Raw genomic sequence first — 72089 nt, forward strand, 5'->3', positions numbered from 1 at the left:
GCAAATCTTTCCCTTACCTTTTGAATTAGCAAGCCATCAACATGAGATGATTTGTATAACTTTTTGTTATCTACAACTCTCTAGTTATCACCTTAAATTGAATCTAAATACTTAAGTCAAATCTTACTTCAATAACAAAATAATTAAGATTTATATATGTACATTCAATAACTATTATTTGTTTGATTACTTTATATTTCATCTCTATTACATGGCTATTATTAAATTTAATATCTTCAAATTTTATATTAGCTTCATTGAAAAGTAAATTCAATTGATATTCTTACTTAATAATTGTTTATTATATGTAATCACATTGATATCTCATGAGTACAAATTCACCATAAAGGATAGTGTTTCATGTAAAATCCATGAAGCCTTATTCCATAGGAAGGCGTAGATTCGATGCATAACACAACACTAGCATAAGGTTGGTCACCCTCGTATTTTTCTTTGTTTATCAATTGGAAACAGTTATTTTTTAATCCATGAGAAATGTTACAGAATTATGATAATCACAATACTTTACCTATATTGACTATGAAAATAAGAGGATTCCTATTTTATTGTGGATTTTGTTTATTTACTGCATGATTCGTGACTTAATAAAAGATAGTGTTTCATGTAAAATCCATGAAGCCTTATTCCATAGGAAGGCGTAGATTCGATGCATAACACAACACTAGCATAAGGTTGGTCAGCCTCGTATTTTTATTTGTTTATCAATTGGAAACAATTATTTTTTAATCCCTGAGAAATGTTACAGAATTATGATAATCAGAATACTTTACCTATACTAACTATGAAAATAAGAGGATTCCTATTTTATTGTGGATTTTGTTTATTTACTGCATGATTCGTGACTTACTATATCAAAAGTACATTTGTGGTAATGGTCTCATTATGCCTAGTAGATAGATGGAATGATACTAATGTACTTTGTAATGTAGCAAGCATATTATTATATAAGTAATCTTTAAATTAATCTATATAGTAATCATAATGTATACTAATATAATATGTATTCACATGATATTATTAAATTTATTACTTACTTGTGAATTACATGTTTAAACTTTTTTAATGGTAATTTTAAATGAATAATTAGTCTTTATTATTAAAGTGTTTGATTTAATATTATTAATATAAAATTATTAAAATAATAAATTTAAAGGTAACAAGATTGTGCACAAAACAAGAGAACATGATAAAAACTTAAATTTTGTTGTTTTTCCATCATTCGAAGTTGGAATTCAAAGTTTCAGAGTCATTTTGGGGGTTTTGACACATTTCGAACACAATGGTGATATTGAGCATCATGATTTCTACATCAACTACAACAAGCTACATGAAATCACTTAATATATAAAACTATGTTGTTTGATTACTATTTTTTTACAATTAAATGAATGATATGAATGCAAATAGCTATGTAATCAATACTTCATAATAGAGAATGCCAAAACATAACATTTATCGTGGGGGATATTGGGCCTTATGTATGTTTTTCTCTTATTCTATGTGAATTTGTTAACTTATTCAATTTCGTTTATGTTTAATTTAGTTGCTTATTTCTAATATTTAAAATATTAGATTCATCACATAGTCTACTTGCAACACTTCTCATTCTCTTTCTTTCTTTTATACCTACTCTCTCTCTCTCTACTCTTATTTTCTCTCTCTTACCCCCTCACTTTCTTTCTCTCTCCTCACACACACACACACAATCGTCTTCTTTCTATCCTTATTTGAAAACATATTTTATAATAAATACAAAATATCAAATCACTATACCTTTTCTTAAAAATTTAACATTATCTCTTTCACACACACCTACTATCTTTTATATTTAAAAATCATAATTACGATAACTTTTCTTAAAAATTTAATATTATCTCTCTCACACACACCTACTATCTTTTATATTAAAAAATCATAATTCCTTTAAATAAAATTTTAAATCTTGCTTTGTCTCTCCATCTCTCTTATATATACTTGAAACTTATGGATTAACATATTTCAATTCTAAAAAATTCCATAAATTTCTCTCTCTCACTCTCCATCTCCATCACCATCATCCTCTCTCTTTCCAACTTTTCATAGTTTTATCTCTCCCTCTCTTTCTCTTTCCCTTTACCTCTTTCTCTATTTCTTTCCAAAATTTCCTATGTGTGTGTGTGCGTGTGTGTGCGTGGGTGCGTGCGTGCGCATGTGTAGAAGGCGTACAAAAGAGGGGTGGAGAGGGGCTTAGCTTGAGGCTTGAAGATGCATGCATGCATCCACTCCTCCTTCATGGTCTTTTGCTTCTCCTTAAAGCTCTCATTCTTTGTGCGCTCTTTCTTCTCTCTCCCCCCTCTCCCTCTCTTTGTTTCTATCTGGTGCAAAAAATGGTTGTGCAAAAAATGTCATAATTGTTTCAACCTTCTTTTTTGGGCAATGTATAGTGTCACTATTAGCATTTCTATATCGTGGCACTAATAGTGATGCTTTTTAAAACAAATTATAGCATTGTTATAAAGTGATGCCATGTAAACTATTGTTAACATAGCATTGCTAATATACGCTTCCTTTGTAGTGAGTTTTTTCTTTCCTTTTTTTCCCCCTTCTATTTTTTTCTCCTTCTACTATGTAGGTTGATAAGCAATGTGGAGGTTCGAAAGATTAACCTTGTTTTATTTCTTTTAATATGTAAAAGTTATCGAGTTATAAACATACATATATATATCTATCCCTAATGGCTACATGTAAGGCGTATACAAACAATGACCAAAGATGAGGTTCAATGTATGAGGAGGACTCTTAAAGATTATTGTAGTTAGCTATAGAGCTTTTTGTGTAGCAAATCTTGATGTTTTAATATTCTTATTGCATCCATGTCATAATAAAACACCCTAAATGACTCTTAAACCTTGAAATTCCAAATTCAGATGAGTGGAGTACAACAAATCTATATTTTGTCATATTCTACAGTTTTACATGCAATCCTATTATGTTTGTGCTCAAAATAGTGATGCATATCTTTTTGGGCTTTTGCTAGTAATTTCTAAGGCCTATATAAATATTTTTAGCATTTGAACTATATTTCTAACCTTTAGAAAATTATTTTTCCCATAAGGTCATAATACAAATGTTACAATAATAATAAATAATTCCATGCATTAATACATAAATAAATTCCACACAGTAATAATGCCCATAAATAATAACCATGCGTACAAAAAGCACTCCCCTAGTAAATACAAAAATCATTGCACCTACATTACTCTTTTTATCAATAATCTACTCCCTAGAAATACAAAACATATTAATTCCATACTATCTATCCATGTGGCAAAATATGACTAATGTTACATACATACACACCATGCAATAGGTCACTATTTTGTAATAAATGAAAAATAATAATTAAAATTCACAAAATAAACAAATGATCATCTTATTTTCTTTATTGCATCTGGAGTACTCTTACTACTAATAATCTCCTCACTAGAAACACACATCACATTAATTAACCACTATCTCTCAATGTAGCATAGTGCACAAAGATAACAACACTTACATTACTCTTGCTACTAATAATTTGCTCACTAGAAACACAAAACACATTAATTAACCACTATTTGTTTTTGCCTAGCATAATACAATTAGCGTTACACACGTACACCACATGCAACAAGTCACTATCATGTGGTGAATTTAAAATAATCATGAAAATTAGTAAGCTAAATAAACAAATCCACCAAATAAATACCAATCACCTTATTTTCATACCAATAAAATATGATAACACTGAATGCATAATAGGCCTTTATCTTTAATAAAGTCCATAAAAGTGCATGGTCGATATATCTTTAATTTCCTCCTAGCCATAATTATCCCTAATCAAGGCTCTCAAGTGTCCCTTTGTAAAGCTTGGTTAACTCTCTTCTCTACTCCATTTGCATAGGTCAATCAATCACTCAATTGATGCTAACTTTAGCTTTGGCCTTATTTAAACTAGACCCCATTCCACGTGTGTAAGGTCTTGCTTTGTCTATATTTTAGAATGGTCAAGAATGTACAATTTCTTCTAGTACATCATCGATTGTTGTGACATATATATACTTTCATCTATTTGCATGAACTAAATACCCAAGGAATAGTGAAGCAATTTTAAGCTAGTGGTCTTAAGGAAATCAACTTACTATTTGGTTGGGATTGTCACCACTAAACAATTATTTCTATGATGTCTCCAACAATAAGCACATAAAAATTGCTCATAATTAGACTTCAATTGGACCCACAATCAAGAAAGTGTGCGTGTGTTTGCCAATATTATGCTTTAGGTGCTTGTTTTTAGAATATGTAACGTTCTCATTAACCCGCATAAATTTCCTTCCATGGATTTTACAACAAAACTAAGGTGGTTTCTCAATGGAAACATCTTGTTCTAATTCACTGTTTAATAATGTTAACTCGACATTTAGTAGATGCATTTTTTGTGCATTAATTAACCCATATAAAATCATGAAAGGGAAATTGAAGTTGTGACATATGCTAGAGTCACTTTGCACTTAGATTTGGTGAAGCAAATTCATCACTCACATAGGATAGGAGACTTTAATTAGGAAATAGAACATTCATTAGGACAAATCATTTTATAATTCTCACATTTATCTTGAATGACAAGCTATGCGACTTCTCTTTGTAAGCAACTAGGGCGAATAGTTGCACACCTCTATGAACTTATTTCATCAACACATCAAGGCTTGACCTTGCACAAGATTGGAAGACGAAATGCTATTGTCAGTGGCACGCTATAACTTAAAATTGTAACAAACAAAATAACAACTTGGCATCATGGACATGCTCATTTCTTTAGTGGTGCTATTTGTACACAACCTATCATAATAAATTAAGTAACTAGATTGGCTAAATATGGCTTGAAAACAATGGGGGATACCTCTCCTTATTAATTATACATTTGTAGAATGGTTGGTACAAAAATAGTGGGGCGTGGCTATGAGTTGTGTCATCTCACAATAATAAATTTACAATAAGAGCTTCACAAGCTAGCTTACATGTATTGATAGGGTGGAGCCGACATGAAAAACTAATAGAGCTTGTAATGTAAAACACAACTACGAAGTTGGTTGTGTGGTGTTGCATGAGTAGATGTGTGAGGTCCTTACTTCTACAAGTATTGAATTGAACATGGAAAAACTTGCTATTTTTTATGCTAAAATAGATTTGATTGATGTGTGGATGAGAGAGAGAGTTTATGTCACTTGTGAATAAAATCAATGTTAGATCAAGAGTAGGCTCCTTACATCATTCATTGAATGCAATCTCCAATATTGTGATGCACACTCAAAAGGCAAAGGGTTATCATAATGCTTAGATGTGGAGCTCTATTGTACATAATGCTAGTGGGGTCAAACACGATGCCATTCTTACTATGTTGAAAGTACTTTTTTGCATGAGGAACTTGTGACTAATCCATGTGAATCTTGATCACAAGCTTTGAAGGTGTCATTTTAGTAATAGGTCTACAAGCATAATATAAGGTAAAGAGGCTCCACAAGTTTAGTCATTTGCTATTCTTCCTTTTGTAGTTGTTTGGAATCATATTGTCGAAATATGCTAATAATATATATTGTGTATATTTCTCATGAAAGATTCCTTTGTCATAAGGAAGCTTGAAAATATTGGCACATGATACCAATATTACTTTGTGCGATGATGGACCATTTAGATTTATTTTTTGAATTCATTCTAATGCATCATCACATGAAAGGAACTCAAATTTCCACCTATCTTTCCACTTTGCTAGGGAACACTTTTTTTTCTTAGCATTGCTATTAAGGGGACATGCTATTAGAACAGTGAAGTGCACGAATAGATAAATACATGACACATAGCTTCACCTTTACTTTAGATTGGTGGGGCATTCAACCTATAGTTTGAACTCTTATTCAAAACATAAAAAGAATCCTCATTTTGTAACCATGCATGTGTGTGCATACACACGGAGAGTAAACATTCCCTTGCCTCATAGGCAATGCTTCAATGCATGAGACCTCAAAAGTCTAGTTCTTGAAGTAACATCCTTTTGGGTGGATTGAGGGAGGGTTCCATCTCTATCTACTACGAGAGAGGGGCCAATTAGGGAACGACCCTGAATATCGTGACACTTTGAGGACACTAGCAGGGGTGATAGGATTACATTGGCTAAGGAATCATGAAACGACCATGGGGTGAAGTGGTTTTGTAGGGGGGACAGCCTTGCTCGTGAACATGGTTCAAAGTTGGTGAGGAAGTAGTCCTCAACTGTGCTACTATAGAAGGCCTAAAACTTTCGAAAGAGATGATGAGCATGTTGCTTGTGGGTGGCCAATTCGATCATTGCGAGACGAGAGCTCTAAATTGATGTGGCATTCATAGTGATGGAGACGCCTTTGTGCACATGGTGGAGGACATGGAAATTTCGTGTCCATTGATGGGGAAAGATGAAGGTGTGCCACATTAGGGCCCTTTGGGCTGCTACTACTTGACGACGCAAGTGGGTCGGGGCTTGGTGCTGGACGGGCAGGGCTGCCCATGTACGTCGGTCAATCGACTTTCTTTCAATCCATGAAAAGATATATTTCCTGCTGCCCCCCTGCCTTTGTGGATTTGTGTGAATAGAAAGAAGAAAAGGGAGAGAAGCAGAGAGATCTGGCTCCATCTCTGCCCGATCTGCTATCCGCGCCCCGGTCTTATCGCAGAGATCAAACAGTCAAGCGCGATACCTTATTCGTAGCTCCGCTCATCATCAGGTTCCATATCCTGTTTGTCTTCCTTGAGAAGAAGTAAGAATTCAATCGTTTAGATTAGATTTCATTGATTATTGGAGGGCCGGAGAGCAGGTAAACTGATTTTCCTCCGATCTAGGGTTTGTGAATGTGGTTTTGTTCCTCTCAGGTGCTGACGACAGCAGGTTTTGTTGTGTAACCCATTACTGAGAAATAGTAACAAGATTAAAGAAACAGGGCCATTCATCGGTCCTTGAGAAGTGTGACTAGCAACCGTGTTAAGGAAGCACACATTGCATTGACGCTTTTGAATGCTGGCCATTGTTAGCGCTAGTAGGAGGATTGCAGATCTGTTGTACATTTGTATCAAAGCAGGGTAAAGATGGAGTCCAGCAAAAGGGCTGTAGAGGCCTATCGCAGGACCCGGCTCATTGATTATGTCATTACAGATGATGACAAGATTGCCCCTGTTTATCGATTGGAAGAGATATGTGACACTCTCCGAACTTCCCCAGCCGACTTGGTCCGTGAGATGGTGGAGTATGCAATGAGACGCCTTGAAAGTAGGAGCCCACGGGTGAAGCAGAAGGTGAGAGTTTTGTATGCTGTGCCATGTTTCATCTTATGTTTTCTCTCTTCCAACAAAATACTGAAGATGGGAACTTGCAGGTCCTTAGATTGATCAAATATGCTGTTGGAAAGGGTGGACCAGAATTCAAAAGACAAATACAACGGCAGTCATCAGCAATTCGCCAACTTTTTGAGTATAAAGGACAGCCTGATCCTTTAAGAGGTGATGCCCTTAACAAGGCAGTTCGGGAAACTGCACATGAAGCCATTGCTGCCATTTTTGCATCAGAGGAAAAACCTCCACAGTTGGAAGAAGTCAACAAGCGTATCATGGGCTTTGGGAGCACCAACTATGAGATTCCAATGGAAGGAAGAAAGTCTTCAATAACAGATGTTGTAACTGAGGTTATTGGATTGGGAAGTGCCTCAATTAGGCAAGGTTTGAGTATGATTAGTGGCTATTCAGGTACCACTAGTGGAAGCATGAAAACTGATATGGGAACATATAGAGGTCCTAGCTTGAGGAGGTCTCTGACATCTGAGAGAGAGACACTCGGCAGATTTGAAAGAGAAGAGCAGGGAGATGGAAGGGTTTTCTCAGATGCTTCCACCATTGGTGCTGAGCCTTCCCATTTTGATCACCATGAAACAAGTAACGGGAGAGAAAGCAGAGAGAATGGCCAGGGGGTTTCACGGGAAGAGAAACTTGTGGACACCATCACAGCTCCTGGAGGGATGCGCTTACAGCCAACACGAGAGAGTTTGCAAGCATTTTTAGCAAGTGCTCTTAAGCTTGATCCAAATAACCTTGGCTATGTGTTGGACTCAAAACTACACTCACATGCTTGGCAGGTATAGCGACCATATAATGCCAATGATACATTTGGAGGGTTGATTTGAAACATATTGAAAAGTGTTATTGCCATCAATTAATTGATGTTTGTACTAAATGACGAATCTGAACAGTAAAGGACCGGTCCTGATTTTTTATGATTTAGGACATGCTGTTTAGAAGTTAAAGAAATGAAATGATTGTTTGTCCTCATATTACTTCAGTTTTGTGTCACAGGTGAGATTCAAAGCTTTATGTGTGCTGGAAGCAATCCTGCGCCAGCGGGATGAAGAGTTTTTTGAATTGGTGGCACGAAGGTTTGAAGAGGATGCTGGTGCAATTCAGGAGTGTCTTGAGTCTCCACAAACATCTTTACGTGAAAAAGCGAAGAAGGTATGTTCGTGTCCTCAGAACATCACAATGGATGCAATCAAACAAAAAGGAACATTGTCATCAGTTGGGTGGGTTTCTTTTTATCAGATTTGTGTACTATAGTTTCTTGGTTTTAAGTCTCAGAAAATGAGGGCTCTTGTGTTGTTTGTTGAAAAGCAGGTTTTCAATCTGCTTAAAGCAGTGGGGAATGGTCCTATTAGTAATGAATCAGAAGGCTCAGAGCATGTTAAGGATGTTCCACAGCGTTCTCTGGTACATGATGTGCCTGATTTAATTGACACAAGCGAGCCAGATTTGTTAGGTGATGCTAAGGGCAGCACAGATGTTTCTTCAAATGTAGGGGATACTAGTTTTACAGCTCCCAATCCAGCTGGGGATTTATTAGGTGATGGGTTGTGGACTGAAGCAGTAGAAGCCAGTCCAGAGGCTACTTCTGATGACTTATTTACTGGAGTAACGCTCCATACACCAGTTGGTGGAATAGAGGACTATAAGGATGATTTATTCTCAGGTCTTTCAGTAGATAGACCGTCAGTTGAAGGAGAGCTCAATCATTTCGCCAGCAATCTAAACATGGAAAAAGCTGAGCCTGTTGTTGTTGGAGGGATCTCTGATAGTTTGGCTGATCTGATGGCAGGTGTTTCTATGAAAAGTTCTGAGAATGGTAGTAGTTTGAATGGAGCAGCTCAGAATAGCAGTAACCTTTCCAAGCCTTCATTCATGCAAACACCTAAGGATGGCAACACATTTCCAACCCAGATGCTTGGAAGCTTTCCAAATTCTAACATGATGTATATGAATCCCTCTTTCATGCTACCAAGTGTAGTTGGAGGATTCAGAGCTCCCATTCAGAACTTTACATTTGGGTTGCCTGGCAATTCTTTGTACCAGCAGCAGTTTTTAAGTGGAATGGCTGGATCACAGGCATTTGGTATGATGAATGGACTCAATAATCAAGGAACATCGTTTTCTGGGAGAGGTCCAAGCACTTCATTCACTGATGGCTTTGATTTTTCCGGTGATCCTACTTCACATTATGTCACAGGAGCAGAGTTTACGAAGTCGGAGGACACAAAAGCTTTTGATTTCATCTCGGTATGCTACTTGATCTCATGACGTAAAAAAAGTGCTCAGCTTTATGTCCAGCTTTCAGATATTCACTTTTGTACAAGGAGATACAAACTGTGAAACGGCTTTATAAATCAATGTGACAGAAACAGCAGACTTAGGGTATCAATTTCAACCGTTAAACATGGTTCGCATCCAGGTTGAGCTACAGCCAGGTGGACATGCGATGATGACCATGCTTTGGTGGACACCAGTGATAACTTCCATCAGAACTGTGGCATGCGCATATGTGGAGAGCTTTTCTGGGCCTTTTCATTGAATATTTTATGAACCTAAAGTACTCATTATTATGTATTTTGCCTTTGGACTTTCATTTTGGACCTGCATTTTAGGATGCCATACAAAGTGAGAAAAGGGTCTATTGAGGTTTGACTGTCATAGATATATACAGACCATGGGTAACATAGAAGGGAAGTACACCAACTAGGGTTTGAGGGTCTCTTTGCACAGAATCCTGGGCCACACCTCACTGCCAGTGGTGTTAGGCTTTCTCACTGGATACAAAAGACTTGCAGTGATACTCAACGTGCCCCATTCAAGCAAGCAATTCTCTTTGCGGTGAATCACTGTTTCCTGGAGGCTTGAAGTATTATTCCTTTTACTTTTGCAAATGCTTGCTGATGTATGGGTGTGACAAATAGGTTGCAAGTGATGTGGTAAAAACGTTTTGACTTAGTGCCAATGATAAGAATTGGTACTGATATTCGGGAAACTATCTTCTTCCACCAGACACGAGACACTCATTTCGATAGTCAGTACAGATGATATGGCACTCATATCCATGAAAATTGTTAGCGGCATAGAATTAAAGGTGTTAGCATTCCTCCTGCATTCTCCACATATCAGTGACATCCACTTGGAGAGGGAGAACAGAGGTACTATTGGTCATCACACGTGCCATCACTTCTGTGGTTTATATGGTACATCTCGTGTCTTGTGTTATAGATTCCATTGCCCGTAGATTCATTGTTTGAGCCTTGTGTTCTCTCTTTCACTGTTCATTATTCTCAGTCATGGCGGTTGTCTTCTGTTGATTATTCTCACATGGTACCAGATGATGAGTAATGCTGGTTTTGGTGCTTTGTACTGCTGTTTTCACTGTTTTCAGGTCTCAAAGTTTTGTCATTTGATGATCTTGGGTCTGCTGCATATTGGTGACTGTTCCTCAGCTGGCCGACCTGATTTACTGCTCCTGAAGCTGCTGAAACTCTGTGTTTTTCATTATTGGATCTGCCTCTTACTGTCTTTTGTTGCTGCAAGCTCTTGTGGATGTTGGGCAACTCATCTAGAGCGGAGCAACTTGTTTTACCTTCTCTACATGCTGGCGATCCCTTGTTTTTACCTGCCTTACTTGTGTTTTGTTAGTATTTCTTGTATTTTATGCTGGTAATCTCCTGGTTGTGAGCTCCCTCAGAGTTTGACACAGACATTGGAGCTTTGACAGCTCTTGCATTTCATTTTCCAGATTGACATTTTAGTTTTAATGTGTTCACACTCACATAGTCAGTCATTGATCCAGTTTAATGTGTTCACACTCACATAGTCAGTCATTGATCCAGTTTGGTGCGTTTCAGTTTTTACTAGTTCTGTGGCTGTGTTCGCACAGGTAGGAGCAGATGGCTGCATTTCAACCTGGCTGACTGCATTAAATACAGCGGCCAGGCCTGGTCAGGCAGCTTTGGGTCTGGCTGGCTATATATACCTTGCCCCTCCACAGTTGCTGGTCATTCTGCTCTTTGTGACTGCTGCCAACATCTTCTCTCTCTCCACAGCTTGTATTCTTTGCTGTCCCTTAGCCTGATCTGGTGCCCTCACCGACACCTCGAGCTGCGTGCAGGGACTTGATCAGTCCTTGTATTCAGCATTCATTTTCAGATCGGTGCAGTCTATTTCTTCCATTCTGCATTTATTTCAGTCTCTCTTCCCTTCTCTCTGTGTTCATGTATCACTTCTGTTGCACACTCTCACACGTTTTGCTGCAGCTCTCTTTGTTCGGCCTCCAAATGTTGTTGCCTATGTGTAACTTACCGCTCAAGGATTTGTAGTTTTGGGTAGCCTGCTCCAGACTATGATAAACTTAGTGTTTTATCTATGCTTATTTTGATAGAGAGGGTCTCTTGTGTCGGTGGTGGTGATTCTTCACCACATTCACTTCATTGCTACTCATCTCTATACTTTTGTACTCCTCGTGTGGTGAATTGTGTTATTTGGGCTGGTTGACCACGAGTATAGCACGCATCTCTTACTCCCTCTATTCTTGACAAAAATAGATATATTGAATATTCAAGGAACTATCATATTTCCAAAGTACAATAAAGAAATAGTAATCTAAAAGAAAGCATCTAGCTAGAAAAAACAAATAATTATAAATACTAAAAAAGCGCTAGGGATCTAAGAAAGAGAGAGATTTATTGTGGGAATGTCACATTCACTAATAGGAGAATGATAGAATGAAATTACAATTCTAAGCTATTATAGTGAACACTCGGGGAAAGATTACTCTCTAGCAAAAGGATTAAAAATGCCTACGTGCATAGGGAGTAAAACTAGCCTTCCTTCTTGGATAGGGTGATAAATAACCTAATTAGACATTAAATATAGCGAGCATAAAATTCGCATAAACTGAAAATACAAATGTTACCACCTAATCTGGGATAATGGATAGCTTTTTGGTTCCAAAACTGGCGCTTCTTGCATTACTTCTTTAACTTATATTGCTAAAGGTTGAAGTACACTGAGGTCCAACTTGATTTCCCTCAATCTTCAAAACATCTTGTTGTCCATGGCAACCAGTAAGCCTTCGAACCAATTTGTCCCTTGGTTTGTTTGGGGATTGGCCTTCAATCTATTCCTTGGATGACAAATTTTGCCCCAAATCTAATGTTGGCTGGTTGATCTCTTGGAATTCTCCGAAATCTTTCAATTGTAGAATTTCAAGTGCTAGGCCTTGAATTTTGAGCACTCTTCCCAGGATGGCTGGTAAACCCTAGTTTTTTGTTGTAAATTAGAATTTAGTAGCAAAAATTCTTCAATTGTACCTACTTGGGACTGAATTTGTGTAAGATCTCTTGAGGAAAGATGTGAATTGGTTGAAAGAATGGAGATAGAAGTGTGAGACGAATTTTAGAGTTTCATTGCCAAATTTTTTTGATGCTACCCTGCTGTGAATGGTTGTCTATTGCAACACACTATGAATAGGAGTTCCACATGCAATTGCCTGCCCTTATGGACCCTAAACTTGCTGTTACCTACCTATATACAGCATATAGGGGCTGTCACTTGCCTCCAATGGGCTCTTGATCAGCTAGGGACAACTCTTTGATAGTCTCTAATGGTTGGAAAATTACACCAATAGCTCTATTTTCCTCTGCCAATCTCCACCATGTTGGAATGAGGTTCCAACATCCTTTACTAGCCTCTCCTTCTTTTGCATGGGCAAGTTTTGCCAAGTGGCAGCTTTCTAATTGTATTTTTTAGTAATTTTCAGCCCAATTAAATTATTTTTCAGAATATTAATTTTGAAAATTAATTTAATGATTAATTCTTGCTTAGAAAATTAACTTTAATGAACCAACAATTAAATTGGCTAGGCCAATTTGTCACCCAAGTATTCTTGAGCATTTATTAGCTCTTGAATTGGTAGTAATTTATTAATTAATGCCCAGTTTCTAATGTGACCAATGACACTAATGGCTAATAAAACAATCTAGACTAAAGGCTGTAACTGGTGTTGGGAATAAAGGGCCATCGTACCTTTTATATGTGCACGGGTGTGAACACACCCTTAGTACATTTGTACTTTCATATATATATATCTATCTAAAAACCTAAAGAGGTACACTCGTCATTGTACCGAACATCAAGTATCCTGCTTACACTCTCCTTTCTACTCACTACTCTGCACTCTGCTCTCTACTTTGTGTGTGTGTGTGTGTGCGTGTTATCCTTCACGTTTACTCAGCTCTACGTCAGGCTCCAACAAATTGGTATTAGAGCCATAGGTTGTGCACATTTCCCAAAGCTAGTGACAGGCGAGCAGGAGCTTAAGGCACCAATTGTCAGTGTCCAGTAGGTGCAGGAGAGGCAGTCAGACTAGCGGGCGGTGTTTCAGTTGTCGCACGAGTGGCACCAGTCTCGACGGGTAGCAGACTGTAGGCAATTGTTAGGGTGTGTGATAGTTAGGGTGAGTTAAGGAGACAACAGGACTGACGAAGGCCAAGTCGACGGGCAGGCGAGCTGACGACACACGTTGGACAAGTTAGCTGTGACCAAGCAGGCACCAACAAAATCAGTTGTCACGATAGTCAACGGGGGGTCCTAGGTCACGCAAGTCTGACGGGCAGCCGGCAGGGCTCCAGGTCACATGACGTGACTGGGAGGTCGACGGACCTCGTCACGATATTTTTCCTTAAGGTCACAAATTCGTTTTTCTTCAAAATTCTTCTTGAATTTTCCCTTGGCTTGACGAGGGTTCACATGCATAAGCACAAAGTTCAGATTAGTGCATATTTATGCTCGAAAACTTGGGGCTTTTCAGATTGAGTGCTGCTCATGCAAAATTGGGGCATTTGCGTCAGAAATTGTAGACATTGTGCGTGTTTGAATTGGGGATTTGTCCAGATTTGATGCGAGCAAGACACAACAGTCATATTTGTCTCAGAAATTGCAGGGATTTGTGACATTTTGCCTTCGACATTTGGGGCTTTTCATGTACATGCAAGAATTGGGCTGAAATTTGCCCAATTTGTCGACATTGATGCACATTGGACCCCGTGCAATTTGGGGCTTTTGCTGTTTGGGCGAAATTTGTGCGCCATTTGGTCATTTTATGTACATGCGGGTCTAATTCCATGCAATTTGGACATCTAGCACTTGGAAAAATTTGGGCTTTGCTGAAATTGCTCTATTTTGGCAAAATTGGCTATTCTATGCATGTCAAAGTTAGTGCACATATATGGTTGATGCTTTGAGCACAAAAATTTTGGGGCTTTAGACGGTGCGTGTCAAATTTTGTGCCCGTGGGTGCATGTACAACAGAAATTGCAGCTAAAATTTGGGACTTCTCATGTAATGTGATGTATTTGTCCTTGGAACAGCTGTAATCAGTTGTGGAGTGCTGTAGCACTAGGTTTAGTGCTTCTGAAAATTTGTTTGCAAATCTGAAATTTCTGCTTTTATGTGGTCATTTATTGCTGGTTGGTACTTGCTTGTACCTTGGTCACTTGTGTGACAGTTTGGGTTTGCATTTGCTGAATTTTTTGGTCATATTTGGATCAAAAATCATGGTTGGCAGCAGTGACAGAAGTCATCTTATGCACATTAAAAAGCTTGAAGGAGCACATAACTTTGTAGTCTGGCAAAAACAGTGCTATAATATCCCGTTGCAGAAGAAGCAAGCAAAGCCGATTAAGACCAAAGGGGCAAAGCTCGCAGATATGGAACAGGAAGACTGGATGAGTCAAATGAGCTTGCACGCTTAACCATCGAGCTATTGATTTTTGATGCCTTGCTGTTTAACATTGAAGGTTTGGAGTTTGCTTATGCTAGCTATTTGGACTTGACTGGAAGAACTGTATGGTCCAGAAGAGTGCCGCAAGCAAAGTTTATTGGGATACATTCAAGACTGCTATGGGCAATTCTAATGCGATGCTTTTGTATGCTGATGTAGAAAGTGCTCTACTCACGGAAGAAATGAATTAGCAGAACAATGCATCCAGTAAGTCTTCTAGTGCTTTGCATACTAGGGGCAGATTATAGCAGAAAGGCAAATCTGATAGCAAGAGACACAATAAATTACGTGGTAAGGATGTTGAATGCCATCATTGTGGCAAGAAGGGTCACTTTAAACGTGACTACTACAAATGGAAGAAAGAGAAAGGAATTGGCAAGAAGACATATGATAGCAAGGAAGAGAAGAAAGAGAGTTAGCCTAAGAAGAGTAGTGTCTAAATTGAAGAAGTGAATATAGTCACTCATGATAGTGACAGTAGGAATGACGTACTCTTTCTCTCTTCACACTTTAGTATACATGCTTTACTTGCAGATACGGATGATGACATGCACACTTGGATTCTAGATTCAGGTGCTTCCTTTTATGTCACCCCTCATCGTGAGTGGTTTTTTGACTATATAGGGGGTCGACATGGTGTTGTCCATCTTGGGGACAACTATGCATGTGAGATTGCAGGTATTGGCAGTGTGCAGTTGCAGTTTTAATATGGTTCTGTCTTCACACTTCAGCATGTACGGCATGTATCTTAGCTCAAGAAGAGCTTGATTAGCATAGGGCAGCTAGATGACGATGGATTTTATACCATCTTTCGTGATGGAAAATGGAAGATCTGTAAGGGATCTAGAGTGATTGCGAGAGGCTGTAAAAGTGATACCTTGTATTCTCTCCATGTATCTAGTGTGCGTGATCATGTTGTTGTAGTGATCGAGCAGCCAAGTGTTTCTTTGTGGCATGGCCGGTTGGGACACATGAGTCAAACTGGAATGAAAGTGCTTTTTCGTTTGGGTTACTTGCCTTGTCTTTGTTATACTGATTTTGAGCATTGTGATCATTGTGTTTATGGTAAACATGCACAGACATCTCATAAAAAGTCTCTTTCACTGAAATCTTCTCCTCTAGAGTTAGTACATTCCGATGTATGTCAGATGCCAGGGTTATCTTTAGGGGGAAAGAGATACTTTGTCACCTTTGTCGATGATGCTACATGGAAGGTATGGGTGTACCCTATTCGTAGCAAGGACGAAGTGCTTGACAAGTTTAAAAACTTCTTGGCATTGGTTGAAATTCAGACTGATAAGACACTCAAGTGTCTTTGCTCTAACAATGGTGGTGAATATGTGTCCAAGGCCTTTCAGGCATTTTGTGATAGCAAAGGGATAAAGAGGGAGCTCACTACCCCTCATAATCTGCCCCATAATGGAGTTGCAAAGCGTATGAATTGGACCATACAAGATAAGGTCTGTACAATGCTGTCTCATGCTGCACTATCCCATGGTTTTTGGGCAGAGGTTGTTATGACAGCGGTACACTTGATTAATCGGTTACCAAACCAATTTTTTTGGGGGGGGGGGGGAGTTTCCCAAGAAGTGTGGTCGGGCAAGTCACCTTCATATGCTCATTTGAAAGTGTTTGGTTGCGAGGCTTTTGTGCACATTTGTAAAGAAAAACGCAGTAAACTTTAGCCAAAGTCCTGTAAATGCATTTTTCTAGGATATGGTGACGATGGTGAAATGGGTTATAGATTGTGGGATCCCGAGAAAAGGAAAGTAGTATGCAGCAATGGCGTTATCTTCCGGGAAGATTGCATGCACAAACAGCTCGAAAAGAGTGAGGAGGTCCGTAGGGTTGTATTCCGGGAAGAAATACCTTTTGGACAGCAAAATGTGCCCGCACTATAGCAGCAAATACTTGCTGTAAATGAACTTGTAAATGCATGAAATGATGTTGGAAATGATCAGCCAGCTATTACCCATAATGATGAGCCAATGGATGTGCAGGAACAGCAAGGAAAACAAGCTGTTAATGCTGATTTGCAGGCTGAAATGCCAAGATAGCAAGCTGAAAATGGAAATTTTTAGGCTCAACAGCCAGCAAACAATGATCATTGGGTTAGGAGATCATCTAGGGCTACTAGACAACCTGATAGATTCGTTCTTGGTGCAAACAATGTGGCTGATTATGTCATGTTGAGAGACTGTGGTGAACCATCTTGCTTCAAGGAAGCAATGGACAGATAGGACAGCAAGAAATGGTACGAAGCCATGTTGTCAAAGATGGATGGGACTTGGCGTAGTTGCCTAAAGGGCAGAAAACCCTTCCATGCAAATGGGTTTACAAGATGAAGGTCACTTCTGGTTCCTTGTCTAAGTACAAAGCAATATTGGCTACGAAGGGGTACAAGCAGGAACATAGAGTTGACTTTGATAAGATATTCTCTCCTGTAGTGAAGATGACTACATTGAGAACCATTTTGGGCTTGGTTGCAGCTGAAGATATGGAGCTCATACAAATGGATGTAAAGACTGCATTCTTACATGGTGATTTGCATGAAGACATATATATGTAGCAGCCTAAAGGGTTCGTGGCAAAAGGGAAAGAGAAGATGATATGTAAACTGAAAAGGAGTTTGTATGGGCTGAAACAAGCACCCCGAGAATGGTATCATAATTTTGATACATTTATGCAATCTCAAGGTTTTCATAGAAGTCAAGTGGACCATTGCTTGTGCGCCAAGAAGGTAGCAGATGGTAGTCTGATTATCTTGGTTCTGTACGTTGACGACATGCTGATTGCTGACAAGGATACTTATGCCTTGGACTCATTGAAGCAAAGTCTTCATGGCAGCTTTGACATGAAGGATCTTGGTGATGCAAATCACATTCTTCGCATGGGAATACTCAGAGATAGGCCAAAAGGATTACTCTATTTATCTTAACGGTAGTATATCTCCAAGGTTTTGCAGCGTTCCAATATGGAGGGGGGGGAAAACAATTGGGGTTCCATTGCCTTCATACGTGAAACTCAGTGCAGAGGACATCCCTACATCTGATGATGAGAAGGCCAAAATGGCCAAGATACCATATGCTTCAGCTGTTGGCAGTTGGATGTATGCTATGGTTGCTATACGTCCTGACATTGTCTTTGCATTGGGAGTGGTTAGCAGATACATGGCAAACCTTGGTAAAAGGCGTTGGGAAGCAGTGAAAGGTATTATGTGATACCTCAAAGGCACAAAGGAGTTGTGCATCTGCTTTGGAAAGTAGAAGGCATTTGTTGTTGGCTTTACGGATGCAGACTATATTGGTCATGTAGATTGCAGAAAGTCCACTTTCGGGTATGTGTTTATCTTCACAGGAGTAGTCTTTTGGATCTCCAGGCTACAAAAGTGTGTTGCATTGTCTACTATAGAGGTAGAGTATGTGGCTGTCACTGAGGCATGCAAGGAGGCTTTATGGCTTTCACGTCTGATGGGAGAGCTTGGCATTGCAGAGTTACTTGTTCTCCATTGTGATGGTCAGAGTGCTATCATACTAGCACGGAATCCGGTCTTTCATGCAAAGATGAAGCACATATAGGTGAAGTATCACTTCATTAGAGATGTACCTGACAGCAAGAGTATTGAGCTTGTGTCACGAGGATGTGAAAATTTGATGCTTTGCTTATGTTTAATTGACATTTGATTAAAGGATTAATCAAATGTGCAATTAAAAGATGCACATGAGTTGCACATGTGAGGTGCAAGCTACTTTTTCACGATTGAAGGCCGAAGGACCCTGTGAAAAAGATGGGTGTCAAAGGCAAAAGTTATAACAAGTTACACTTGTTAGATTCTAAGTGAATTTCGGTGTCAATTTGCCCCTAGGATTATTAATTGGCCATTAAGTGTCAGTGGTGACACTAGGAACTAGGCATTAATTAATGGATTAATGCTTGTCCAAGGGTCAATTAATGCATGGGACCACTTTGGGTTGCAAATGGCCTAGCCAATTAATTTTTGGATGGGCAAGGTCAATTTTTTGGGCATGGATTAAGGGCTGAATTAATTTTCAGAATTAATTAATTCTGAAAATTAATTAAATGGCTGAAAATTGCTGAAAATGGATTAAGAAAGGTGCCACTTGGCAAAACTTTCCCATGCAAGTGGGGGAAAGGCTAGATAGGGCTGAAGGGAGAGGGAAATCTGGTTTTTTCATTTTGGAGCTGTTGGAAAGAGGTGTTGGACTGTTGCTGCCAGCTTTTGGGGCCATTTCCCAGCCATTGGAGATCATTTTGGTGATGGAGATTGCATATTCTTGACCTTGGGAAGCTGGCAATTGCTGCTGATGCACTTTCTCCTGAAGATCAGAGTCTCTGATGCTCCTATTGTTGTTGGTGCATCCGTTTGAGGCTGGTACAGCAGGGCAGCAGCTGATTTTGATCAGTTCTTCGCGACAAATCTCAGAATTTTCTCTCTCTACAGCATTCTCTCATCTCCTTCAGTCTATGCTCAATCATTCTCAGCAATTCTTAGCCATTCGGAGGAGATCTCAGCCATTTTTGGTGGGCTGATCTGTAATTTCTGCAGTAAACCCTAATTTCCAGCAGAAATTAGGGTTTAGCAGCCACCTTGGGATCCATGCCAGAGATTGAAGGTTCAAGGGACTGAAATCAGAAGTTGATAATTGAAGATTATCAAGGGATTTCAGAAGCTAGCCCATCCCGAATTGATTTGGGGCAGCATTTGGCCAGCCAAGGGTCAAATTGGAGAAGAAGTCCTGGGTGAATCAAGGGGCAAATGACCCAAAAGGCTTGCTGGTCATTTATGACAGCAAGAGCAATTGGTTAGCAAGAGGAGATTGAAGAATCTCGAGTTGTACTCCTTTCAATTGAATGAAAGCTAAAGAAATACTGCAAGGGGCACCAATTTTGGGGCCAACAGGGAGTCTACTGCCCAAGAATGTTATGGTAAAGTGTGTATTTCGTTTTATGTGCATTTATTTATTGCTGTAATTAACTCTTAAATCAGGTTATCACCACCCATTCCAAGAAGGAAGGTTGGTTTCAGCTTCTCAAAGTGCATACAGATGATAATCTTGCAGATCTTCTCACGAAGGGTCTTCTAGCAGAGCAGTTTGCTCATTGCCGATATATGATGGGAGTTGGATAGGTATATGTATTTCAGCTTTGTACATACCTAGACTTAGCTGATTCTTTTGTCCTCTCAAGGCACATTGCCTTTAGATGGGAGGTTGTCGGGAATAAAGGGCCATTATGCCTTTTATATGTGCATGTGTGTGAACATACCCTTAGCACATTTGTACTTTCATATATATATCTATCTAAAAACCTAAAGAGGTACACTTGTCATTGTACAGAACATCAAGTGTCGTGCTCAAACTCTCCTTTCTACTCACTACTCTGTGCTTTGCTCTCTACTCTGTGTGTGTGTGTTATTCTTCACGTTCACTCTCAGCTCCGCGTCATGCTCCAATAATTGGGTGCCACCTAGTACTTGTCAAATACAAATTGTTACAATTTTTGCCTTGGATACCCATTGACATCTTGGGATGCTTGGCCCATCATTGTGGTATAACTAACTTGTATATTACATGTGCATCTCACATTTGCACATTCGGTTAATACTTAATCAAATGCTAAGCAAAGCATCAAAATGCCATTTCCTTACGATAGACCTCTCCCTGGAAATCCTTGCAATCGCCCCCAATTGCAGTGCAATTCGTCAAAAGCATCCGTTGCCACTACTGGAAGCATATGTTGGTTTCATAGTCAAACAATATATGCACCTATTGCTTAACCGGGGCAAGCATCGATCATCTAATTATAGAACAGATAGTAGACTATGCTTCTACTTCGGACGAGTCGTTCATAGGTTCAACAGTTTGTGACGAACCGCGAGCTCTCCCCTTGACTCACTTTGTATGTTTGAAATTCTAGTTCACTAATTACGATTAATACACATAAATTATATCCTTCAAAATCACAAGAGGTGCATCCACATGCCAAAACCCAACACTGTTTTGATCACCAAGGCAAAGTAATGCATGAACTAAGCTTAAATAGCACCTCATAGCAATGATGTATCACATGATAGCATACATCAATTGTAAACTGCATGTGACTTGTGCAATTATACTTCTTGTGCATCACCTGTAAATGTACAAGCCTAGGTGTGGGTCGGCCAAATGAAGAGAATGATTGTTGAATGCTAGCAAATCATCCTCTACTCTTCTCATCATATCTATATCATTCCCTGTGAGGCACCTCATGTACTCCATGAAGTCCTCCTCTAACTCCTCGCTAGTGTACTGCTCCTCCATAGTGTTTTGCTCCTCGCTACGCCAAAGGGGATGCAAGATATGTGCGATAGTATGGATTGGTTTATGGAACCAATTCCATTGTGCATTCCACACTGCACGAGTCTCATCAATCTTATAGATAAAATAAGTTAAAAACTTAGAAGTTAAAATAATGATCAATTATCAAGGAGTTGTTAATACCAAATAATTACATGTGTAAAAGTTAATCAAAAACTTTGCAGAGAGATAGAAAAGCAGAAACCTGAAGATATCAAGGAAGCTTTTGAGATGACGAAGAGGTTGGCAGACATGGAACTACGTAGGTCTATGGGAGGAGGGAGAGAAGCATCATTCAACACGGCAAATCAAGCTCAGTCTACTTCATGGTGAGCGAGGTGGAGAAGTGAATCGAGGTGGAGAGACGAATCGAGGCGCGGAAAGTGTAGCTTCATCACCATCAGTGTATAGGCCTCCCAACATGCAGTATCCAAGACTGGGGGTACGTCGTCACAGTGGAATAATGAAAGGAGTGGGTTTAATCAAGGAAGAGGCTTCTCAAACTGGAATACGGGACCAAGGGGATGTTTTACATGTGGGGGATCGCATTTTGCTAGAGAGTGTCCGCAGACGCAAGGAATGGGCAGAACACGAGTGGCAGCAACTAGTGCAATGGATCAGGACTATAGGAGTGAATCGAATCAAGGAGTGAGAATCACAGAAGTGGAAGAGGACGAGTCTAAGGGGTTAGGAGGAGAGGCAGAGCGCCCGAAAGTGGGAGTGCTTCAAGTTCAAGCGAGCTTATTGGCGGCTAAACTACCTGCAGTACAACACTTATATGTGGATGGGATAGTGAATGCTTACAAGCAGAGATTGATGATAGACACGGGGGCAACTCATAATTTCATGACGCCGCAGTTGGCAAAGAAGGTTGGGGTAGAGAAGTGGTCAAATTTGGAAACTTGCACTGTAAGTTTTGGACAAGGCAAAGATTCAAATGTACGCATAGCTTATGGAGTATTGATTCAGTTGGGAGGTTGGAAAGCCAAGATGGATTTTGTGATTGTGCCGATGGATGAGTTTGAAGCAATCTTGGGGTTGACATGGTATGACAAGTATGTTTTGGCTATGTTTGGGAAGGGATCAAATCAGATTGTGTTAGACATGAATGGGTCGACAGTGATGATAAACTACTATAGACCAAAACCGCAGTTGAATCCAAAGCGAGTAGAAGCGACAAGTGGAGAAAAAGGGAAGATGACTCAGATGGAGGCTGAAACAACTAAGGGGGAGAGTAGCGGGAGCAAGCAGAGTAACAGTGGTGGGAGCAAGCAGAATGTCAGGGCTATGCCAGTGGAGACAAACAAGGACAAAGGCAAGATGCCACAGTGGTGCAGTGCTAAACAAGTAGAGAAAGAGTTGAAGAGAGGAAGTTCAGTGCACTTATGCATTATGAGAGCAATGGATCTAGTCGAAAAAGAAGAAAAAGAGCCTGTGGTAGGAGATAACAGAGTTAGGGAAGTTTTGGAAGAGTTCAAGGATGTCATGCCGAAGAAGTTACCTCCGGGGTTACCCCCGAAACGCTCAGTAGATCACAGGATAGAATTGGTGCCGGGGGCTACCCCGCCGGCGCGCCCACCTTACCGTATGACGAATGAAGAATTGATGGAGTTGAAGAGGCAGCTTAATGAGCTATTGGAAGCAGGTTTTATTAGGAGAAGTCGTTCACCCTACGGGGCACCAATGTTATTTGTTAGGAAGAAGGATGGGACGATGAGGCTGTGTGTGGATTGTCGTGCACTTAACAAGATCACCATTCGCAATAGGTACCCCATGCCTTTAGTAGATGATTTGTTGGATAGGCTAGCTGGAGCAAAATACTTCACGAAAATTGATCTACGCTCCGGATATCACCAAATACGCATAGCAGATGGAGATATTGAGAAGACAATTTTCCGCACTCGTTATGGCAGCTTTGAGTGGCTAGTGTTGGGATTTGGAATGACCAATGCCCCGCCAACTTATGCTGTTCGAAGGTCTTGCTGAAAATCAAGAGATCATCAATGTATACCACAAGAAACACATCCAAAAAGTCACCAAACGAGTTATCTACCAATGTGCAAAATGTTGGCGGGGCATTGGTCATTCCAAATCCCAACACTAGCCACTCAAAGCTGCCATAACGAGTGCGGAAAGTTGTCTTCTCAATATCTCCATCTGCTATGCGTATTTGGTGATATCCGGAGCGTAGATCAATTTTCGTGAAGTATTTTGCTCCAGCTAGCCTATCCAACAAATCATCTACTAAAGGCATGGGGTACCTATTGCGAATGGTGATCTTGTTAAGTGCACGGTAATCCACACACAGCCTCATCGTCCCATCCTTCTTCCTAACAAATAACACTGGTGCCCCGTAGGGTGAACAACTTCTCCTAATAAAACCTGCTTCCAATAGCTTATTAAGCTGCCTCTTCAACTCCACCAATTCTTCATTCGTCATACGGTAAGGTGGGCGCGCCGGCGGGGTAGCCCCCGGCACCAATTCTATCCTGTGATCTACTGAGCTTTTCGGGGGTAACCCCGGAGGTAACTTCTTCGGCATGACATCCTTGAACTCTTCCAAAACTTCCCTAACTCTGTTATCTCCTACCACAGGCTCTTTTTCTTCTTTTTCGACTAGATCCATTGCTCTCATAATGCATAAGTGCACTGAACTTCCTCTCTTCAACTCTTTCTCTACTTGTTTAGCACTGCACCACTGTGGCATCTTGCCTTTGTCCTTGTTTGTCTCCACTGGCATAGCCCTGACATTCTGCTTGCTCCCACCACTGTTACTCTGCTTGCTCCCGCTACTCTCCCCCTTAGTTGTTTCAGCCTCCATCTGAGCCATCTTCCCTTTTTCTCCACTTGTCGCTTCTACTCGCTTTGGATTCAACTGCAGTTTTGGTCTATAGTAGTTTATCATCACTGTCGACCCATTCATGTCTAACACAATCTGATTTGATCCCTTCCCAAACATAGCCAAAACATACTTGTCATACCATGTCAACCCCAAGATTGCTTCAAACTCATCCATCGGCACAATCACAAAATCCATCTTGGCTTTCCAATCTCCCAACTGAATCAATACTCCATAAGCTATGCGTACATTTGAATCTTTGCCTTGTCCAAAACTTACGGTGCAAGTTTCCAAATTTGACCACTTCTCTACCCCAATCTTCTTTGCCAACTGCAGCGTCATGAAATTATGAGTTGCCTCCGTGTCTATCATCAATCTCTGCTTGTGAGCATTCACTATCCCATCCACATATAAGTGTTGTACTGCAGGTAGTTTAGCCGCCAATAAGCTCGCTTGAACTTGAAGCACTCCCACTTTGGGGCGCTCTGCCTCTTCTCCTGACCCCTTAGACTCGTCCTCTTCCACTTCTGTGATTCTCACTCCTTGATTCGATTCACTCCGATAGTCCTGATCCATTGCACTAGTTGCTGCCACTCGTGTTCTGCCCATTCCTTGCGTCTGCGGACACTCTCTAGCAAAATGCGATCCCCCATATGTAAAACATCCCCTTGGTCCCGTATTCCAGTTTGAGAAGCCTCTTCCTTGATTAAACCCACTCCTTTCATTATTCCACTGTGACGACGTACCCCCCAGTCTTTGATACTGCATGTTGGGAGGCCTATACACTGATGGTGATGAAGCTACACTTTCTGTGTCTCGATTCGTCTCTCCACCTCGATTCACTTCTCCACCTCGCCCCACCGGCGGTGTTCTCCATGAAGTAGACTAAGCTTGATTTGCCGTGTTGAATGATGCTCCTCTCCCTCCTCCCATAGACCTACGTAGTTCCATGTTTGCCAACCTCTCCGTCATCTCAAAAGCTTCCTTGATATCTTCAAGTTCCTGCTTTTCTATCTCTCTGCGAGCCCACTCTTGCAATCCATACAAAAATCCATGTAACTTGGTCACTGCGTCCATATCCTGTAGTTGAAGCATGTATGCTCTATATTTCACTATGTACTCCCTCATCTTTCTCGTTTGTTGCCTCAAAGCACGCCACTCATCTCTCACTTTGAATTTTTCATTCTTAGGGATGAAATAATTTCTGAGTTCCATGCGTAACTCTTCCCAACTCATCACCCGCGTTTTTCCTTGCTCTATTCTATCTTTCTCTTTTGCCAACCACCAATCATATGCTTGATCACTCAAATGTTGAGATGCCACTTCCCCTCGTCTCTTTGTGGGCACTTTCAGAATGTTCATGTATTGTTGCATGAGGTTCAACCATCTCTCAAGAACCAAAGAATCTCTTTCCCCTTTATACTTCTCCGGAGGCTTCGGTTTGTATCTACCATATTCCGAGTCAGAATCTTCAGTTTCATATCTTGCCTCTTTTTTCTTCCCTTTACTCTTCCTTTGTTGTTCTCGGTTCATATTCATCAACAATTTGGTCATTTGTACAAAAGCGGCTTGAAAATCCATGTTGCTCACTCCTACACCCGCCATGCTTCCTTCATTATCTTCGTATTCCGTAGGTTCATACAAGTTTGGTGGTTCCCGTTCTTCATCCTCCTCAAACGGTGGCGACATGGCACGGGGCTGTTGCGCGTCACACTTGGGCATGGTTAAGTGGCTCGGGGCATCCCATCGGAAAATATAGGAGTGAAGAGATCTGTTGCATTGTTGTTCGTGGGACAGTAGACCATTGCTAACTTGGAATCCACAATCCGCTCCTGAACATAATGATACTGAACCTCAGTGTGTTTCGTGCGAGCATGAACTAGGTTCTTCACTAGAGCAAGGTCAGTTTGGTTGTCCATGCGTAGCTTCGTAGGTCCTATTTGAGGAAAGCTGATCTCCACCATCATATGATGGAGCCAAACTGCCTCCATGGTGGTGGAACAAAGGGCACAATACCCAACCCTTGTAGAAGAAAGAGCCATAGTAGGTTGCTTCTTACTGCTCCAAGAGATAGTTCCGCATCTAAGGGAGAAAGCATAATATGTAGTGGACTGTCTTGAATCCACGTCACCCGCCCAATCAAAGTCACTCCATCTAGAAAGTGTAACCCTCTCTCAAAATAGTCCAATCCTACATGCTGGGCAAAACCCTTGGCAACAAGCTTGGCTTTATGTTTGTCCAAGGAACCATTTGCAAGATATTTGGTCTTAAAGACCCACTTCACACCAATTCCATCTCTGACAACATGGCTTTATACCATTTCTTGCTGTCCTATCTGTCCATTGTTTCCTTGAAGCAAGACGGTTCACCATAGTCTCTCAACATGATATAATTAGCCACATTTATTGCACCAGGAAGAAACCTGTCAAGTTGTCTAGTAGCCCTAGATGATCTCCTAACCCAATGGCCATTGTTTGCTGGCTGTTCCTGCAAATTTTCATTTTCAGCATGCTGTCGTGGCATTTCAGCCTGCAAATCAGCATTAACAGCTTGCTGTTGTGGCTGTTCCTACACATGTAATGGCTCATTTTGATGGGCAATAGCTGGCTGATCATTTTCAGCCTGCAAATCAGCATTAACAGCTTGCTGTCGTGGCTGTTCCTACACATGTAATGGCTCATTTTGATGGGCAATAGCTGGCTGATCATTTCCAGCATCATTTCCTGCATTTACAGGTTCATTTACGGCAGGTATTTGCTACTACACAACGGGCACATTTTGCTGTCCAAAAGGTATTTCTTCCCGAAATACAACCCTATGGACCTCCTCAGTCTTTTCGGGCTGTTTGTGTATGTGATCTTCCTGGAAGATAATGTCATTGCTGCGTACTACTTTCCTTTTCTCGGGATCCCACAATCTATACCCCATTTCACCCTCGTCACCATATCCTAGGAAAATGCATTTACAAGACTTTGGCTCAAGTTTGCTGCGTTTTTCTTTACGAATATGTACAAAAGCCTCGCAGCCAAACACTTTCAGATGAGCATATGAAGGTGGCTTCTTCGATCACACTTCTTGGGGAACTCCCTCCCTCCCCCAAAATACTTGCTTGGTGACCGATTAATTAAGTGAACGATTGTCATAACAGCCTCTGCCCAAAAACCATGGGATAATGCAGCATGAGACAGCATTGTACGGACCTTATCTTATATGGTCCGATTCATATGCTTTGCAACTCCATTTTGGGGCGGATTATGAGGGGTAGTAAGCTCCCTTTTTATCCCTTTGTTGTCACAAAATGCTTGAAAGGCCTTGGACACATATTCCCCACCATAGTCGGAGCGAAGACACTTCAGTGTCTTATCTGTCTGATTTTTAGCCAATGCCAAGAATTTTTTAAACTTGTCAAGCACTTCATCCTTGCTATGAATAGGATAAATCCATACTTTCCGTGTAGCATCATCGACAAAGGTTACAAAATATTTCTTTCCCCCTATAGATAATCCTAGCATTTGACATACATCCGAATGTACTAACTCTAGAGGAGAAGATTTCAAAGAAAGAGACTTTTTGTGAGACGTTTGTGTATGTTTGCCATAAATACAATGATCACGATGCGCAAAATCAGCATAACGAAGACAAGGCAAGTAACCCAAACGAGAAAATACTTTCATTTTTGTTTGACTCATGTGTTCCAACTGGCCAATGCCACAAAGAAACACTTGGCTGTTCGGTCACGGCAACAACATGGTCACGTACACTAGATACATGAAGTGGATACAAAGTATCTCTCTTGCAACCTTTGGCAATAACCCTAGGTCCCTTACAGATCTTTCATTTTCCATCACTAAAGGTGGTATGAAAACCATCATCATCTAGCTGCCCTGTGGTAATCAAGCTCTTTTTGAGCTGAGGTACATGTACATGCCGTACATGTTGAAGTGCAATGACAGAGCCATGCTGAAACTGTAAGTGCACACTACCAATACTTGCAATCTCACATGCATAGTTGTCCCCAAGATGGACAACACCATGTCGACCCCCTGTATAGGCAGAGAACCACTCACGATGAGGGGTGACATGAAAGGAAGCATCTGAATCGAGAATCCAGGTATGCATGTCATCATCTGTATCTGCAAGTAAAGCATGTGCACGAAAGTGTGAAGAGACAAAGAGTACATCACTCCCACTGTCACTGTCATGAGTGACTACATCCACCTCTTCAATTTTTACACTGCTCTTCTTAGGTTGACTGTCCTTTTTCTCTTTCTTGCTATGATCTGTCTTCTTGTCTTTTCCTTTCTCTTTCTTTCATTTGTACGGTCATGTTTAAAGTGACCCTTCTTGCCACAATGATGGCATTCAACATCTTTGCCACGTGATTTACTGCATCCCTTGCCATCATATTTGTCCTTTTGCTGTGACCTGCCCCTAGTATGCAAAGCACTGGAAGACTTACTGGATGCATTGTTGTGCCGATTCATTTCTTCCATGAGTAGAGCACTCTCTACATCAGCAAACAAAAGGATCACATTAGAATTGCTCATAGCAGTCCTGAATGTATCCCAATTCTGTGGTAGAGTGCAAAGCAAGAAAGTAGCCTTAAATTCCTCATCAATCATGAACTTCAAGGCAACCAGTTGGCTGAAAATTGAGTTAAACTCACTCAAGTGAGTAGACATTGTTGTACCCTCTTTCATACACAAATCCATAAGCTTTTTCAGCCAATACACTTTTTTGCAGTACTCTTTTGTGCATACAGTTCTTCCAGTCTAGTCCATATAGTAAATAAAAGTCTCTGGATTACGAGAAGTGGGAAGATTGGTATAGAACACATCATATGCCGGTGATGGAAGATGTGAGAAAAGTGCCACAGCTAGGTCCTCCGAAGAAATGTCCGTATCGAGGGATGGAAGCTCATCCCGAATCTCCTCCATCCTATGGATGTGATCTCTTAGCATAGGGAAATCGGTGACATAAAGGTGTTGTAGCTTCAACTCAAGCCAAAAGAGATGTTAATCTCCTTCAACCCTTTGCGATAGTGTGGATAGATCTAATATGCACGAGCACAGAATCTTTACAGCTCAATAGGAGAAAAGAGTGGGCTTTGTGTGATGAGGACATGCATTTTGGCAAGCCTCACTTAATATGTGGATTAATTTTTAATAACATGCTTAAGTAAATGTTGCACAAGTGAGGTGCATCTGAGGTTAGTGCAAATAAATGAGGTCGAGATTCGAGGAAATCAACAGATGTCAAAGGCAAAAGTTGTAGTTAGTTATGTTGCACAGATACTAGGTGGTATTTGGTACCAACTATTAGCTGAAGTCATTTATTTGTCCATAAGTGTTAGTTGGTAACACTAGAGATGTAGCGTTTAATGGTACTTAATGCCAATTTGATGGTCAAACATGGCATATGGACACTTCGGAGATGAAGTAGACCAACCATAACTACTAGCTAGTCATACTATTTTTTTGGGCACCGAAATAATTATTGTATTAGTTTTCAGTAAATTTAGACAAAATTAATATATTAATATGGATAGTATAAAAAATTCAGTTTAGAAGGCTGCCATTTGGCAAAACTTGCTCATAGAAGTTTGGGAAAGCTAAATTGGGGTTGAAAGGAGAAGGAAATCTTGTTTTTGCATTTTGGAGCTGTTGGGAAGATAAGTTGGGTTGTCTGCTTTTGGGGCCATTTCTCAACCATTGGATACCATTTTGGTGATGGCGCTTGCATATTCCTGACTAGGGAAGCTAGTGATCGTGGCTGATGCACTTTCTCTCGAAGATTACAGCCTCTGATGCTCCCTTTGCTGTTGATGAATCCATTTGGGGTTGAAAAAGTGGATCAACAGCCCAATTTCACTAAATTCTTGTGACAAATCTCTGAATTTTCTCTATCCATAACATTCTCTCTCTTTCTCCAACCATTTCCTAGCTTTGCTTTAAGTTTTGCAGAAATCCAGCCATTGGAGGTGGGGATTTTGGGTGTATCTCAGCTGTAAGCCCTAATTTATAGCAGGAATTAGGGTTTAGCAGCTACCTTGGGAACCATGCTAGACATCAACAGCTCAATTTCACTAAATTCTTGCGACAAATCTCTGAATTTTCTCTACCCACAACATTCTCTCTCTTTCTCCAACCATTTCCTAGCTTTGCTCTGAGTTTTGCAGAAATCCAGCCATTGGAGGTGGGGATTTTGGGTGAATCTCAGCTGTAAATCCTAATTTACAGCAGGAATTAGGGTCTACTAGCTGCCTTGGGAACCATGCTAGACATGGAAGACTCCAATACCTGAATTATTCAGGGCTGAAGGTGATTTTCAGCTGAAATTAGATGGAGGACTAGCCAGCAATAAAATTTGGGGCATTTTCACTCTTGTCAAAGTGGGTGAAGGCCAATTGATTGCGTGAATCAAGGGGCAAATTAGATTGAAGACATGCTGGCCACTTTGGATGGCAAGGGGAGTTTGGATTGCGAAGAGGATTGGGAGAATCCCATTGTAAATCAAGTTCTTCTTCAATAAAACTAAAGAAATATTGAAAGGGGTGCTGATTTTGGGGCCAACCGGCTCTCCATTGTCCAAAGATTAGTAGGTAAATTTGTATTTTCAGTTTTGCAATAAATGCTTAGTGTTGTAATTAAGTTGTAATCAAGAAATTACCACCCATTCATTGAAGGAAGGCTGGTTTCACTTTGACATTCAAGCGATTCCGTAAAGTTGCCAGATCCCTAGTCTTATCATTATGACTCATGAGGAACCATGGTTGGTCGGGGTATAGGGAGAGTGACAAAATCCCAAAGGTCACAATTATTGAGGAGACACTCCATACGACATGATCATAGAGGGTAGTTTGTCCCATTTAGTTTGTTAGATACGGATAAAGAGGGTAGGATGAGCACCTGCTCAGGAGATGCCATCAATGCCAGTTGGGGACTGAAAGTCCGGAAGAATATAACGGGAAAGAGTTATAGGATGCTGGTTAGGTTGGTTCTGTACGAACCACAAGATTTTCCATAGCATACACGTCGGCCATAGATATTCTTCAATAAAGTATATGCAAGAAAACAAAGAAGATGTTGCCTTTGGGATGTTCTCCATCTATACGGGGTTATTACTAGTGGGAGGGCATGCCGCCTATATATAGGCAAAAATGTGGCAAAACTCTAAATATGGTCAAACCCTTAAAAATGGCCAAAAGTGTCCAAAAAAAATACATGATGTGCCTTTCATCTAAAGTGTCTAAAACACAGAAAACGATAGACAAATACAATGTTAGAGCTCCTAATGTCCTTGTCTAATTCAGATTGAAGCTCATAGGTAGGAGATGACTACACAAGATATACATGACTACTAATAGAGTCTATGTTATCTATCTGTCTGCAGATTCCCATATGACGAATGGTCACATCAACAAGGTGGAGGAGATTTGGGATGAGCTTATATTGCTTGGTAAGATTGTGTCTTTGGAGGACCTAATTGGGACACCTCTCTCATATCTTTCATCACCAAAGTATGATGTGTTCTACACTAGCCTCCTCATATCTAGTACAAGGGACACACTCACTTGGGGGGAGCTATAGTTTCGATGGTGCTTTAGGAGTTGTGTAGGTTATATGCTTGTGCATGTAAGATGCATATGCATTGTTGTAGAGATCTGGAAAAGATTGTTTTTTTTCTACTAAGTTGAGACGTGTGGGCTTGTATATCCTTTGAGTTGAGTCTACGTTAGCTGTCTATCATAGATTCCCCTACGAAGAATGATCACATCAACAAGATGAAGGAGATCCAAGATGAGCTTATATCCCCTGGTAAGATCATGCTTTGGGAGGACCTGGTTGTGACACTTCTCTCACAGCTTGTGTCACCAAAGTATGATGTGTTCTACACGAGTCTCCTCACCCCTGGTTGTGACACTTCTCTCACAGCTTGTGTCACCAAAGTATGATGTGTTCTACACGAGTCTCCTCACCCCTCGTTCAAGGGGCACACTCACTTGGGGGGAGCTATAGTTCCGATGGTGCTCAAGTAGGATGTATGTAGAAGGGGGAGAGATTTTCGCGAGCTAGTGTACATAGCTGTGCTTTTGCGGCATCACCTTCAGGTAAAGGACAAGCCAAATAGAAGAAAGGAAAGAAGTTTGAGAAATGAGAGTCATCTTTAGATTCTAATACAAATTTTGAGGTGAATTGGAAAGGATATCGGAAGTATCCTTATTGTGGCAAGACCTAGCACCTTGAGAACAAGTGCTAGAAGAAATACCCTCACCTTCGTTTGAGAGTGAAGGATGGAGCTACATTATTGGAGCCTCCCTTTACTTCTTAGTCTATCCCAGCTATTACGTGTGACTTCCTATTCCTTCACATTCAGGAGATGGAGTCTTCTTTGCATGTCTCATGTTTTGAGAGGCCTTGGCTAATTGATAGTGGTGCATTGAATTGTATAATTTGAGGAGATTGGCTCTAGGATCTCTGTTCATCTGAGAGTACAATCACTATTGGTGATATTTCATCAGTGTCTATTTGTGGTGTTGGCACCTTGCCTTTGTTGCTTGTTTGTCCATTGAGCTTTGTTTTGGGAGCCCTACATTTTTTGAACTTTGGGCTTCCATCCCCTCTGGGTTCATGTTCTTTCTTGACTTAGTACTCAGGTTGTTTTCATTGAGGAGATGGTTTTTATTGAGGACTCTTCATTGGGAGCCAATTCTGATAGGTTGTCAGCATAGTTTCATGGAAACACATTTTCCAAGGTAGGAAAGATATGAAATGTGTAAGACACGTTTCTTACCTTTTTGAGGCATTTCTTATATATTAAAAAAAGTTCAATGATTGGAAAGTGACAGTTTGGCCCAAAAAAGTGTGCCCCATCATGAAAGCTTATTGTTCCCTTATGAAAGCACTTGAAAGTGGTGTTTTCCCTTCTTGCAATCATACCTTCTACTTGAAACCTTGGGGTTCATGAATTGTGATAGACTACAGTTCTTCCGGTCTACGAACTTATGAGGAGCTGATGATGCCTCTTTGAGCTACAAGAAACATCATCTCGTACTTGTAATACAACTAGCACAAGTATTGTTGCTACTGATGAGGATCTCCTTGAGATTTTCAACTCTTGCAATAAGAGTGATGAGGAGGAGGATGAGTAGATTGAGGTCTGTGAAGAGGATATTTAGCATGAGTCATGACTCACGATACATTCTCTAGGACTTGGGATTCACTTCAGTAGTTTTCATAATTCATTTATGTCTTCAATATTTGACAAGGTTCATGAGGCTTGGGACTTTTTTGACACTTTGTTACTTCTATGATTTTATTTATTTTTGCTACTTTTATCCTTGCTTTAAAATGGTATTTAATATTTCCTTTAAATTTGATGTTGACAATCATTGATAATGATGTTAATAGTTATAAATTGAAATGTGATTTAGAAATGATCAATAATATCTATTTTCTTGAAGATTTGATATTGTTTGCATGCTTACAATGTACAATTTGATCATTGTTCATGTAGATAATATGGATAGATAGCATTATTTCTCTGAGTATTTCATGTATATGGATTCTATAACCCATAGTTTTTACTATATAGGTAAGAAATGTTTTTTAGACTTTTCATAAAAATTTATATTGTATGAAACTTGTTAAAAACCTGTTTCCTAGCCGTTTTTGAAACTCTTGGCTACAACGGTTGGCAGGAGAGAGAGCTAAATAGGCTCCATTTCCCTTTTAGAGTGAAGGGTCCTTTCGATTGTGCACCACCCATCCCATAGGTTCTATCCCATCCCCCATTGTCTTCTCCGGTGGTTCCTTTGTATCCTCCCATGGCTTTGGGGGGGAAAATATCGGTGATGCGGTTGTGGTTTCCTTAGTCCTTTGTGTTTCAGAGGGGGATTCCTTGGATCTAGAGGAGCTTCTATAGGGATTGTAGTTATCTTCGAGTCTTTCCTTCATTCAATGGCCTTTCCCTTCGTCATTGAGCCACCCTCCCCAACTGCTTGCATACTCATTTCATGGCTTGGTCCCTCTTGTTTTCTTATGGTAGGTTACGGTGCCTTCTATAGCTCCTCACTATTGTCTCTTAGTTGGGTTAGAGGCTTGGCCCACACATTCTTGATTGGAATTTTTTGGAGTGATCTATTTGAGGCCTCTCCACTCCATTGGACTATGTGGCCTCCTGTTGCATTAGGCTTTTATTTGGAGAGGTGGTCTTGCACCTTGGCATCCCTTGCTACCGTTTGGTATACACATTGACACCTAGTGCTGCATCTTGAGGGAGACTGTTGCAGCCTTGTATCTTTCAGCCATTAGTTAGTTCATTCCTACAATCCTTCATGCATGGTGGAGGTTTGTTGGCACACATTCCAAGACAAGTTGCAAACCCTAATTTCTATTGAAATCAGGTCTATAATCAGCAAATTCATTTCTGAAATGCTTTAAATTTACTAGTAGATAAGGGAGAACTCTGATTTTCTTATACAAGAAATGCCCAAACAATATTTGCATGCACCATATTATTTATTAAATGCTTTTGTATACAGCTGTTTAGGGCCTTCTTTTGTCCAATCCTCCAGAATCAAGCTCAATACTTGTCAATTGCTTCAAAACATGCATCAGCTCCTTTGTATTGTCCCAATCCTGCTCTCTTCACCCCCCAAGCAGCCCAGAATGGACTCACGCAGCCTTGCATGGCTCCCAAACATAGTTGACTGCGAAGTGTCAAAGCTGCTTATGCAAATTCAGCCTCTAGATGTAATTTCCAGCCAATAATAATTTAAGTAAGTGAAAAATACATAGCCTCTAACCAAACTTTGGCCATGCCCAAGCCCAATTTTAAATTCCTAGCCTGATTGAACTTGAAAGTGTTGCAACTTTCCACAAACCCTAGTCTAAGGGATTGAATCATTTAATTTTGTAACCCGCATGATATCAAAAGTCACTTGCAAGGGGCTATTTAATGTCCTTGACCAAAATCTATCCTAGCTACCTTGCGGGCACATGTCCAGCATAGCTTTTTCCAATGTTCCCATTGCCCAAGCTAGGATTGTTTGTCTCCATGACACATATTCAACTTAATCTCACATGTATCCCCAATGTGCACAATATAAGTATCTCAAGCGTATTAAGTTGAAAATTCACCTCCTTGTGATGGAATGTCACCTTGGTTGCGCTTGAGCTTCCATCCTTTACGTTTTTCAGTTTGCGGAGTAGGACATGGATGCCAATTTGGAGCCACCAATGGTGGAAGTGTTGGTGGAAAAGACCAACCAATATTAGGGGTTTATCATGGGTGGATATTTGTGCTGATGTGCCACTATCTCTATTAGATCAATCTCTCATCTTGGAGAGAATCTCATCTTGATGCTTTGGGGAATCTCTTTGTATGGAGGAACTTGCCCCCCTTCCTGTGGTGGCTTGGGTCTTGGATAGGTTTAGAAGGAGCCTATTTGTGCAGCTTGTATTATGCTTGCCCCAAATATTTGGATGTTCAATGGTGGGAGTTGGATTCCTTTGTCTTCTCCACATATTTGGCATGCAAAGGATTCTATTGTGTTGTACAAGAGAGAGCGAGAGTCGGTGTAGCTTAGTTGGTTAAGTTAAACGCATGGGGGGTGTATGTGTGTGTGTGTGTGTTAATGCTGGGGTTCCGTTCTCTTCACCTGCTTCGATTCTTCTCAACCATCTAGTGGTTCATGGAAAATGGTGCTTTCCAAAGTCCAATTGCATTCAACCAAGGATAGATTCGTTGCCAATTCATTGCAGATGGAAATCTAGCGATGTCTTGCTTGCTTTCTTGGAAGGTCAAATCAAAGGAGAGACCCCAAGTTCAATCTCATGGCTCGTCTTGGATTGGTCTCGGTGGCTGATGCCTCTCTCGTCTTGAGGCATATTGATGTTCTTTTGCACCTTTAGACAGGCCTTTCAGGCCCCTTTGATTGTCCCTAGCAAGGCCTTTGACTCTTTAGTCTTCTTTAGTTAATCAGATCTATCATCTCATGACTTGAGATCGCTCATGGTTGACCAGCGAAGCTAATGTGCTTTGGGGATTGCAAAAATCTAAAGCCTAGTGGAAATTGACAGTGATGGAGGGATAGTCAACAAGATGCCATTCAAATGTAAGGTATTCATTTGGAGAATGTTCGTGGGTGGCCTTCCCTTGGCATTAGCTTTGTGCCATAGGGGTATTTCCAATGGGAATTGTTTCTTCTGTACCATTGTAGGTGAGTCTCCTCGTCGCAAATTCATTTCCTGCCCTTTTGCTTGGAAGGTTTGGCCCCTCCTTTTTGACATTTGGCATGTTGTGGTGGGGACTAGGATGCTTCCTTTTGATTGGGTTTGACAAAGCTAAATATCATGGTCCGGTGCAAATGTGAAGATTCTGTTTCACTTTCTTCGATTCTGGGGTTGCTGGCATATCTGTGTCACCCGCAGTGTGTTCATATTTGATGCTGCTTGGGTGTCCAACGTCATGTGGCGAAGCTTAAGGGACTTCTTCAGTAGCAGCTTGATCTTATCCAGCATGCTGCATGCTGATATCGTAGTCAAAGATGATCTAGTTTCTTGTTCAGCATGCTGATATCTTGACCAGAGATGATTTAGTTTCTTGGTGTCGGGTGTCTCTTCAATGACCTTGGCTTGAATTTTGTACTTATTTTTTGACTAATATACCCACCCTTTATGTGAGAGAGAGAGAGAGAGAGAGAGAGAGAGAGAGAGAGAGAGAGGAAGGTTAGCATCTCCCTCGATAAGAGAGAGAGAGAGAGGCAGGCTTGGGAGAGGGGGTGTGGGAGGCTTGATACTTGGAAGTTGGAAGGTTCAAAAGCACCCTGGGGTGGTCGGGGGGGGGGGGGGGGGAGGGAGAGAGAGGAGTGAGAGTTTTAAGTGGTGATACTTAGAGGAGGGAGAGAGAGCTTACTGTGGTGAATGAGGCTTGAGCCTCAAGGCTTCTTTATTAGAGAGTTCCCACCGGTCAACCAAACAGGCTAATAGCAGGCAGGACATGGCCATTGCAACTGTCTGGAGACAATAATTGGGTGCCTGAACGGTCAGAAAAGATACGGCCTGTTTTTATGTATGAAACCATATGGGTACATATAGTATGCTGCAGTATGGACTGTGTGGTATGATCAGGTCTGTACAACATTTGAGTGCAACTGTGAATAGCCTGTAGGAAGGGATATGTCAAAGAGGAGGGATTGAGAAGATCTAAGTTGGGGGAATGAGAAGAACGAGTAAGAGAGTAGAAGCAGAGTAACTTTAGGCAAGTAACCAGTTTCATTTCAGGCAGATTTGATGAAGCAACACATTGAAAGTGGCATTCTTTGTCTTTCAAGCCAGATTTGATGAAGTAACACATTGAAAGTGGCATTCTTTGTCTGGAGTTTTGTATTTTCACAAGAACGGCAATGAATTTTGAAATTGTTAGACTAGCTTTCAAATTTTATGGAATAAGTAAGGCTAGTGATTTTAGATCATGCCCATATGAGAGGATGCAAACTTGTGTGTAGTGGTTTACTACCATTATGTCTGCTCTGGAAACATTTGCTGTTTGTTTGAAATTACAACTGCTCACATTATTCTATTTGAATTATAATGTGGAACAATTTATTTTGCAGGATCACGTCTTGGCTGCAAGGGGCCCAAGAAAGCTTTCTTAAGCTGTTCAATATGTCTTAAAATGCATGCAGGTGTACCAGACCATCACTTCAGCTGGTCAAAGATCAGGGATCCAGGCTTAGCTTGTAATTGAGAGCTTTATTTATAAGAATTTTCCTCTATTTTGGAGTTGTTTGAGGGGGTGTTTATGGCAGATGATGTTGAAGGTGTAATATATGTACCATAGTTTACACGTTTCTTTGTGATAGTTAAATAAATATTCCATTCTTTGGTGGAATGTGGTGAGGGGCCTAATCAGCCAGTGGTCTGAAATTTTGATGAGTAGGTCGAAAGCTATAACAAACTTTATTTTGAAATCATTTGTAACCATGATTTCTGGCCCATCTGAGTTCTGAATAGAGTTGAATGCACCAAGATGCTACATGAAAGAAATAGTGGAGTGCTTCCTCTGGTTAAATTTAGCACTGATGTTACCAGAGACCTGGAAGGTAGATGGGGTTGTTTGTGAGGTTCTTGAATGCCATTTGATTTTATTGGACGCCATTTATTAGGCAGCATAGGGTGGATCTGATTGCTGCATTTTTCAAATGATGTGAATTACGATTGTTCCAGTATGTTGGATGCAGTCTTTTTACAAAAAACATGTTACATATCTAAATTCAAGTGGAGAATTTCGGCTGGCTTTGATGGCGAAAGTTTTGGATAACATCAATTGATTCCTTGGTGCAAACTTCTCTAAGCACACTTTACTATGCAAGCTAAAGTTTTTGCAAATTCATGTATTGTAGATATCATCAACCTGTTTCTACCATTACTTTCCATGCAGACCTTCAGAAACTTTAGTTTTCATCATGGCTGTATTCTTTTTTGACGTTTCAATTTTGATAGTTGGAAGGTTCTCATTTTTTCTTGATGATGGGGTGAAAGCGGTATATTCAGGCTGTAGGTATAAGCAAAGCCAAGTAAGTGGAGAAGTCCTCAAGGCATATGAAGGTGGATGGTATGTACAGGCAATAAAAATTCAACATGGGTGGCGCGACTAGTAAAATGGTCCCCTCCATTCTAGGTTCAAATTCCATATGCTTTAGAATAAATGGTTGGAAAAATTCTTGTGCCCCCTCTTACTTGAGCATTTCTTTAATGTGGTTAGGCAAGTTTGAACATAGAATTTCGTGTGGTGGTATGGTGCTTGTAACAAGCCTAGGACACAAAATAAGGCACTCAGATCAGTACCTTGTGTTGTTTGTGATTGTAGTCCAAACATGTGCCATAAATATCCTTATCCAAATACATAGCATGCCATTTGATCTTGTTGAGCTCATTAACCTTTTCTTGGACTAGCATCCAAAATCGTTATACACAATTGATATCGTAGCATGCCTACTAGGATCCTTGCCTAAGCTTAATACCCATACAAGTAGATGACACCACTTTATCTCAATGCATAGAATGCACATGACAAAATAACCTCCATATCCAAAAATGAGAATCAATGGATTCCTTGGGCTCTTGTCACTTGCCTTGTCTAATTACTTATTGCCCTCTACTTAATTTTGCAAGTAGGTTCTTCTTGAAAGATTAATCACCTAGAAAGTCTCTTACAATCATGGAGTAAAAAGCTAGTTTGGTGGTGTAAAATATGGGACAATGTACGAGCCAAGGTGGAAGGTGTTCAATCCAAATTTTGTAGAAAATCATATCTCCATCATTTGCATCAAGTCATCTTGTAATCTAGAACTTATGAACCACCTTTAGGAGGGCAAAGTACAAAGGAAGGTGTAAGATATGAAACGATTATGTGAGGAGATAAATTTGAAACCATAGCATTGAGATAAGATATGCAGAAAAGATTGGATGAAACTCATGAAGCTTATAGGAAGTTTTTGGTTGCACTAGAATATGGGACAAATCTCCAATCTTAGATCAAGAAAAGAGTTACAAGAGAAGGATTTTGAGACCCAACAAAAAGGTGAGGTACTCATAAGTAGGGAAGAAGACATAGACATTGTGTAAGAAAATCCTATGGACAAAAAACTTCCCTTGAGTTGAGCCAATAAACAACTAAAATGCAATTGCATGAAAAGTATACATCAAAGCATGAATAGGTACAAGGCCAATGGAATGTTTCATATGCATGGTTACAAGAAACAAACAACATTATTTAATGAAAGCTAGCACAATTTGTAGTTGGAGGTTTATAAATTTGTCATATTTGAGCAAGAGGAGTTCTTTAAAGAATCAAATGGCTTGAACCCTACACAGGAATGACCAAGATGGACTCAAGGCTCAATTAGGGTTTATCTCAAATATATTTTAAAGCATGTTGAGAATCAAGAAGATTTGACTAATGGAGGAGGAGTAGACAAAGGAAGATTTGCTTTGCCACCTAAGGAAGAAAAGATATGAGGAGCACGAGTTGAAAGTTGTAGGTCTCATACATCGAGACATAGATGTGTCAACCTCTCCCTGCACCTTAGAGCCACCCATTATCATGACACCCCCTATGGAGCTATTTAAGCTTTTGGAATTTGATACCTAGAGGTTAGAAGAGTGCTCTACCAAAGATGAGGAATATCCCGACCTAAAAGAGGTCTACTTAGCCATGATGCAAACATTGAGAGCTCAATCTTTGCATAAGAGAATAGAATGCCCCATTCCCCCTGAGCTTCTACCACAGGAAGAGAAACAGAGCTTGGAAGAAATAGTACACTGTTACCATGAGAAGCCAGAGACTAACTTTTCCATAGTGTTTGATTTTGAAGTTAATGAAGAGAGCAAGTTTAGAAGGTCATTGATATGCTATCCTAACTTGTCATGGTTCCCTTTGCCTTGGTGAGCTCATCAATATGTGCTTTCACACTTCTTAATTGAGTCATTAACTCGCGAATAATCGTTGACTTAGATAATGGTGACTCTATTGAGACTTTTCTTTCCCTTTGAATGACTCTCCTTTCTCTGCTATGATCTATGCTAATTGTTGATTTTTAAATTGCAAGACCTTTTCAAGGGAAGCCTTAATTGCCCTCTCATATTCCTTTTGGCTCTATTTCATTCTTGCTTCTAGCTTTTTCCATTCCTTGATCTCTTCTTTGTAGCTCTTGTAATCATTTTTTGTTTTTTTGTTTCTCCTTCATCTAATTCTTCTAATGAAGATGATGAGCTAAGCTCAATCTCTTCTCTTTGTTTCTTCTTCCTTTTCTTCGGCTTATTGACATGGTTTGGATTTTCTACTTCTTTCCTCAATCTCTCTTTTCCTTTTCTTGGGTGCTATGCTCTCCTATAGTCTCATGTGGTAGTAGTTGTTGTTGGCCTATACACATGGATGGCATAATATCTTGCAACGGCATACCCACATCGATTGCGATGACTCATGTCGGTGAACTACTATGGTTGATAATGCTGTTATGCACCTCTACATGATTTAACTTTTGATTGGGAACTTTCATTAGGACTTTATTTGCCTTGGTTAAGAACTTAGTTACACATTCCAACAAGAGGGTATTTAAATCTTGATTGACAACATTCTCTCTTATGTCTTCCAATAACCACTTGGGCACTCTCACTAAGATGGTGGTGACTCTATTATAATAGAAGAGGTGATGGAACACCCATGTTTGTGACTCGAAGGCCCTCATTTGCAATGGATCTTAACAACACCCCTTCACTATTTAGACATCCCACATTTGTGCAACTTGTGGTGTTTTTGTGTCCTATTATATTTTCTTGACTTAACTTTTATGCCAAGAGCTTCTTCCATCAATTGTGGAGTGAGCTTTAAGTTTATTGTCCTCTTTGCATACCTAGCACATTGTTTTACAGCATAGGAGAACCTACTAGATTAGTGTGTGGATGATAGTTTCAAATGAGAGTTTGGCATGCTATAAAGTGAACATTGATATCCATGACTAAATATAGTTGAGTAGGCCACACTTGGCTATCAACTCCCTTGTAGTTTGATGTGTCTTGATCAATCTTGCTAGATTTGGTAGGAGCCAAAAGCATATTAGTCCTACTCCCCACATGCTTACTTGTAGGTCAAAATGCACCCTTTGTTGTGCAATGAACACCAATTTGTCTTCATTGAGGGGGCCTTTGATTAGTACTAGATGCAAAATGAGTAGTAGAGGAGGGGCCATGTTGGGCTACCATTTGCAAAAAGAATTAACATTCATTAAAATGACAAGAAAATTACAATCTAGTTATCGGTATTGTACCTAATAACTCTTTTACCACAAAAATGGACTAACGGTTGGCTACTTGATGGTCAATTCCCTTAGGAGGAGTTGGTCATAGGAGAATAGTTTGAAGCTCTCCCATCTACAAAAAATAATACAAGCTTCTACCGTTGTGTACTTGATTTAGTGTATATAGAGTTTTTTGAGTTAGTTTTCAATCAATGATCGTAGTTTTATTAGTATGTACATCAAGAATGGTTTTTTTAATTTATAATAAGAGCTTTAATAATCCACTAGTATCATAAGAATCTAGATTGTAAGAAAGCTTGGTGAGTGCATCCAAGTCGGTTGGTTGCATAATATGGACACATAGGTAAAGATGTGAGATCACTGAGCAATGAGGGTCCATTAAAGTGACTAGTGTTGTGAAGCTCTTCTTCGGCAAGGATATTGTCCACCAACAGGTGATGGAGCAACTCTTTAGGTACATCGAGTTTGTGGCCCTCAAGGATTGATTGTAAGGACGTTGAATTGTAGTAGGTTGGTTGTTACCTAGAAAATTGATTGTATGATGTTGCTTTGCCAAGGTAAAAAGGAAATTGTCTTTGGTGGCCATATTGAGGTGTGATTAGTAACAATACGATGTGAAGCAATTGGGTGAGATACATTGGCTGTCTATTGAGATCCTCGACCTTGGAGCTGTGAAGCCTCCTATGTGGGTGGGAAGAATGCAACATTTTTGGAGGTGAGGTTTGGGTGGTTCATAAGAGTTTCTTTTGGATAGGAATGCTCTTACAAAATAGATACTCATGCTCTTCCCATGTGGGATGGTATTGGGTTGCAAACACTACCATATCAACCTTAGCTAGACCTAGATCTATCATAGTAAAATGCTAGGCAAAAGTACCAAAGGTAGAGTCGGGTTGTAAGAAATATTATGTCAAGCTATGTTGGGTTTGTTGGGCCAATTCTTGTCCCATTTTGTAGATGGAGCAACATTTTAATCAACATCTTTGTCAATGAATGTATCATTTGCAATCTCTTTGGTAGAAGCGAACACAGATAAATAGGGGGAATTATAGCGTCATCCTCTATTCCCAGGTTACTGATAGCTGCTTGAATGTTGAAGTTTCTAGGAAGAAGACTGGTTGTGGGTTGGTGGGTGAGAGTTGTGTGTGCATTGCTCCATTTTTTCTTTACATGTTTGCTTAGTCACTATGATGGTTTGTATGGGAATCAGGCTTTTTCATGGGTAGCTTGTGCAAATAATGTCTTGGAGGATAGTATCATTTAATGCGACTTTCGATGAAGTGATCAATTGAAGGTTTCTAACTCTATGTTGCATATCCTACTGATAACACAGACATGCAAGATCTAAGGCCTCGAAGCTTAAGTTTTTTATTGTGGCCTTTAACTGAGTACAGAAGCATGATTGCCTTTCTCAAAGGAGTGCTACTTGATGAGTTTATCGAACCAGGCTATTTATCGGGCTTTCTCAGCAAGTTGGGTGTGAGTTGCAAGTAGCCATGTTTTAGACAAGCACTCAAGTTTTGTAAGGTTTTTGGTCTAGGATTTTATTGAGATTACCTACTTCCATTAGAAGTTACCCATGGTTTTGGTGTCATTTCTTGTGGTGTCCCTAGCCTCTATTGACTTTGTTATATAATTAATTGCTATGATAATGTAGCCTCCTTGTGAGTATTGGGTAGTAGAGCTAATGGGTCCCTTAAAGTCAACCCTCCACTTTTCAATGGTTTGACATGTGATTACAAAGGAGAGATCTATTTTTTCCTTTCTGATTCAAAGTTTAGTGCATCGACACTCATCATAGTGCTTGACAAAACATGTCATGTCTCAAAAGAGATTGGGCTAATTGAGAATGTAAAATTTTCTATGTTGCGGCATTTGCATCAGAGTGTCCTCTTGCAATTCCTAAGTGTGCTTCTTACAACATACCCTCAATTTCATGCTCACAAACACATCTATGAAGAAGACCATCTTGCCCCAATCAATAAAGTTGACTAGCAATCATCTAATAGGGTTGGGTATTGATCGAAAGATGGATGAGACGTGCCTTTTTGATGGGTCTTTATGGTAGTCTGGTTTCTAATACATGGATGATGCCATCTACCCAATGAGGAAGGTTTTCCTTGAAGAGTTGCAATTCATGCTAAATATGGAACAAATGGGCATCAAGGAGATTATTGTTGACTCTAAATGCTTCCCCTCAATTGGTAATACAAGACATGGTTGGCAATAAATTGTTTCTTTCCATTGTGTACAACCATTAAGGAATCAAATTCGAGTAGGAGTAGGTCATCTAGCAATGAGACTTGTAGTGTAGGGCTTGTTGACCAAATTAATCAGTGTGCGAGGGTCTACCAAAAACATGAATAGGATAGACAAGTAGTGTTGAAACTTCTTATGGACGGTGTACACTATCGCTAATATTTTCCATTCAGGGTTGGAGTAAATTGTTTTGACTTCAATGAGTTGTTTGCTAGCAAATCTCATGGGAAAGTCCATATTATGGTCACCGGCTTGGAGCGACACAACGTTGATTGCGATTTTGGGTACGTCCATATGAATGTGGAAGGTGATTGTATGATCCGAGGCTTGTAAAATGGGTGTTGTTATGAGAGCCTTTTTCAAAGCTTCGTACAAAGGTTGACATTCCCGCGTCCATTTCTAAACACTTAGCAACTTGGAATGAGGATATGGTATGGAAGTGTAGTTCAACACAAAGCGATAATACTAGCTAGTCAAAGGAGACATTGGATGCCTTTGTGGCTTGTGGGTGTGGGAGATCTATTATCACCCAAAATTTGGTTGTATATATTGCAATGCCATGTAGATACCATATAGCCCAAAATGATGCTATATTTAATCCATAATTGATACTTCAAAGGATTTAGAGATAGTTGGTATTATCGACAATGCTCTAAGACTAGTCAAATCTTTTCGAGGTATTCCTTTTAACTGGAGTGTGGATACTGAGGTCATCCATGAATACTTCAAGGAAGCATCTCAACATGCCCTTGAAAATAGTATACATGAGTCTCCAGAAAGTGGATGGTGCATTCATCACACCAAAAGGCATGACAATGTAGGTGAATACCCCCATTTGGTGGTGAAGTAAGTCTTTGCATCAGTCATCTAGATTCAGTTGCACCTTGTTGTAGCCCAAGAAGCCATCCAAGAACATGGAAGCTTCTTTTTTGGCATATGTTCAATCATGTTATCTGTGTAGTGGACCATGGTCTCTTCTAGTTGTAGCTTTTAGTTTTTTGTAATGAATGCATACTCAAAATTTATTGTCCTTTTCAAGTATCACAAGGATGGGTGATAACCCAAACTGTATGGTGAATCTCGTAAATGAATCCTACTTTCTGCAATTTCTAGAGCTCTTCTTGCATATGATGTGTGTAGTGAGGATTCACGTGATAGGGTCATTGATTAGTTGGCTCATTGTTCAGCTTCAAAGAAATCGTATGCATCAATACCTTGGGTTGAATATCTTGGAGGTCAAAGTAACTCCAAGCAAATACATCACAATACTACTCTTGTAGATTGACTAGTTGCTATTCATTTTCTGGATTGAGGTCCTTTGCTAATTACTTGCACATGACGATTTGGGGTTTTTGCTAGTTCAATAAGGTTTTGATCTCCTTGTTCACCGGGTCATCATCAATGGGTTTGCTGGTTCGCTAGTTTGCCCTTTCCTTTTACACCAAGCAACACAATGACTTGATCTCCTTTTTTATATTGCATAAAGCACTTAGGAAAATCATACGGGTTTTTCTAGTTCTTAGTTTTAGACTTGTTTTTAGATGCAATTGTTTTAAGGTGTTTATGCATGAGATGAATTAGGAACTTTGTTCTAGCCTTGCGAGATTTGGATGGTGGTGGTATTTCAAGGTTTGAGTCATTGCTCTGGTTTGTTTTTGAGTCGGTATTCTTTGTTGGTGGAGCATCAAAGGCTAGGTCTTGTTCCTTGTTGGTTAAGAGTAATTCAAAAATGGGAACCAGTTCGGTGGATTGATATCTCATTCGCTTGTAGTCTAATACCTCTAGGTGCTCTAGCCATTCTATTTTAGATTTAAGTTTGACTATACTTGCATCAATGAGAAAACCTTATGTTTTTGAGGACTTTGGGTCAGCTGCAAGATTTGCTCTATTGTTCGATGATAAGTATGGTAGTCAATTGAGTTGGTGCTAGTTGCATCGTCTTCTTCATCATCTATAGATTCGTCACTTTCTTCCTCAATGTCAACTCCTTGCTCATGCATTAGGGGGACAAAGAGATCATTATGATAGTCAAATAGGAATTGATGGAGTTTTGCAGGTGGGGGTATTGAGGAACTCTTCAAAGAGTAGGAGATTTGCTTCTAGTTTATCAATGGAAGCATGGTTGCCATTGGCTCAACAACTTGTATAATTTAAGCCTATTGATTGGAATTAGATAGGCCTATTGAAATATGCCTCTCTAATAGGCTCATGTGAATCATCTAGTTGGTGGAAAAAGGGGGAGATGTATCTAGAGCCTTTTTGTGAGAAGTAGTTGGATGACCCACGTGATCCTAACATCAATGATGATGTAAGCAAGCCACTTGCTTCAACCTATATAAGAGGCTCATTCTCATTGTAACCAACAATGCTTGGATCTATCAATATGAGTACATTTTTACTATACATCTAACTTATCTATCTTTCTCTCTCTTTTCTCTCTATACGCACATTCTCTCTCACACACACTTATGAGCACTCTATGGTGCCATCCTCCATAGCCATGTCTTCCAGCTCATGATCATGTGTGGAAGTATCGAAATTTCAATATGGTATTAGAGCATGCAATATCCTTGCCTAAACTAAGCTTGCATAATTAGTCTGGCACACGTGTGTAGGGTTAATCCATTAGTTTTTCTACCTAATCCTAACCTCATTTAGCATTCAATATATTTTTTAAAATCCTCTCCATCTACTTCTTACCTACCACTGGTGGAGTCCATCAATCTTTTCTCTACCTAACTCATCCATTATTATCCTCTCTTACATTTTCTCTTTTCCACCAACTCCTATATTCATTGTCATCATGAGAGAGAGAGAGAGAGAGAGAGGGGGAGGGAGAGAGAGATTCATATCTTTATTAAGGTTATATTAACCTTTAAAAGAATCCTCAACATTAGCATGTGAGATGGTGTCATCTACTCAACAATCAGCAGCTCATCCACGTCTGTCAACTTGAAACAGGCAAGATTTATGGCGGCCTATATAACGGTAGTCCACAACATAGTTATCATTGGTGCCATCACACGCGTGATACAGCACAAAAAGGCGGCCATTCTATGCGACGGACACCCATATTAGCTCTGATAGCTATACCAACAATGCTGATCAAATGGCAGCACTCAATCACCAACAGTATCTCATTAGCATCAGTGGAAATCTCGGCATCCAGCATACTCCACGCAATCATCGGCAGGCATCACAGGTCTCATAGCACTATCACTATCAATTATTCACGTATAAACTATTTACAAAGCTTAAAACTTTCTTCCGTTTACTATCTTTAAACCTTTATTAAGGCTTTAAGACCTCCTTAAGCTCCCATTTATACCAAGGGCTCTCACCTTTCTTCACTCTGAAATTTCTCAAGCCCATGTTCACATTGAGCCTAGTTTCACACCTTAAGCCACTTTGCCATCACGTGTCTTTTGACACTAGTATTGAGCTTCTTTTCAATATCACTGGCTGCAAGAAATATGCTTTGAAGATCAAAAGAGCGTCTAGAAGAATATAGCTCGAAACCAATGACCGAGAGAAAAACATGTGCTTCAAGTAGGGGAGTTTTGAAGTTCTAGATGCTATCTTGTTTAGTTGGAGTGAGTACCATCTAGCCCAATTATCCCAATTATGCACTATCCATCTCTTGCTTATTATTCGAGCAAAGGAGGGTGTTGAAATATGCGTCTCTAATAAACTCATGTGAATCCTCCTCTAGTTGGTGGAAAAAGTGGGAGATGTATATGGAACCTTTTTATGAGAACTACTTGGACCCATGTGATCTTGATATCACTAATGATGTATGCAAGAAACTTGCCTCAGCCTATATAAGAGGCTCATTCTAATTGTAACAAAAAATGCTTGGATCTATCAATATGAGTACATTTTTGCTTTGCATCTAACTTTCCTATGTTTCTCTCTCTTTTCTCTCCACACACAATCATGCGCACTCTATCGTGCCATCCTCCATATCCATGTCTTCTAGCTTGTGATCATGTGTGGAAGTACCAAAATTCCAACAATCCCTTGGTAAAAAAACATTGAGTCAAGGGGCATCATAAAGAGATGTATAGAGTTGCAATCTAATAGAGGGTTGGTTGTTTAAATAGTAGGAACTTGTGCTCCTTGTTGACTCAAGTGTTCATGAGCTTCTCGATATTTAGGTTCCTCCATGAATTCCAATTCTAGAGTAGCAAGTATATGCATCCAATCTTGCTCATCTTTGAGGGTTGGAATGTAGTTTATATGAGGGTATTAGGTACAAGTCTCATTTTTATTCATACTACATTCTTTGTACTTTTGAGAAAGATAAGACCATTGCCCCAATCCTTTATGAGTTGTGTGTTTTGCATCCAAGGACATCCAAGTAACAAATCATAGTTGATCTCTTTTGTGATAACAAAGTTAGCTAAAAATTCTACGCTATATATTTAACTAGCCAATCTTTCGATATGCATTGTGGACAGATCTTACATCCATCGGTGATAGTTAGAATGAAGTGGATGGGTTTGGTTGGAGGATTACTCTAGGTGGTGCGGAGCACGTTCTCGTTGATATTGCTAACTATAGGCCCATTGTGGATGATTCCTTTCTTGGTCGAGTCCTTGAGGGTTTCTATTGAAAGTAATATATGACATTCTACCCATTCCCATAAGGTGTTAACCCCCAAAGCTCCTAGGGTAGGAGTGGCTAGGTAGCTAGGTTGTGGATTGCAGGTTAATAGTATAGAGTCTATGCCATCCATCCAACTTTTGAATGCTTGCCATATGGCAGGGCTTCCTTTTATCAATATTTTGAGTGGAATCGAGACTTTAGTGGATCCAAGGATAGAGATTACGTTGGGTTCTATATCCTAATAATGAAATTTGGATTGCTCTACATTGTGCAAAATTGCAATCTCTAATTTGTGTGATTGTTAAGAAAATAGATTGGATCATGAAATTTCCAAGGTTTGGGGATTGAGCATTATACATGTGCAAGGTTAGAGAGGTTAGGAAGACTGATGGTTTCTTTCACTGCATTAAATGGTAGATCTTTTTGTGCTACTTCTAGCCATTCCTTGACCTTATTGATTCTCGCCAATTGCTACTTAGGGTTAGGATATTCTCATATTCTCCTACCTTTTCTAGAGTAGTTTTCTCCTTTTGAGGTGAGGTCACTGCATTTTTTGTGCTCAATATAGGAGATGTGCCATGTTGAGTCGTTAATCCTCCACTTTTCAACTTGAGCTCAACATGCATTCACCTCTTTTTAGCATTCTTCTTGCCTATTCTTGACCCATTTACTATGTTTGATCCCTCAATAGTTATTTCTAGTTTTTTGCTTTGCCACACATGAGTAATAATGTTGAATGAAATGAAAAGGATGCCTTCATCCTTAACTACTGTATGAATGACCATGCTCATGGGCACCAAGGGTACAATTGCATTGCTACTACTAGCCTTCCAACTTAGGCAATCTTAATACATGTGGGTTATTCCACATTTAGGGTACTAATGGTTTGCTTCACTCTTTCTTAGCTATTCGCCTTTGTAGACAATGCAAGGACATGTGCCCTAGTTCTCCATAGTTCTAGCAAGCTTTTATTTCTCTAGGCTAGGTCATTCCTTGTCCTCTTCCTTGTCTAACATCATAACATGCATAGGCTTGTAATCTATAAGGATAGGGTGATCCTCTTTGTCATAACAAACAAAGGGGTTAGTGTACTCCTCGTCCTCTACCAACTACTTGACATAGAATATGGGTACGTCACTTGGGACATGAATAATGAGTAGACTTGGTGGTCTACAAATTCTAAAGGGATGAGTAATATTAGGCTTGGTGGTCAAAGTTAGAAGCTCATTGAAAGCTATTGATGGTGGCCTGGAAAACATTAGAGGCTCCTCTCAATGTTTCAACTCTCTCCATTATGCTTGATACAATCCTTGTGGTTTCTTGGTTGACTAGTTGAATTATGTGGTTGATTAGAGCAAGGACGTGTGTTTTCTATATCAAGAGAGTGATTAGGACTAGGGTCTTGGCTATGTTCTTAATGCTAACATTCAGTTCTCTACATCTGCTTCAGTACTTCTCATGGGTTGGGAGATTGTGTCCGCAGCTACACAAGCGCATACGTCTATGTCATGGTACTCGATGTGCACTAGGTGAGGTGGGTGTGAAGTGTATATGTAGTATGTATGTGTGCACAGAGTGCACCATAAATTGTGTGCTGTGCATTGTGCACCATGCATAGTGTGCTATTCATTGACTCATGTATGAGTTTATTATGTAGTGCATTGTGGAGGTATAGGGGTGTAGGATAACCTAAGGTTGGTGTATATTAACCTATATACAATGCAATTAAATTGATATAGTTATTATATGATCAGGTGATTGTGGATTGTGCATTGTGCGTCCTATGTCGTGTAATGTGAATATATGCATTGGGTGGTGTGCAGGGTTGTAGTGTAGAAATTATGTGACATAGTGAACAGAATCTTAGCAAGGAGTGGAGAACACACAACAAATATGAGAAAGAAAAGAAATTGCTTCAATCTCAAATGAATTGATACAAATATGGCTCTGTCCACTCATGAACTTCTATTGTGAAGCTTAGATGGTGATCCAAACAAATGATATAGGCAAAGAGCTTAAGGTTAGGTGGAAGAACCCTAACTAGGTGAAAGATTGATTACAATGACTTTGGAGGGATCTTCCTTCTATAGCCCAAGAAGGTAGTCTAGTCGGCCTATTTGACCATATTATAGGCCTTCCCTAGTTGGATAGGGAATAATATAGGGAATATTCTCTTTACTGTCAAGTTGAGGGGTGCTACCCTTGGGGGCCAGTGGCCCCCCTTAGACCCCCCAACTAAGGGCCACTTCAGTGGCCCCCAGACCCTAAAATAGAGGTCCTTTATAACTCTCACGCCCTGAAACTAAATGCATTATACCTCGAGTTGCTATCAGCATAACTACTTTATCCAACCCACAGGTAGGATCCACAAAGGTCACCTTTTTGCCATCTGGTCACATAGACCTCATTCGACATACAAGTCAGGACCTAATCAATGTCCGTTCTCACATATTGCTTCTCCTCATAATGGGGGCCTTACAACTTAGAGCATCGTGGACCATATGACATACAAGTCAAGACCCAACTGTGCTCACATGTACCTTCTTCTCATAATGGGGGCCTTACAACTTAGAGCACCATGGACACCAGTGGCATCTTAGGAGGATGGGGTATTTAACATATCTAACATCATCCCTCAATATCCATCTAGGAAAACTACATCCTTGGCTCAATGCTAAGTGTTTGAAGATGAACCCTATAAATAGGGCTTATGGGTATAGAAGAGGAGTATTGGAGGTGGTGGCCCTACACACTACACATTGTTTGATTGGAGTAGATCCTTTGTAAGAGCTTTGGTAAAGATATTTGCTCTATTCTCCTCCATTGGATAGTAGACTCTTATCTCTACTATCCCATCCTTGATCAAATTATGCATAGTGATACTAGATCTCAATGTGTTTGGTTAATGCATGAAAAATTGGATTTTCGGCAATGGAAATGCAACTTTGATTGTCACATCTTAGCACTATTGGATCTTCATCTGGTACTCTCATATGCCATATGATCCTCCTTAACGATATTGCTTCACATGCAAGAAAGCAAGTTGCCTTTTGTACTCTGTTTTGATTTTAGACAATGCCACAGTTGGTTGCTTCTTATTGATCCAAGAGAAGATTCTTGAACCTAAAGAGAAAAAATATCGAGAAACTAAATTTTTGGAGTCATTATCACCTAGCTGTCAAGAATCACATGGTGGGGGGACTTGCTTGAGCTACTACGCCAAACATACACCATCATACACATAAGAGAAAGCTCACTCAAGAACATAAGAAGAGAGTTGGAGGCCAAAATGTTTTCTTGTTGGTTTCTTCTTCTTGTTGTACACAAAATGCAATGTACACAAAGTATATATAAGATACAATATAAAGGAAAGTGGCCTATTAAGTTAAACAGTGTATAGCTAACTATACTAGTCGACTGGTGCGATAACTATGCCACCTGTAGACGTAGCCATGTGAGGATCATAATTACCATTGACGTGCTAAGTATAGATGTGTGGACCTATCTAGCTAGGCGGTCCATTATCAATGTTTGCATGTGTTGAGCTTTCCATCTCAATACTCCCCCTCAAACTCAATTGTATCTCTACAACTCTAAGTAAGCTTCGAAACTTTTGAAGCTTCTCTGCACCCAATGTCTTTGTGAAAGTGTTAGCTATCTGATCACATGTGCTGACATATACCAAGTCAATCTCTCTTGCAAGTACATTCTCTCTCATAAAGTGACAGTGCACATCAATGTGTTTTGTCCTAGCATGAAACTCTAGGTTCCCAGCTAGTTGTATGCTACTCATGCTGTCACAGTGAATGACGACTGGACTATCTCCCTGCATATCTAAATCACCTGATAACTTTTGCAGCCATACCACCTCACATGTTGCCATAGTAGTGCCTCTCAGCCTATGTACTCGATAAAGCAACTGTAGGTTGCTTTTTGCTGATCCATGTAATTGTTGCACTACCAAGGTAAAACATGAATTCGTTGATAGATCTTTTGTTTGACATGCTACTGGCCCCTATGTATCCAAACACCTATATATCCTTACTTGCATCATAAAAAAGTCCATAATGTAAAGTGGACTTCACATACCTCAATATGAGTCTAATAGCATCCAACTGAGGCTTTTTAGGCATCTACATAAAGTGATTGATTGACAAGGCCAATAGCATAACTCAGGTCTGTGGCCTTGTGATAGTCATGTAAATCTGACTCCCTACTATCCTCCTGAACATAATAGGGTCTCCTATCTCATCCCCAACATCAGCACTCAACTTCAAACTTTACTCCAATGGTACTAAAAATGCTTATATGCTCTCATACCATACTTGGATAACATATTCAATCCATACAACCTTTAGGATAGCCATATACCATCATCATGTCTGATCACCTCAATACCAAGAAAGTACCTTAGCTTACCCAAATCCTTCATCTTGAACTTCTTCTTCAAAAAATCCTTAACTTCAGTAATCCCACTATCATTATCACATGTAATAATCAAGTCATCCATATAGATGACTATGATGACCAAGCCTGCATCTCCCTTTCTAACATAAAGTGAGTGGTTAGCATAAAAAACATAAAAGCCAATGTTAATAAGATACTCTCCGATCTTATCAAACCATGCTCTAAGTGCTTGCTTTAGCCCATAGAGCATTTTCTTTAAGTTGCACACATGTGGGATGCTCTAAATCCTCATAACGTGCTAGTTGCTTCATATACACCTCTTCTTACAATTCACCATGCAAGAAGGCATTCTTGACATCCATTTGCTACAACTTCTAATCTTTGGCTACTACCAAAGTAATCACATATCTAACAGTTTCCATCCTAGCAATTGGGCTGAATGTCTCTTCATAATCTATGCCATATGTTTGGGCATAGCCTTTTGCAACTAGCCTAGCCTTATACCTGCTAATAGAACCATTTGCATTATGCTTGATTTCGTAAACCTACTTACAACTAATATCTTTCTTGCCCTTAGGCAAGGGTACCAAATCCCAAGTCTTATTGGCTTCTAATGCAACCATCTCCTCATCCATTTGCTAAATCGTAATGAGCATACCAACAACATTCTCAAAACAAATGGGCTCAATATCCTCAACTACCTTTACCATATAAGCACAATGGTGAGCTGCATAACCTTCAAAACCAAATCTTTTAATAGGGTCTCTGACCCTACTAGACCTACAAACCACTGGATCAATTAATGGGGCCTTTACATTACCATGTACTCTCTATACACCCGATGTCTTGATTGAAAGAATACCAAGCTCATCATCCAAACTCTCTAAACCACTAGAATATCCATCGAATCCCAAATGACTAGTAGATGCATCATTACCATCCAACACTTTCTTCTTTCCTTTGTCTTTACCTGCAACACTTGTAGATCCACCTGAATATGTGGGGCTACTCCTTAGTCTCCTAGACCAAGGGCTAATTATGGATGTAGTACCAGATGATATTTCTGGTCCACTAAGGCTCCGTAATTGTTGCTTTCCTTTTTGCATATAACTATGATGATATTGCTTTTCTTTTTTCACATAACTATCATGATCGCATTATCATCATCATCTAATGCATCACCACTAGATGTATACCAACCGATTATCTCATAAAAAATAACGTCCCTGCTCACTTTGAACTCACTTGTGATAGGGTTATAATAACGATACTCTTTGTGCTCTAAAGAGTATCCAATAAAAATATATTTTTTAATCTTCGGATTAGGCTTCTTTTGCAACTCATCTGGCATATAAATATATGTAATACAACCAAACACTTTCAAGCGTGATACATTAGGCTTTTTACTTGTAAAATATTCTTCAAGGATCATTCCATGAACTGCAGCTTTGGGAGTTTTGTTCATAATATAGAATCAATATGAATGACTTTAGACAAAAAATATTTTGGCATATTCCTTTTAGTCATCAATGCCCGTGTAACTTCTGCTATATGCCTATTTTTTCTTTCTGCAACTCCATTTTGCTGTGGGGTATATATGCAAATAAATTGTCTCTTGATCCCATGAGACCTCAAGAAGGCACAGAACTCATTAGAGAGGTGCTCTCCCCCTCCATATGATGTCAAGCACTTAACTTTCAAGCATGTTTATATTTCAATAGCAGCCTTGAAAGTTTTAAAGTGCTCAAACACATCACTCTTTTCCTTCATGAAATATAACTATAGTTTCCTTGAACAATCATCAATAAATGTGACAAAGTATTTGCTACCACCAAGAGATATGTTCTGTGTAGGCCCCCCAACATCTGTATGTACAACATCAAGTATGTTTTTACTCACATCTTTGTCATGTGAAAAGGGTCATCTTGCCTACTTACCAAATTGACATGCTTCACACACTTTATGAAATTCTACAGCTCTAAAAGTAGGCAACCTTGTAACAAATCCTTTAGACTCCATTATTTTCAACCTTTGTACATTTGCATATCTAATATATTTATGCCATATTTTAATGTCTGTAACCACTCCTTTTTCTTTAGCATACATAGGAGCATTCATTGTAGAAATTCCAACATGTAAAGTGAACATGCGGTCAACTCTACTTTCTTTTGCAACCAACCTACACTTATTATTAAAGTCTTCTACAAAAAAACATTGTGTATTAAATTGAACATGCAACCCTTGCTCTACCATTTGGCCAATATACACTAAATTCTCCATCATGCAAGGATAAGGGAACATTTCTAATGTGTGTAAGATTGGGTGGCATGAGTCATCACCTACTATTTGCACATAACCTGGATTTTATAAATCCTATATCTCTTCAAACCATTCAACATGATTGGTTACACGATTGGATGCAGCAAAATTGACATATCATACATCATCATGTGTCCCCTTTCTTATAACATAATTCATCTTATGTTGCATAACAAATAGATGCTAATTTTTGTCTCCATTCAGTTGTGAAGACGATGCATAGTTTCCTTGCTGTGATTTACAACTATGGATATCATCCTTCTTAGCATAGCAATGGGTTGCAATATGATTAGTTTTGCCACAATAATGACAAACAATACCAGAATTTCAAGAACCTCTGTTTTGCCATCCATCTCTTTTCCTAGAGCTCCCCTGTCTCTAAAGTTTCCATGGCCTCTTGAAATCTATATTTCACCAAATTGCTGATTTAACTTGCTTTGCTGGTTATCACTAGCATGTCCCATACCATTGTCTCTCGAAGAGGATTTGCCACGTCCCCTCCCTGAACTTGAGTAAAATTCTTGGATCTATTCATAATTTCTTTTAGGTGAGTTACCCTGCATATTGATCTCTTCGGTAATCATGAGAGAGACCAACTCATCAAAATCTGGGAATGGCTTTTGTACATATATATAAGTGACAAATGCTTTCCAAGCCCTCTCATTATTAAGGCCACCCAAAGTATATGAAACCAAATCATCATCATTAGGCATTGCATCAATCGCTACTGCCAAAGCATCTACAATGCTCCTCACATTTAAAATATACTCATTGACAATTATTTTTCCTTTCTTCAAAGTATTCAACTCTTGCTTGAGTTGAATCTTTCGTGCCTTTGTATTTACTAAAAACATGTTCTTAAATATTATCCAAGCTACATGGAAGTTTTTGCATTCTTGATATATTTGAGCATATTATTATCAATGACTATAGATAACCAATACATCACCTTTTTGTCCTTTGCATTTCATTCTTTCCACACCTTTAATTCATCTGTAGTAGTAGGGATATCCAACTCTTTCTCCTTCTCTTCATCGAAAACGAACTCATAAATGTATTTTCCAATAAGGAAGTTCGTCACACGAAACTTCCATGAAGGATAGTTATTCTTGTCTAGCTTCTCAATGATGGGATTTATAATGTTCTTTGCCATTATCACAAAAATGATACAAAACAACAAGTAAGTCTTTTGCAACCTTTCACAACAAATGCAAATCAATACACCAAACAATCTTTTTCATTGATTGCTCAATAGTACATGTAATCTACAACTTGTTTTTGTAGATAAAACCTATGTTTACTTCTTGATAAACACCTCAAAAATTACAAATTCAAAATTTGCAATCTGTGTACCCACTTTCGGTTGATACAATTGAAATCACAGTCCCATGGTTATGCATAGCTCAATTGAAGGATGAGATGATGGCATTAGAGTACAAAAATAAGCAAGCAAGCAATGGGTAAGAAGCTCTTCTACCTTTCTTGATTTGCCTTAGGTTATAGCTATAGGAGGCTCTCGAGAGATTGATAGGGCTACAGTCTTCGAGTGCACTGAAACTTGGTGAGTAAAAAGAATGATGTATATAGTATAGACATGCTGCTGTGATTTTTGACATGTGAGATTATTTCACCCTTCGTTTTGCACCTGCAAGTGGTCCCGATAGCAGTTTTTGGGTATACTATAGTTTTGGCTATGCTCATCGTTTACATGTGCATAGGGTATAGATTTCAAATCTATAAGGTTTCAAGTATTTACAGGGTTGTAGACGTAAGAGGCATTTGTATATAGATTGCATGTTGCAGCTATTTTTGTGCAATCAGTGAAAAAGACTACATGTTTAGTTGTGATGCACCTGGTATTAGCTTGTTTGCAGATTGCACGTTTTTGCAAGGTTTTAAATTTTGTCAAAATGTTTGATATCTTCAATCAGATTATGAAAAAAACTTGATAACAATAATTATTCTAAATGGAAGTTCAGGATGATAAATTTCTTGAAGAAAAAAGTTGTTTGGAATTACATTGAAGGAGCCATGGTAGTAGCACTTAAAGTTCCTGCACAAAATGCTATTATAGAATAGTTAAAGGCTAAGAAAGATTAGGAGAAGACATAGAGTAAAGTCATGCATTTACTATCTATAATGTCACATGTAGTGTGATGGACTATTTGCAGGAATCTAAAACCCCCACTATTGCATGGAAGAATTTGGCAAGACTGTTAAGTAAATATAAAGGCCAGAAAGCTTCATCTCAACAAGTCAAAGATGAACCAATTGAAAAGAGGGAACCTATCCATTAATGATTATTCCTTGAAGATCAAGAGTATTGTAGAAGCTCTTGGATCTATCAGTGTGGTAGTTGATGACGATAATGTTGTGTGTGCATGCTTAGATCGACTTGGAAATGAATATAAGAGCTTTAGGTCATCTATGAATACGATAGATGATATCCTTGATTTTGCAGACTTGATTTCTATATTGATACTTGAGGAGAAGAACCTTGGCTATTTATATTTCTATATTGATACTTGAGGAGAAGAACTCTATTAGCAGAGGTAAAGGTTATGGCAAAGGCCAAGGTGGTGGTTGTGGTCAAGGTTATGATGCATAGTGAAATAGAGGAGGATAGTCTAGGAAAGAGGACAAGTTGCAGATTCTAATAGACTACAAAATTTTGATGATAATATAGAATGATGGAATTGTGGTAAAAAAGACGATATTTCTAAAGTTTTCTTAAAAAAGGAGACTAAAGTTAGAAATGGAAAAAAGCAGCACTGTATCTATGCATCTAGTAGAAACAATGATGACAGAAGTGAACACTTGTTTGTTATGCAACACTTTATGGATACTATGATCATCAAAGAATGATGTACGGTATGTAGATTCAGGTGTCTCTAACCATATGACTTCTCATGGAGAGTGGTCTAGAGAGAAGTGTCATCTTGAGTCTCTCGGCTATATGGAGAGTCAGGGGATGATATAGCTCACCTCATTACTCATGTTTTGTTCACATCTATTGGTTGTTATGTAGAAGATCTAAAAAATGATTGTTGATTGCTTGCAAAAGGGAAACATGCTGGCAGATTGTTTACTCTTGATGTATATCTACCTAAATGGATAGTACCATATTTGCACAAGGTTTACGTGTTGTGGTTGATATTGAAATTTGGCATTAGAGAATTGGTCATGTGAATGTGCAGCGACAACAAAAAGACATGAAAAATAATCATGGATGGATTGTCTAAGTTTAGTGCCTAAGTTTAGAGTTGATGAGATACACAAAACGTATGAAACATGTCAACTTGGAAAGCAAGCAAGGCACATGTTTTTACATAAAAAACATATATGCAAGAAGCCACTTGAATTGATACATTTTCATGTGTTGGATCCTACAAAGACTACAACTTAGAGTGGTTGTAGATATTATGTTTCCTTCATTGATGATCATACTCGCAAAGAAGCGTTTACTTTATGTGTGAGAAAAGTAAGGTATTCACTCACTTTAAAAGCTTTAAGGCTTTGGTTGAGAAGGATACATTTCTACATATTAAATGCCTAAGATCGGATGGAGGGGGAGAATACATGTCTAATGAGTTTTTCAAAAATTAAATAGAAAAATAGTGTACAGAGGCAGCATATATATAGATATACTCCATAGCAAAAAGGAGTTACTGAGTGAAAAAAAAGCATATTGCAGAGGTGGCTTGTGCATTGATATTAGAAAGAAACCTACCTCATTACTATTGGACTAAAGTAGTTGCTATTGCTGTGTACATTATGGACATGACACCCACTATTACTATACATGGTATGATATCCAATGATAAGTTTATAGGTAGGAAGCCAAATCTATCCCATCTAAAAGTATTTGGATCTATTACTTATGTGCATATTCCTAATGAGTTGTGTAGTAAATTGCATCCCAAAGTACAAAAATGTATATTTATTGGATATTCTCTTGAGCAAAAGGGTTATAGATATTATAACCTTGTTACACACGAGCTGAGAGTTAGTAGGGATGTTATTTTCAATGAAATGAGTAGCTAGTACATTAATGTGCAAGATATAGTTGGAGTTGATGAGTATGAGAGTGTGACTTTGTAGAGGACAAGTCAATAGTCAGAGACATTAAGTGAACCACAAGAGTCTCCTAGTCATGGTTCTGTTGATAGACCTTGGAATGGCAGATTGAGGCCATAGGTTACACCACCAACTACATCACAGATGTCAAGAAAAGGCAAAGAGAAAGTTGGGGACTCATCTATTGTGATAGGTGTATCATCAGGTTTCTCTCATGTTGACCACAAGAAATTTGGATTTTGGTGGTAGATAGCCCCAAAATAGGAGGGAATGACTAGATGGTCACAAGGAAATCAATGTAGAGAATTTGCCTCGGGGAAAAATACTATTGCCTCCACAAAGAAGCTATTGCTTTCAAGAAGAAAGCTCTATTTACAAGAAAACATTGATGTGGGAAGGTCACCTAACAGTTTGGGGTGGTCTCTTTCATAAGAAATCAGATTTGATACCATGTGAAAGTGTGCAATGGAAAGGAATGGAAACACAGATTGGAGAGAGATTGCAAGGAAAGAAGAATACAATCTGCACTGAATAAGAAAGAATGTTGATAAAAACAAAAAAGTAAAAGAAGACTGATTAGTCCGTGCACGAATCCCATAGCGTTAGTGAGTGCACTAGATTAGGTTGATGACAACGGCAACACTGAAGACAAAGGAAGATGATGGAGTTGGAGTATGCACCTTCTAGGGAAGGAGGAAGATGAATGAATTGATGTGGGAGGGGAAGGCTATATATATAACCAACTGACTTGAAATCTGGTCGACTACAATTGAGAACTATAGAAATTGCCTAGGAAATACACACAAAATCCTGACTGGAAGAGAAAATGCACTAAAAGGAAATAATTTGAGTTCTCTAGGATGATCTATCTCCTTTGTCAAAACAAAGTGATAGAGAGGCCAGAGCTCCTAAATTGATCATCAATGAGACTCATAGGCATGCAATGACAAGGTATGACAAATATGATTGTTAACACAATCCGGCTAGATTATCTTTAGCAGATGGTCCTTTAATACTAGGACCAAACTCAACAAATCCCCTAGTGGGACAATAATGGAAACCGGATCCCATGAGGTTTGGGTGTTTGATGCCTTTGTATATGTCGGAGCCTCAACTTAGTGAGTATGCTAGTTTCCTTCCGCCCTCGTGAGTTTGGTTGAATTGGGAGTGTGCTGTAGACATGGCATCACAATCGATACTTTATTGGTTGGTTCCTATCTTGGATGTATTAGTGTTGAACTCACTAGTGGTAGTCTCTATTGTGGTGCCAATGTTCTAGTGGTTCCTTTTGCTCTTGTGGGTCTCAAATCTAGTATTGGTAGTATCTACATGGATCTTTCAGTGCTGTTGGTTCTTTTGTTGTCTAGGCTGCTACTTGATGTGACAAATCTTCTCTTGTTTAGCCCAGGAGACTCCTTTTGGATTGAAATCTTTGTCTTTTGTTCTCCTTCCTGACTGGGTAATGACATTGTCTTTCAGTCAAAGAGTTCTTTGATTTCCACCATGTTGATAGTTGGCAATTGAGTATAGTCCTAACTCTACTACTTTTTGGCATCATATTGCTAGGCTTTGAGACATTCGGATCTCCAGTGGCATTTTTGCATACGAAAAAGACATTGTTTATTTGAGAGATGATAACATCCTTCTCTACCTCCTTGATTTCTTCCTCATCCTCGGTGATGTACGTCTCGAGATGGATTGTCTTGTTGTGTATATGATACTACTGGGGCCTCAGTAGTAGCATAGGATCCAGGGTGATTCTAGTTGACTAGCTAAGTTCCTTGGACACCATGCTAGAACCTTGTGTCATCCATCTAATTGTGCATATTATACCAACAAACATCAGTGTTGTGAGTAGATGTGTGGTAGATACTGTAGCATTGTTGTTTACCGCAGCACAGAGGAACGGAAAATGGAGCAGAAGTGCGGGAAAAATGGAAGAAGGAGATAATCAAGAAGGCACAGGACAAAGGAAGGAAAAGGCGCCCAGGATGGAGGTCAGGCCCTAAAAATTTGAATGATGGTGTTGTCTCGAGAAAAGAAAAGAGTAAAAGCGCGCCATTAAATATGAAGACGCTCCCAAATCCTTGTAAAAAGAGCGCCAGGTTCACTCCTGTGCAAATTGTATGCATTAGTGGGAATGGGATAAGTTAGAACGGTGGGAAATAGGAAAAGAGGGCCTAGGCTAATGGCCAGCCATGTAAAAAGTAGGGATGACCACCCAAAAAGTAACGCATGTATATAAAGTTTAAAAGTGAATGAGAAGTTCATTCTTGTGTGTGGCCAAAGCTTCTTCTTCTTTCTCTCTTGTTTCTTGCCTTCTTGCTTGTGCTTGAGTGAGGGAGTGAGGGAGTGAGTGTGTGAGAGTGAGGGATCATGGAGAAGAAGCTCCCCATCTTGTCTCTTCATCTTCTCTTCTTCTCTTCTCTTCTCTTCTCTTGCGTGGCTATGGAGGATGGAGCTTGACGGAGGGGGCTTGAGGTTGCTTGAGCTTGCCACAAGGATCGTGGAGCTACCGGAGTGCAAGAGAGAGGAGCATCAATGTAAGCTCACTACACTTGTAAGGTAGGCATTACGCGTCGGCTATGTGAGAGGTAGCCATGGCTGCTCGGCTTGAAACGCTTGATCAACAAGCGGTCTGTAGGTCCCGGGGTAGAGCTCCGTAGCTCCCCTCCATTTTGGTTCCGTTGCCGGGACAGACAGAATTGAGCCTTGAGTGCCAGGCGCATCGAATCGAGCATAGAAGTAGGGTTTGCAGCCTGAACCAGTGCTCGAGATAGTTAGGAGATTTAGGAGGTTTTAATCCCTTGAGCAAGTAAGTATTTTGATTTGTTGTTGAATATTAGAGTAGGAACATCCATCTCTATCTCTGTTTTTGATTTCTGTTGCATTAGGTTAAGATTAGGATAGGAAAAGAAGGAAAACAGAAGGGTTTTGTTGTTGCTGGAGACAGGGAAATAGAGGCACAGATTCAGGCTTGTGGCTGGAAGAGTGTGCGGGATTAATAAGGGAGCCAGGGAACACCACATTAGACATTCTGCCTTCTGAGAAGAGAGTGAGCTTGAGAGACAGGGAGAAAGCAAGAGAGAGAGCTGCGGGGAGATCGCGAAGTGCTGGTCGATTCAAGCGCCACATCGCTTCTAGGTATGCCAGGAGGTTCCCTCTATTGTTTTGCATCTATTTGGAAGGCACGGCACGATTCAGTGGAGTAGGCGTTGATCTTGAGGCATCGCGTGCAATACGTGGGCCGTCGTCCGCGCTGTCGGACCAGTGCGTCTGAGTCCCAGAATAGGACTGCTCGACTTTTGGAGTCGGACCGTCCGAGTCCAAAATTCGGACCACTTTTCTGATCCGATTCCTAGAATCGGACTAGTCCAAAAATCGGACCACTTTTCCAATCCGATTCCCAAAATCGGACCAGCCTCGTCCGATTCCCAGAATCGGACGCGGTGTCAAAGTCGGACCACGTGTCCTAGTCGAGGACTTGGACCACTCGACCCATTGTAGTAGTCGGACCTCCCCTGTCTGACTAGGGAAGTCGGACCTAAGTAAAATTTGACCACCCTGTCCGAGTCCCAGGATCGGACCAGCCCGTCCGATTGCTATAATTGAACCAGCTCGTCCGATTCCCAGAATCAGAACAGTCCGTCTGATTCCCAAAATTAGATCAATTCACCAGAATTTTAATAGAAGGTTTTTAAACCTGTCCCACAGTCCTGGCCACCTTGGTCACATCTCTGATCCCCCAAGGGACCCAGTTTAACCTTAGAAGCTAGAGGCTAGACAGGATAACCGAAGATTCACTCCGAACATCTAGAAACTGAGCAGACCAAATTTGGAATTTGACATGACGTTCGGCGACCAGCCAACCAACCAACCTTGAAGCAGAATAGAGAATGCAGCAGGGTCTTTTAATGAAACTTAGATCAGCTAGAACCTGCACTTAGAGCCACATTAGGCTACGAACATGAGGGGTAGAGTGGAGTCTACATTGAGCATTTCATACATCCTCACCTCACTTTTTGATTTCATCACCTAAGGTGCACTACAAGGAAAGGAAAAGCCTGTTTTCTCATTGAGCACTAGAAAGCACGAAGCACAAGTTGTGGATAAGATTGACTACTACTTCCAATAACAAGGAGCTCATCAGGAAACATAATAACATCAAGGAATCCATCACTAGGAGAAGATCCCAAAACGTAGCTGGCTACCAGAAAGCCCCATCAGTAGGACCCTAAGAGGACACGAAGATCTGGAAGGCGACAACATAGAGGATCAGATGCTGTCGGAGTTACTCAAATTGATCGATGACCTTGTGGAGCTGGAAGTGGGAGCAATGTCAGGATCACGAGGTGGACAAGGAGAGGACCGACTGGACTTGGGAGAATTCCCAGTCATAGTGCAGGAGTTAGTCAATGAGTATGACTTGTTGACTAGGACGGTAGTTCAGGGTAGGCCAGTAGAGGAAGTGGTAGCAACCCTAGAAGAGAAAAGAAAGGCCATTAGAAGGGCGCTAGAGAGCATGATTGCCTATAACCACAAGCAAAAGGCTAGGAAACTCCAACAAGATGTAGATATGTATGAGGCCCGGCGTGTGCTAGCCCTGGATGGAGCAGCCAAAGCAGGACCAAATGCAGAGAGAGAGAGAGTAGTAGAGGCTAACTTATCATTGAGTGAACTTGTAGCCAGGCGGCTCATGGACAACACGTCCGCTGAGTAGAGCGCAACAACCTTAGACACAACATTACTCTTGGGATTAGGGGTCACGCAAGGGGCAAAGGGGCAATCTAGGATCCCTATTGTAGCAAAGCAACTAGACAAGTATGAACCTAGCAATGACCCATATAGCTTTGTGGAGCAGTTCGAACAAGTTTGCGAAGCAAACAATCTCATGGACCTTGCACAACGCTCTCAAGCCTTCGGGTTGTGTTTAGGTGATAAGGGGAGAATTTCGTACACTAGTCTAGATGCAACCGAGCGCATGAACTTTGCCCATCTTAAAGACCATTTTATTAAGAGGTTCTCTGAGGCAGGGTACTCTGACAACCTCATCGTTCGGTTCATGAATGTCAGTCAGAGGTAAAAGGAAGACATAAGAGACTACATCACTCATGTGCGTAGCCTCTTCAAGAGGATCCCGGCCAATGAACGACCTAACAAGAAGGCTATGTCTATCGTGTTTATAAATGGAATCTGAAGCGAGGAGCTCTACAAGGCCTTAGCTAGTAACTCCACCCTACACAAAGACGTGTTAGCTAGAGTTTTTGAAGAGGCAATAAGGGTGGACGATCAGCTTAGGGAGCGAAGCATGAGGAACTCTAGTCGGGATAGTACAAGCGAGAGAGCTTCAGAGTGGACAACGGTGTTGGGAGAGAGAGAGAACTCTAGCATACCGGATAAGGGAAAGGGTGTTGACCAAGGCAAGGAGCTGGCTGAGGTGAGAATGGAGCTTGCACGATTGCAAGAACAGATGAGGAATCCTGCGCAGACTCACATGCAGTGTATACACTGTGGTGGAAACCACCTCCCAGCCGAGTGTCAAGATCCTAGATCTAGGCCGTGTTCAAACTGTGGTAGGTTCGGTCATGACGCATTGCACTGCAAATTGCCCAAGAGGTTCCCATATGCACAGTAATACAACCCTCCATACTTAGGCAACAGGCCACCTAACTTCTTTGGCAGGGGAGCCCAGCTGGCGCTTCCAGCACCAAATGACGCAAGACTAGCCATTCCTAGGCTAGAGATGAACCCAACAGGCATACCCAGATCACCAGAGCCCTATGTAACCCAACCACCGAGTGACGCTCCTGTTCACTATGTGGAAGAACCTAGTGAAGAGGAAAGCTATGTGAACCCATACATCTCTATGACGAGGAAGGCAATCCAGTCCTGATAGACTATCGACTGGTACTGGTGATGGCGCTGGGTAGAGGAAGAGGTAGAGGCATTGGAGGACAAAGTCAAGATCCAATCTCATGCTGGACTTGCGGTCATCCAGGTCATATTTCATCATGCTGCCCGGAAAAGGAACATGCAAACCAAGACAAAGCTGACCTTTGATGTACCGAGTGTGGGATCACACACCTATTTCCTGACTGTCCTAAACGGAAACCATCAGCCAATTCTGCCAACGTGCCCTCCGTGCCCTTGGGACTGTTCAGTGTGGAGACCTTTGGCGGGGAGGATACGCCCATCCCACTGCATGTCATAATGCGAGCGCAGACAAAATGAACATGCATCTCGTTGCTTGGGCCAAGTAACCTGGATGCAGCCTCATTGGGAAAGAAAAGCCATAGGAGAAGGAGAAAGAGAACAGACACAAAGATTACCCTTAAGACTGAGGAAGCTACAACCTTAGTGGTAGGAAAGGGGGTCACTGATGCCGAGGCAGAGACCTCAGCTCCTAAGACAACAGAACTAGGGAGTGCCAAGATAGGGGAATACCCCCATCCTAGACGGCAACTCGAGGCTATAGCCAAAGTTAAGGAGTGGGTCAAGGATGCACAAGAACACCTTAAAGATGTAGAACCTATACTGGAAGATTGAATGGAAGACCTCTCTAGTGTGAGCACGCCCATTTCGCCATCGTGACCTCAATCGGGGAACGCACCCACACCACAAGAGATGCCATAGAGGCAAGACCAAGGAGAAGCCACCCGTGTATTACTACACTGACAGTCACCGCCACTGCACACTATAGGTGACGGGCGCCCATCACCGTCACTTTATTCTTTATTCTTTTAGTGACAGTTTGAATAAAGGAAGACCCGGTCACACATTGTGACTGTTGGAGTTCCCATTTCTTGTCTCTCTCTCTCTCCTTGCTCTTGCTCTCCTGCCATAGCTCTCGAGTCCAAGCTTCAGTCCTTCTCTCCCTTTCAATTGGTATCAGAGCTCGTCTTTCCGACTCTTGAGCTTGGTTCCTGGCATTCTCAGCTTCCTATCGACTCCCCACTCGCATTGGGTCTCCTTCCCGGCAGCCATAGCTCATTTTCTTGAGCTCTCGTCACTCCCCGGCTTCCCAAACTTCTTCCCGGCCTATTGACGCACCATCAGGGCATTGATATTGAGGTATTGCTTCATTATTTCAAATTTTTACTTCAGTTCTCAGGTCTCACAGGCTATAAACAAGTTGTGGGCAGCCATAGCTCACACCTCTTGGAGCTTCCTTCACCTGGATCTTGCTTCCAACCTATCAAGGCTTGGTGTAGGCCTTCTTTGGCCCTCATTTGTGTCCCCTTTGGGCCCCTTTGTTGACACGTGGGACAGTAGACACCCCTGCCAGCTCACGTTTTTCCTGATGTTCCCAATCAATAGCAAATGCAGGCATTTAAAGCATGGCATGAGAGAGCCAGGAAAGTTATGTACTGGCTGTCTATCAGCATTTCAGACTCTATGATTGTGCATATTCAAGATGCAAGTACGCCAAAGGAGGCATGGGATACTTTGTCAAAAATGTATAGCACAAATACGCAAGCCAGAAAAATGCAGCTCAAGCAAGAGTTGCACAATGTGCAAAGAGAAAGTATGAGCATCAATGACTACCACATGAAGGTGAAGAAGATTGCAGATGCACTTGCTTCCATTGGGTCGCCAGTGGAAGATGATGATTTAGTCTCAGTGACCTTGAATGGTCTAGGAAAGGATTATGCACAGTTCCGAACATCCATTTCCGTCCCTGAAAGATTTCCTGATTTTGAGGAGTTGATTGCTCTTCTAATTTCTGAGGAGCAGAGAAATGGTGGTGCATCTTCTTCAGGAGGAACTTCAAATGAAGCTGTCTTCTACTCAAATGTTGGAAGAGGTAGAGGCAGAGATAAAGGAGGCCGATATGGAGGCTGTGGTAGAAATCAGAATATGCAGAAAACTCAAGAAAACCAGTCCTATGGAGGAGGACGTGGTAACTCTAGAGGCAGGGGGAGCCAAAGATGTCGTGGTGGATGGCAAAGAGGCCAAAATGCAAACAGTAATGTTGAATGCTACTACTATGGTAAAATGGGTCATATGGCTAAATGCTGCTATAAAAAGCAGAATGACATCATGAATGGAAAACTGCAACAAGGGAATTATGCATCTTCTAGTAGACAGGGTGATGACAGAAATGAGCATTTGTTTATGGTGCAGCACATGAACAATTTTGTGACAAGTGCAGAAGAAAGTAGTGATGTATGGTATGTTGACTCAGGTGCATCAAACCACATGACAGGTCATGCAGAATGGATGGAGGATGCAATGAAAATGGAAAAACCAGGATTTGTAGAGACTGGTGATGATACTGCACATCCTATTGTGCAGATTGGAAAAATTCCTTTGTCTATGCAGGATGGAAAAAAGAAATACCTATCTGATGAATTTCATGTCCCGAATATCACCAAGAATCTGGTTTCTGTTGGTCAAATGGTTGAGCAGGGCTTGCAGGTCAGATTTAATCCTCATGGATGCTTTGTTGAGGATATGAAAAATAAAGGTCGCTTGATAGCAAAAGGAAAGAAGAAGGGCAGAATGTTTACATTGGATGCAGACATGTCTGAATTGAGTGCAGCAATGTTTGCACATGGGACCGGTGTAGTTGCAGATATTGATATCTGGCATAAACGCATTGGTCATGTTAATGTACAGCGACTTAAATCAATGCAGGCCCAAAATATTGTTGCAGGATTGCCCAAATTCAAGGCTGCAGAAATGAATAAGGTATGTGAAGCCTGTCAGTTTGGAAAACAGGCAAGGAAACCATTTCCTAGACATGTTCAAGAGAGTGAGAAGCCATTGGAATTAATCCACTCTGATGTGTGGACTACTAAAGCTGCATCTCTTGGAGGCTGTCATTATTTTGTCACTTTTATTGATGACTATAGCAGAAAAGTTTGGGTGTATTTTATGAAAAAGAAAAGTGAAGTTTTTGGGCATTTCAAAACTCTTAAAGCTATGGTTGAAAAAGAAACAGGCCTGCAGATAAAATGCCTAAGGTCAGATGGAGGGGGAGAGTACCTCTCAAATGAGCTTGCAAGGTTCCTGCAGGAGCATGGCATAAAGCAGCAATATTCATGCAGTCATACCCCACAACAAAATGGAATTGCAGAAAGGAAAAACAGGCATATTGGAGAGGTATCTCATGCCATGCTCAATGAAAAAGACTTGCCAGATTTTTATTGGGCTGAAGCAGTTGCTACAGCAGTCTACATAATGAACAGGACTCCCACTGCAGCAATACATGGAATGACTCCAGAGGAGAGGTATACTGGTAGGAAACCAGATATTTCTCATTTGAAAATTTTTGGTTGCATTGCCTATGTACATGTGCCAGATGAGTTGAGATCCAAGTTGGATCCAAAAGTTGAGAAGTGCATCTTTATTGGTTACTCTCTGCAGCAAAAAGGGTAATATGCTATAACCCTTCTACTCGTAAGTTTACAGTGAGCAGAGATGTTGTTTTTGATGAGATGAGTAGCTAGTATAAACCAGTAAATGTGATTGATGATGTAGATGCACAAAATGGTAATGCTGCACAGAATTCACAGCAGCAGTCACAAAATATTAGTGGACCTGGAGCGTCCTCTAGCAGTGGTTCACATTCTTTGCCATGGACAGGAAGATTGAGATCAGGAGAATCTTCTCAAAGCAATGCAGATAGTGGTATGCATGTATCACGAAAAGGAAAAGAGAAGGTTGATCAGCCCATGTTTGATGTGAATGCAGGTCACTCTTATGTGGATGGTGAATCCAGTGGCTCAGAACAGAGCATTGATGATGAGTTGGGTATTCCTTCTATTGTTACCCCTGGAGTAAGGAAGACCAGGGATTTTTTGAGAGCACTTGGGAGTGAACCTACTTTGCGCAGGTCTACGAGAGCTAGGTATCCTGTGGATAGGCTGAAATATGATGGATTTACAGCCATTCACTATGCATATATGGTTAAAGTGATACAGGAACCAGAACCCACTTCTTTTGAGGAAGCCATGGGAAAAGAAAAATGGGAGAAAGCCATGGATGAAGAAATGGATGCCTTGGAAGCAAATGCTACATGGGAATTGGTACCTTTGCCGAAAGGTAAAAATGCAATTGGCTGTAAGTGGGTTTATAAGGTGAAGCACAATGCAGATGGTTCTGTGAACAGATACAAGGCAAGATTAGTAGTCAAGGGGTATGCACAAACATATGGCATTGACTATGAAGAAACATTCAATCCGGTTGCAAGGATGGCAACCGTAAGAGCAGTCATTGTTATGGCTGCATCAAAGGGATGGTCTTTACATCAGATGGATGTAAAGAATGCCTTCTTGCATGGTGATTTGCAAGAAGAGGTCTATATGGAGCAGCCACCAGGTTATGTGCATGCTGTTCATCCTGAGTTTGTTTGCAGGTTGAAGAAAGCCTTGTATGGCTTGAAGCAAGCACCTAGAGCATGGTCTGACAAGATAGGGCAGTATCTTGTCACTATTGGCTTTCAGATTTCCAAGGCAGATTTCTCACTTTATGTGAGAAAAACAGAGAAAGTTATTATGCTACTTGTCATTTATTTTGATGATTTGATTATGACAGGTGACAGTGATGAAGATATCCTTCATGTGAAAATGCTATTGAAGCATAAGTTTGAGATGAAGGATTTGGGAGAGCTGCGTTATTTCTTGGGCATTGAGATGATTAGATCACCAAGTGGGATACAGCTCTTGCAGAAGCAATATGGATTGGACATGCTGTCCAAATATGGGATGACAGGCTGTAAGCCTATTTCAGTTCCTTTGGAGCAGAATGTGAAGCTGAGCACAGATGCAGGTGAGCTTCTAGAAGACCCTACTATGTACAGACGCATAGTAGGAATTTTGATTTATATGACTATTACCAGGCCAAATTTGAGCTATGCTATTGGATTGGTAAGTCAGTTTATGCAGGCTCCAAGGAAACCACATTTGAATGCGGCTAGATGCATACTCAGGTATGTGAAGTCCACATTGCAGTATGGACTATTTTATGAGACTGGGGTTCAAATACAGTTGCATGGATACACTGATGCTGATTGGGCTGGTAGTATTTCTGATAGACGATCTACCAGTGGATATGTGTTCTCTTTTGGGAGTGCTGCAGTCACTTGGAGCAGCAAGAAACAGCCTACAGTTGCCTTGTCGAGCACAGAGGCTGAGTACAGGGGTGCAGCAATGGCTGCATGTGAGGTAGCTTGGTTGCATAAGCTACTTTATGATATGCATCAGTCTCTACAGATGGGCCAGTTGTCATTTATTGTGACAACATGAGTAGTATACACTTGGCAAATAACCCAGTCTATCATGCTAGAACAAAGCACATTGAGGTGCATTATCACTATGTGCGAGAGAGGGTTTTATTAGGTCTTATTGATCTAGTTTATGTCAGCACAGAGGATCGGGTAGCTGACATATTCACGAAGGCATTGGGCACAGAGAAGCTGCGCAAGTTCAGAGACCTGCTTGGTGTGCAGGATTTGGGATTGAGCTCGAGGGGGAGTGTTGAGATATCGAGCTCCACTCGTGATACGCCAGGGTGACCCTTGTGTATTTATGTCACCGACTTGTCAGTTGCAAACGCGGTTGGTACACCGCCCATGAATAATAGCTACATGATACCTATCCTTATCTACTCTAGTTCGTGGCTCAGTTAATATGCTACCTTAGTTAGTTGAGTTTGGTTTGAGACCCATATATAGGGTTCTTCTATTTCTTTGTACTAGAGTTCTTTTGGCTTACACAACTAAGAAGAGAAAAATTGTTTTCAGCCTCCACCTCTGTGTGTATTCCCCCATTGTGCAAGCAAGAAAGCTACAAGTGAGACTCCTTCCTTCTCTCCCACAATCTTGACACATGTAACGCTATGATTTTGGCCTGATTTTGGGGCTAGAAATACATAGTTTATAACATAAATGCATGCTGAATACTCTTGGGCTGAAGCTATCTTTCATGCTTTGACATATGCCTATTGGTTCCGGATTTATGTCTTGGGTTATGCTATGATGTATTGATCATCGAGGGATGACTTTGAGCTTGTCATTGAATCCGGATGCTTTTTGAAGCTTGAGCTTATTTCAGTCTGCACTTATTGACATTGGTATATGCTTTGACTGTGATGCTTATTGGGTTTATGCATACCCGTTGCCTATGGCTAGATGCTCATGTCACGGTTGATTACCCTATGCATACGTTGAGCTTGAGTGCTCATTGAAGCTCC

General features: G+C 40.4%; 1 protein-coding gene across 2 annotated transcripts; it reads left to right on the plus strand.

The window, feature by feature from the left end:
- The first annotated feature begins 6563 nt into the window (after nucleotides 1-6563).
- On the plus strand, nucleotides 6564-38703 carry LOC148032900 (protein MODIFIED TRANSPORT TO THE VACUOLE 1-like). Of its 2 annotated transcripts, none has more exons than XM_087683578.1 (6): nucleotides 6564-6830; nucleotides 6943-7362; nucleotides 7443-8195; nucleotides 8413-8568; nucleotides 8728-9663; nucleotides 38019-38703. In XM_087683578.1, exons 2-6 carry the CDS (start codon nucleotides 7156-7158, stop codon nucleotides 38058-38060), a joined length of 2094 nt encoding a protein of 697 aa, XP_087539704.1. In that variant the 5' UTR covers nucleotides 6564-6830; nucleotides 6943-7155; the 3' UTR covers nucleotides 38061-38703. The 2 variants fall into 2 exon arrangements, with proteins under 2 accessions (XP_087539704.1, XP_087539705.1); XM_087683579.1 differs by having other exon boundaries at nucleotides 6564-6797.
- Nucleotides 38704-72089: the final 33386 nt, after the last annotated feature.

This window comes from Lygodium microphyllum, chromosome 8 (assembly GCF_053477565.2).
Source record: "Lygodium microphyllum isolate KBCC chromosome 8, Lygodium_microphyllum_v1.1.10, whole genome shotgun sequence".
Lineage (NCBI taxonomy): Eukaryota > Viridiplantae > Streptophyta > Polypodiopsida > Schizaeales > Lygodiaceae > Lygodium > Lygodium microphyllum.

Coding starts and splice junctions, on each gene's coding strand:
- LOC148032900 (XM_087683578.1), top strand. CDS start 7,156: ATGGAGTCCAGCAAAAGGGCTGTAGAGGCCTATCGCAGGACCCGGCTC. Junction 8,196..8,412: donor TACACTCACATGCTTGGCAG/GTATAGCGACCA, acceptor TTTGTGTCACAG/GTGAGATTCAAAGCTTTATG. Junction 8,569..8,727: donor TACGTGAAAAAGCGAAGAAG/GTATGTTCGTGT, acceptor GTTGAAAAGCAG/GTTTTCAATCTGCTTAAAGC.